Source organism: Thalassophryne amazonica, chromosome 3 (genome assembly GCF_902500255.1).
Source record: "Thalassophryne amazonica chromosome 3, fThaAma1.1, whole genome shotgun sequence".
Classification (NCBI taxonomy): Eukaryota; Metazoa; Chordata; class Actinopteri; order Batrachoidiformes; family Batrachoididae; genus Thalassophryne; species Thalassophryne amazonica.
In genome coordinates, this window is record NC_047105.1 from 11,823,138 (window position 1) to 11,895,226 (window position 72,089).

General features: G+C 42.0%; 1 long non-coding RNA gene across 3 annotated transcripts; it reads right to left on the reverse strand.

The window, feature by feature from the left end:
* Window positions 1-5,309: 5,309 nt before the first annotated feature.
* On the reverse strand, window positions 5,310-55,589 carry LOC117506344. 3 transcript variants are annotated; one of them, XR_004559438.1, is made up of 3 exons: window positions 55,467-55,589; window positions 5,786-5,867; window positions 5,310-5,662 (listed from the first exon to the last, which is right to left on the reverse strand). It is a non-coding gene; the product is annotated as an uncharacterized LOC117506344 (long non-coding RNA). The 3 variants fall into 3 exon arrangements; XR_004559436.1 differs by having other exon boundaries at window positions 5,310-5,867; XR_004559437.1 differs by lacking the exon at window positions 55,467-55,589 and adding an exon at window positions 30,578-30,719 and having other exon boundaries at window positions 5,310-5,867.
* Window positions 55,590-72,089: the final 16,500 nt, after the last annotated feature.

Sequence of the window (72,089 nt, forward strand, 5' to 3'; positions counted from 1 at the left end):
ACTAACGTACAGCTCAATATAAAAAGGTGTGAGGGACACCACATTACTGACTGTATAAATGTTAGTCACAAAATCTAACGTACCTCAGGAAGTGTGCTGACGAGCGTGAGACCTCACCCCCTCCTCTTTCACAGACCGTGCATCAAACCCTGGACGTTCTCTGCATCCACTGATGATGAGATGGCTCCTGAGACGACGATCTCACCCGTCTGGTCACAAGGTCGAGTCTCTGGCAAATACACACTGCATACTCCAGTCTTAAATGCCACCATGTTCCAATCCATATAGATGCACCTCAGCTGTGAGTCCTGACGAGCCGCAGGTGATCAGGGTGAGGTCCTGATAACCTCAGCAACACAGCCACTCAGTCCCACATGCAAGCCACCTGGAAGGAGAAACAAAGGACAGAAACAAAAAGGCAGCCAGGCCCCCCCAGCCATATAACAAGTGCTGACTCATTGTTTGGGTCTGTCGTTGCCTTTGATGCTTCCAGAAGCGATTGTGGTGTTAAAACTCAAAATCAGCTTGTTAGTAGTTGCGAGTATACCGGAGACAATACTGGAATTTATCGGTTATCTGTAACTAACAATACCTTTTTGGATGGTGTATTGTTTTAACTTAATCAAAGATTTTTCAGTTATCTGATTGTTATTTAACTTAATTTTGAAACTGGAGAGCAAATGATGGCTGATTAGATGAACAATGACTGCAGTGAATACTGTAAATGGGGTGGGGGCATTGATGGGTCCAACTGTAACTGAACAGCAAACATCTTTGTGGCTCGAGGGGAGTTTGAATACCAGGATTCTCGCTCACAAGGCCATCGCTCTTACCAAATCAGCCAAATAGGAATCTCCACCAGACAGGAACAGATGTCTATCTGGATTTCACCTATACCATTATTAAGATGACAGTTGCTGACACATCGCGGTGAAATTCTGATGTACTTTTCTGGACATCAACAGTTTGACAGGATTGTCTGAAGATTCACAGAGTCACATGTTTTAAGGTCAATCAACACCATGTATACTGATTTTTGTTATCTGCGGTGTTCTTGAAATCAGTTAGGAAACAGTCAGGATGGAAAATGCAATGAGAGTCAATGAGGACATTTTGAAATAAGGGAGGATTCTCTTGAAGACAACATGGTCAATAATCCTCCTAGTCACAGAGAGCAGTGAGACGCCTCTTTGAATTCACACTGTCGCCTTTAAAACAACGTATGCCCCATTAAAAATAACTGCATTTCCAAGGTCTGGGGATTGGCTCTATATCCACCATGAAAAGCTGTTACCAGCAATTGGCCACCAGTGATGCACAGGCTGATCTGAAATCACCCATGGCTATGAGTCAAAAATATTTTTGATGATATTCAGGTCATTTGTGGGTGAGTCAGTGAAAATAAATTTGAAGCACATTAGTAAAACAGACTAAAATCAATGTTTAAGGCATTTTTTTTGTAAAATATCATTAGATGCGGTGCGTGTTTACCACAGACACTTGCCTCACTGGAGAGTGAACATGGTGACTGTGCAGGAGAATTTAATTATTTTTCTAAAAAGTAAGGTGTGGTATGTATTTGGTATTACTCTTAGCTTACAAAATAGTTGGTTTGATAACAATCTTCTCCTGTGATGTCTTCTTCTTCTTATGTCTTATTACATATACCTTTTTCTTGAGCTGCTTGGGTGGGTAGGGAGAGTTCCCATGGGATAAAAAAGCTTTTTAACCTACCATCCTTGGTTCTCAAGACCAGGCACCTAAGTGGCTCTACTCTACTCTTTTCTACTCTCCTATTTTAGATATACCTTTGTATACTGGCATAGTTCCACCTTAGAATTGGAATATAATATATAAGATATAGCTCACTGAATTTTCATGAAGATGACAGCAGTGCTGGTGATGTTCTGTACCCTAATTATACCATTTTATGGGCCGGGCATCATTCATCCATTCATTTTCTATACCTGCTTACTCTAATCAAGGGTCATGGGGTGGTTGGAGCCTATTCCATCAGTCATAGGGCAAGAGGTGGGATACACCCTGAACAGGACGCCAGTCTATCACAGGGCCACATGTAGACCGGACAAACACAACCACATTCCCACTTACAGTCAATTTAATGTGTCCACTTGGGTTGAATTAAAGCATCAGGCAAGTTTGGGTCATTTGTGAATGGAACCCCACATCACTGATGGCGTTGCTCCCTCTCTGCTGGGAGGTGTTATGGCCTAGTTCAAAAATAACGAAGGCTAACTGCTGATTTGAATTGCATTTGTCATGAACAAGCCATTATTTTATTTAGCACCATCCAGATTTATCTGTGAGTTGCCTATAGTCTCTTTGACAGGTACTGAAAATTTCATGGAAAAATTCAGCACGGTTCCAGAGATATGCACGAAATCTACCCCCCCAAAATAGCACTTTTTTCATCAATTTTGTGTGACATTGATATTTAGCATTATCATTTAAAGTTGAATGTTAAAGAAATAACCTTGTATTTTGTCAGTTTGTTTGTTTGTGCTTCATGCTAACACACAGTAATACATTTTTGTAAAGGTAGAAATGTCATTTCCTAGAAAAACATCATGTTTCTAAAGCAAAGTAAAACTGTAGCAAAGCATAACGCTGAGAATAAGTCCTTCATTTATTTGTGTCAAAACCTTAGCTATATCTCCTACTCTGCTTCAGTATAATTAGAATAAGAATATAATTAGAAGAATAATAATTATATTACTTGTTCAATAATACCAAGAACTAATGGACAGAATGTCTTTGTTTCAGGCTTCTGCAGACTAAAGAAGATACCTCCAACTGTTGTTGCAAGCGTTACGCTCTAGCACATTATAGTATATATGCACTGATAATTTCTAGCAATGACTGAACCGAGACCAATAGAAATACTGAAACTCTGATACCTAAAATGATAACATTTCACAAAAAAAAGACTCCTTTTAAATTTTAATGGTTATGTCACACTTTGGCTTCATTATTTTTGAACTTGGCCTTATGGTGAACAGCATCTCCTTTGCATTAGGCACAGCCAGTGGATAACAGAACTGAAAATATATTTATTTTTGGAAATGTTTGTACGAATCTATGTGGCTTGCCGAAAAGGTGCACACACAGACAGAAAAAAGTAAAATGATCTTTGATGCATAATTAAATCTTTTACATTTAACTTACTCATCTCTTTTAAAAATTTATCAGGTTTGATGACAACTGGTAAATCTAACAATGTACCAACCAACAGAATTTAAATGAAGTGACACATACAGAAAGTATGTAAGGTTTGTCTGGTGATGCTTTTAACTAAATTAAAATCTAAACAACCTTCCTTAAGGATTTGGTTAAAACAGAAATACCACATCCACATTCCACACATCCTGCACATCTTGCTATTTTTAAAAAGTTACTGGTGTGTAGTTTACATAAGACATTAAATTCAGCATTATAATCTGAGTAACACAGGTGTCATAGTTTCCCTCCCTGAACTTTGAACACAAGTTTAGTCACATAAATAAAATAGCTATTATTGTAACACGTGAAGGTTTGTTCTAACAGTTTTTTTAAATCACTAATTTATTCAAACAGACAATTCTGCTCATTTGTGTGCCAGCTGTGATTTGTGGAGGTTTGAGAGTCTGACACAAGGTTCATGATTCAATGTAAGATTCACTTTTCTCCACCTGCTCAGCAGATCTAAAGGATTACACGCTATAATTAAATCTAACTTATGATCCCCAAAAATGTACACAGATGGTTGAAGCCTGGAAGCATCACAAAAGGTAAAAAAAAAAAAAAAATGGCTATGTAGCATTTAATAAGCATGAAAAGAGCAACAAGCTCTTCCTTATAAACACGATTTCATCAATTACTGATTTTTAATGTTTGCTTTTTGATGCTGTTGTAACAAAAAAAGAGAAATGATTTATTTGATGGCTACCTCTTCTCCAGGCTGTCAGCACTTTAGACTTATTTTTGTCCCAGTTTTTGAGCCTGTAATGACATGATGAGTCATCAGCAGGTCCTCCAACAGCCGTCATCATGTATAATCATTTACTCTGCTGTTGCCTAATTAATGACCAATAATGTATCAGTATCTCTCTCTCATGATTGATGTGGAAAAAAAAATTGATTATATTCATCATGCAAAACTGGAAGTTTCTAATTAATATATACGTGTGCTCATTTGTGAGGGATGGTATTAATCTTGTCTGAATTAGTCTGTGGGGTCGAAGCCCTGCGTAAATTGGTTTTGATCATCTAATCATACATGTGAATGCATATGCAGTAGTTGGTACTTAAAATTTGCTTTTAACTCTGTTTATACGCTGATTACAGATTCTGTAGCCATGCTGCTATGAGAAGAATAGGGGAGGGCATCTCCAAACCCACCCTTGTGCATTTGAGAAAAAACAAACAAAAAATGTATATGCTGAAAGCACTGGAACTAGGGGGAGGGGAGGTGATGGTCTAGTGGTTAAGGTGTTGGGCTCAAATCCTGGGTTCAAATCCCCGCCTGACTGGAAAATCACTAACGGCCCACTTGGGCAAGGTCTTTAATCCCCTATTGCTCCCGGTGTGTCGTGTAGTGTAGTTTGTAGTGAGCGCCTTGTATGGCAGCACCCTGACATCGGGGTGAATGTGAGGCATTATTGTAAAGCGCTTTGAGCGTCTGATGCAGATGGAAAAGCGCTATATAAATGCAGTCCATTTAACTACTATGGCTGAAGAACATGTGGCACCTTGGTGGAAGTATGCCCTCTACTCTCTGCACAACTACTGTCAGATTTTGACAAACATGCCTCATCTTGCAGTGTTGAAGAAAGTTCTGAGAACAGGACTTAGATCCACCCCTGGATTTGCACAGAAATGTAATGTGTTCTTTGGCCGCTGCCCCGCCCCTACAAAATGTTAAATTAAAGTTAGTCTGTAACCTTTTTCTTAAACAGGGAAACAAAAGGAAGAGGTTGTTCCAAGTATTAACACACAAACATGTTAATGTCACAAAGAACAACACAGTGATTTTAATCCAATACGTTTGCAGTATATTTGAAAGTATGAGTAACAGAGAAGACACCAAAACTCAGAAACAACTGGTAAATTTGCACCGTGCTTTAAAATGAGCTGGACTCCAGAAGAATTTAAAAATCTTTTTAATTTTTCTTGGAGGTGATACAGGCAGAGGTGGTGGACATGTGGTTAGTATGCTTGGTTTCAGTGTGGAAGGTTCTGGGTTCAAACCCCACCCCTGCTACATTTCTCCATGTAATGTGGAGTTTTTAAGGAAGGGTAACACAGTAATACAGTCCCACTAAGAACTTTATTTTTCAACAATCAAAAGAAGTCTTAATTAAAATGCAAACAAAATAAATGATGTACCTTTGTACATCCTATGCCTGATGAGTGTCATGTGGAGTTCTTTGCTGTTGGACAAAGCATGATGTTGCCACCTTCTGGTAGATTAAAGAAGTACACCATGGAGCTGTTTGATGAAAACTTTGCTTCACAGAACCTGTTTCAGCAGTGTGCAGCTGTTGACAGTCCCTCCACATTGTAACCGATTTCAAATGGTGCTAGACATGATGTGAACTCTGAACACCAGAGGAAAACGGTCAGCCTTGGTGAGAGGGTGATCACCTGGTCCGGCTCGACTCACCTGCAGAAGACAAGCTGTGGAGAAATGATGCAGAACACCAAAGATGCACCAGTCTGATATACGGTATCACAATCTGAACTGGTACTGACCTGATTATGCAAATCGGGTATCAACCAGACCTACCTGACTCATGGTGTCCCTGAACAGATCTATGTTTAGATTTCCATTACGGCAGTCGAGTGTCACTCCATGTAGCATTTACTTGCTAGAGGTAGAAAGACACTGATCAATTTTCTCCCCCACTTTATTTATATCACAATTTAAGTATGTAACGATTAAGCCCTTAACAAATCCTCCAGTAGTATTTTTATCTGAAGCGAAAAAGAATGTCAGTGAATGATCATGTCTACTTATTTATAAGAAGTTATTTCTATACTGAAGAAAAAAAATCAGACTGACATAACTGAAGTATGTACACTGGTTGCACATGATCAGGTTGTGTTTGTTTCTCAGTTAGAAACAAGAAAATTGCTATTGGGACACATTCTGATCAAGTGCAACCAATAAACATATCTTATATCTAACATGTAGAATAATTATCAGTTCAGTACAGTGTGCTTTAAAACATTCAGATTGATTAAAATAATAATACCGATCGTCGCTTATCGGTCAACAATTGATGTTCAGGTATCGGGAATCGGTGTCAGTCCATGAAATCAATAGGCAAGTGAAAAGTGAGCTCAAAACGAACTAAATAAAACATAAATGTAAGGTGAACCAAAAATGGACTTAAGTAAATTTAAACCAACTAAATATAAAGCTAGGGTTAACTGAATACAGATACTTGCCGTATCGAAAACCAAATAAATAAAACAATGATTGCAGAATATAAATAGAATACTGAATCTAGCTCTCACAGAATGTAAAATGGATTAAATATATAATTCTTTTGTGAGCATAAAGCTAACTAAACCTAAAACTATTTGAATAGAAACTAACCAAAGCTAACAAAATATAACAAGAACTGAATCTAAAGTGGTATGTATAACACTAACTTAATTTAAAACTAAATGTAAAAGTAGCAAAATGTAAAACCAATTGAATTTTAAACTTAAGCTGAATCTAAAATGAACTCAATATGAGGCTAAGTCTAAAACTGAACACAGATGAACATAATATAAAGATTCACAAAACGATAATATAAAAGTAACTTAATTTCAAACCATGTTCAAAACTAAACTAAAAGTTAGTTACTACATATAACACTGACTTAATTTCAAACAAAATATAAAGCAAGCAAAGGAAAACGTTAATATTGAACGGAATTAATCTAAAACCACTTGAGTTTAAACTTTAAATGAAATTTATCTAAAATGGACTAACTAAAGTCTAAACTAGTTGACTATAAATATAACTGAATATAAAACTTTGAAAAGCTAAAAACATCTAACAGTAACAGATGCTAAAACAAGTTAAATATTCAGGTAAGTTCATTTAAAATCTAATTAACCTAACTGTAGCTAAATTGCTGGCTATAAAGTAACAAAGCTAAATGCTAACAAATAAGCTAACTTTTTAAAAGTAAATGAATAAAATGTAAATGAAGCTAAAGCTAATAAAATATACAGCTAATTGAACTTAAAACCAATCGAATTCAAAAGTGATGATGTATAACTCCAATTTTTAAACTAAATCTAATACTAGAAGAAAGTAAATCTAATGTAACCAAATCTAAACGTCATTCTAAAGACACCTTGAATTTAATACAATACAAACTAAATATAAAGCTATTTTTTGATTTATATAAGTTCACTGAATTTAAAATGGCACAATCGTGCTAAAATCTAAATTATAAGAGCCAGTTCTTATATGTCAGGCAGGTTTCTATTAGAGGATGATTCATGACCCGTCAGATTTGTCCCAAAAATTTTTATGGGTAAATAGGGCGTTAGAAAGGAACGAAATCACATTTTGTATCCTTGATAGGGTCCGCTTCTTATAGGGGGTCCTGGAAATTTGGGGTCAAAATGATCACAAAATTTAGGTTTTCGAATGCTCATACGTATTTCCATGTGCCCTGAGTGAGCCAAAATGTATTTTCATCAGTGTTAGTCTGTCGGGTATGGGAGTCTCCAAAAACATGAAAATTTTGGTGACTGACTCAGGGCAGCCCACAGGTGATGCTGCAAATCGCTATTTTTTGTAATTGTGCACATTTTCAGAGGGGAGATGTGGCCTGCGCCCTTAGTCAGCCAAGGTCTTTTATGCATGTGATGATGAATTAGGACCTCTTACTTTGATTTTGATGAAAATTTTGGCGGCTGACTTTGGGCGCACAAGTATAGAATTTGGCAAAAATAAACACTTTCAAATAACCATATATTTCATGAACCATTTGTCGTATTCTCATCAAATTTTTTGTAAATTTTTCATTAGAACCAAACCTTATTTTTTCAGTTTAGTTCCTATTTGGCCATCAGGTGGCAGCCTACAGCCAGAATGGTTTGCCACACGCACTCAACTTACAGAGGCCCCTTACCCTGTTATGGGAGCAAATTCTTCAAGTTTCATGAAAACTGGAGGAAGCTGCCAATTTACCATATTTGTCCTCTTCGTGAAGTGGTCCAACACAAACCCGTGCAAAAAGGGTCAATACCAAAACCAGCCAAAAAACTCTACCACTGAAAGTAGAGATGCTGAGTGACAATATGAGCCATATTTCATCACTCTTGACTGAGGGCGCATGCAGAAATCACTGCGAAAAAGTGATTTCACATTTTGGCAACAAAAAGCGTCCCCTACACTTGTGTACCCAAAGTCAGCCGCTAAAATTTTCATCAAAATCAAAGTAAGAGGTCCTAATCTACACTCAACAAAAATATAAACGCAACACTTTTGGTTTTGCTCCCATTTTGTATGAGATGAACTCAAAGATCTAAAACTTTTTCCACATACACAATATCACCATTTCCTTTAATATTGTTCACAAACCAGTCTAAATCTGTGATAGTGAGCACTTCTCCTTTGCTGAGATAATCCATCCCACCTCACAGGTGTGCCATATCAAGATGCTGATTAGACACCATGATTAGTGCACAGGTGTGCCTTAGACTGTCGACAATAAAAGGCCACTCTGAAAAGTGCAGTTTTATCACACAGCACAATGCCACAGATGTCGCAAGATTTGAGGGAGCATGCAATTGGCATGCTGACAGCAGGAATGTCAACCAGAGCTGTTGCTCGTGTATTGAATGTTCATTTCTCTACCATAAGCCCTCTCCAAAGGCGTTTCACAGAATTTGGCAGTACATCCAACCAGCCTCACAACCGCAGACCACGTGTAACCAGACCAGCCCAGGACCTCCACATCCAGCATGTTCACCTCCAAGATCGTCTGAGACCAGCCACTCGGACAGCTGCTGAAACAATCGGTTTGCATAACCAAAGAATTTCTGCACAAACTGTCAGAAACCGTCTCAGGGAAGCTCATCTGCATGCTCGTCGTCCTCATCGGGGTCTCGACCTGACTCCAGTTCGTCGTCGTAACCGACTTGAGTGGGCAAATGCTCACATTCGCTGGCGTTTGGCACGTTGGAGAGGTGTTCTCTTCACAGATGAAACCCGGTTCACACTGTTCAGGGCAGATGGCAGACAGCGTGTGTGGCGTCTTGTGGGTGAGCGGTTTTCTGATGTCAATGTTGTGGATCGAGTGGCCCATGGTGGCGGTGGGGTTATGGTATGGGCAGGCGTCTGTTATGGACGAAGAACAGGTGCATTTTATTGATGGCATTTTGAATGCACAGAGATACCGTGACGAGATCCTGAGGCCCATTGTTGTGCCATCCAAGAACACCACCTCTTGTTGCAGCAGGATAATGCACGGCCCCATGTTGCAATGATCTGTACACAATTCTTGGAAGCTGAAAATGTCCCAGTTCTTGCATGGCCGGCATACTCACCGGACATGTCACCCATTGAGCATGTTTGGGATGCTCTGGACCGGCGTATACGACAGTGTGTACCAGTTCCTGCCAATATCCAGCAACTTCGCACAGCCATTGAAGAGGAGTGGACCAACATTCCACAGGCCACAATTGACAACCTGATCAACTCTATGCGAAGGAGATGTGTTGCACTGCATGAGGCAAATGGTGGTCACACCAGATACTGACTGGTATCCCCCCCCAATAAAACAAAACTGCACCTTTCAGAGTGGCCTTTTATTGTGGACAGTCTAAGGCACATCTGTGCACTAATCATGGTATGGCACACCTGTGAGGTGGGATGGATTATATCTGCAACGGAGAAGTGCTCAATAACAGATTTAGACTGGTTTGTGAACAATATTTGAGGGAAATGGTGATAGTGTATGTGGAAAAAGTTTTAGATCTTTGAGTTCATCTCATACAAAATGGGAGCAAAACCAAAAGTGTTGCGTTTATATTTTTGTTGAGTGTATAATCACATGCATAAAAGACCTTGGCTGACTTAAGGGCACAAGCCACACCGCCCCTGTGAAAATGTGCACAATTACAAAACATAGCGATCTGCTGCGCCCTGAGTCAGCCGCCAAAATTTTCACATTTTTGGTGAGTCCATACCCTATAGACTAAGACAAATGAAAATCAATTTGGCTCAATCAGGGCACAAGGAAATACGAGGTCTGTTAGAAAACTATCCAACCTTTTTATTTTTTGCAAAAACTATATGGGTTTGAATCATGTGCGCTTGCATCAGCCAATCTTGAACCTTCGTACGCATGCGTGAGTTTTTTCACGCCTGTCGGTTTCGTCATTCGCCTGTGAGCAGGCTTTGAGTGAGCACTGGTCCACCCCCCCCTCGTCGGATTTTCATTGTCAGGGAAATGTCTGAACGATTTGGAGCTTTGCTGCATCAAATTTTTCCTGAAACTGTGAGAGACAGCCAGGTGGACACTATTCGGAAAATTCAGATGGGTTTCAGGGACAATTTTATGGGCATCACACAGATTAAGGAGTGTTACAGCTGGTTTAAAGACGGCGCACAATGGCGGAGGGCGCGCCACACTCCGAGCGTCAATCAACAGGCTGAAACGACCAGATCATTTCCAAACTGAATGCTGTGTTGATCCGGGACGTCGTCTGACTACCAGAGAAATGGCAGAACAGGTGGACATCAGCACTTTTCCGGCACATTCCACTGTTAAAGGAGATTTTGTCATGAAAACAGGAGCGGAGGAATTCGCGGAGCCGCTAATGGCGCGGAAAGAAAGCACCTCCATGTTGGTCTCACAGGACATGTTGTGACATGCCCAGATCTTCGACAATTTCTCGGATACTCACTTGACTGAAAAGCCACCCAAAGCCGTCTGAATCTTCCGAATGATGGAAGAGCTGGGCATGTCCCGTGAGACTTCAAACACGGAGGTGCTTTTTGTTCTGCACCATTACGCGGCTCCATCCTGACGCGCGAATTCCGCCGCACGTCTATCATTACAAAATCTCCTGTAACAGTGTAATGTGCAGAAAAAATGCTATGTCCACCTCTCTTGCCATTTCTCTGGTAGTCAGACGACGTCCCGGATCAACACAGCCTTCACTTTGGAAATGATCTGGTCGTTTCAGCCTGTCGCTGGCCGCTCGAAGCGCGGAGTGCCTTCAGCCGTGGTGGGCCGTCTTTAATCCGGTTGTAATGCTCCTTAATCTGTGTTATCAAATCAAATCAATTTTATTTATATAGCGCCAAATCACAACAAACAGTTGCCCCAAGGCGCTTTATATTTTAAGGCAAGGCCATACAATAATTACGGAAAAACCCCAACGATCAAAACGACCCCCTGTGAGCAAGCACTTGGCAACAGTGGGAAGGAAAAACTCCATCTTAACAGGAAGAAACCTCCAGCAGAACCAGGCTCAGGGAGGGGCAGTCTTCTGCTGGGACTGGTTGGGGCTGAGGGAGAGAACCAGGAAAAAGACATGCTGTGGAGGGGAGCAGAGATCAATCACTAATGATTAAATGCAGAGTGGTGCATACAGAGCAAAAAGAGAAAGAAACACTCAGTGCATCATGGGAACCCCCCAGCAGTCTAAGTCTATAGTAGCATAACTAAGGGATGGTTCAGGGTCACATGATCCAGCCCTAACTATAAGCTTTAGCAAAAAGGAAAGTTTTAAGCCTAATCTTAAAAGTAGAGAGGGTATCTGTCTCCCTGATCTGAATTGGGAGCTGGTTCCACAGGAGAGGAGCCTGAAAGCTGAAGGCTCTGCCTCCCATTCTACTCTTACAAACCCTAGGAACTACAAGTAAGCCTGCAGTCTGAGAGCGAAGCGCTCTATTGGGGTGATATGGTACTATGAGGTCCCTAAGATAAGATGGGACCTGATTATTCAAAACCTTATAAGTAAGAAGAAGAATTTTAAATTCTATTCTAGAATTAACAGGAAGCCAATGAAGAGAGGCCAATATGGGTGAGATATGCTCTCTCCTTCTAGTCCCCGTTAGTACTCTAGCTGCAGCATTTTGAATTAACTGAAGGCTTTTCAGGGAACTTTTAGGACAACCTGATAATAATGAATTACAATAGCCCAGCCTAGAGGAAATAAATGCATGAATTAGTTTTTCAGCATCACTCTGAGACAAGACCTTTCTAATTTTAGACATATTGCGTAAATGCAAAAAAGCAGTCCTACATATTTGTTTAATATGCGCATTGAATGACATATCCTGATCAAAAATGACTCCAAGATTTCTCACAGTATTACTAGAGGTCAGGGTAATGCCGTCCAGAGTAAGGATCTGGTTAGACACCATGTTTCTAAGATTTGTGGGGCCAAGTACAATAACTTCAGTTTTATCTGAGTTTAAAAGCAGGAAATTAGAGGTCATCCATGTCTTTATGTCTGTAAGACAATCCTGCAGTTTAGCTAATTGGTGTGTGTCCTCTGGCTTCATGGATAGATAAAGCTGGGTATCATCTGCGTAACAATGAAAATTTAAGCAATGCCATCTAATAATACTGCCTAAGGGAAGCATGTATAAAGTGAATAAAATTGGTCCTAGCACAGAACCTTGTGGAACTCCATAATTAACCTTAGTCTGTGAAGAAGATTCCCCATTTACATGAACAAATTGTAATCTATTAGATAAATATGATTCAAACCATTGCAGCGCAGTGCCTTTAATATCTATGGCATGCTCTAATCTCTGTAATAACATTTTATGGTCAGCAGTATCAAAAGCAGCACTGAAGTCTAACAGAACAAGCACAGAGATGAGTCCACTGTCTGAGGCCATAAGAAGATCATTTGTAACCTTCACTAATGCTGTTTCTGTACTATGATGAATTCTAAAACCTGACTGAAACTCTTCAAATAGACCATTCCTCTGCAGATGATCAGTTAGCTGTTTTACAACTACGCTTTCAAGAATTTTTGAGAGAAAAGGAAGGTTGGAGATTGGTCTATAATTAGATAGCTGGGTCAAGTGATGGCTTTTTAAGTAATGGTTTAATTACTGCCACCTTAAAAGCCTGTGGTACATAGCCAACTAATAAAGATAGATTGATCATACGAGGGCTGTCAATAAAGTAAGGGTCCTTTTTATTTTTTTCAAAAACTATATGGATTTCATTCATATGTTTTTACGTCAGACATGCTTGAACCCTCGTGCGCATGCGTGAGTTTTTCCACGCCTGTCGGTGACGTCATTCGCCTGTGAGCACTCCTTGTGGGAGGAGTCGTCCAGCCCCTCGTCGGAATTCCTTTGTCTGAGAAGTTGCTGAGAGACTGGCGCGTTGTTTGATCAAAATTTTTTCTAAACCTGTGAGACACATCGAAGTGGACACGGTTCGAAAAATTAAGCTGGTTTTCAGTGAAAATTTTAACGGCTGATGAGAAATTTTGAGGTGATTCTGTCGCTTTAAGGACTTTTCACGGTGCGAGATGTCGCTCAGCGCTCTCAGCCGCCGTCGTCAGCCTGTTCAAGCTGAAAACCTCCACATTTCAGGCTCTATTGATCCAGGACGTCGTGACAGAACAGAGAAGTTTCAGAAGAAGTCGGTTTCAGCATTTTATCCGGATATTCCACTGTTAAAGGAGATTTTTTTAATGAAAGACGTGCGGACGGATCCGCGCGTCGGGACGCAGCCGGCGCGGTGCGGCGGCACAGGAAAAACACCTCCGTGTTGATAACCATTTGTAAAATCCAGGCGGCTTTTGATGGCTTTCAGTGGAGTGAGTATATGAGAAATTGTTTAACAGGCAGAACATGTTCCAACTTGTCCTTAAGGCTTTCAACAGAGGTGTTTTCCTGTGGCGGAGCGTCGCGGCGGCTGCGTCCCGACGCGCGGACCCGTCCGCACGTCTTTCATTAAAAAATCTCCTTTAACAGTGGAATATCCGGATAAAATGCTGAAACCGACTTCTTCTGAAACTTCTCTGTTCTCTCACGACGTCCTGGATCAATAGAGCCTGAAATGTGGAGGTTTTCAGCTTGAACAGGCTGACGACGGCGGCTGAGAGCGCTGAGCGACGTCTCACACCGTGGGAAGTCCTTAAAGCGACAGAATCACCTCAAAATCTCTCATCAGCCGTTAAAATTTTCACTGAAAACCAGCTTAATTTTTCGAACCGTGTCCACTTCGATGTGTCTCACAGGTTTAGAAAAAATTTTGATCAAATAACGCGCCAGTCTCTCAGCAACTTCTCAGACAAAGGAATTCCGACGAGGGGCTGGACGACTCCTCCCACAAGGAGTGCTCACAGGCGAATGACGTCACCGACAGGCGTGGAAAAACTCACGCATGCGCACGAGGGTTCAAGCATGTCTGACGTAAAAACATATGAATGAAATCCATATAGTTTTTGAAAAAAATAAAAAGGACCGTTACTTTATTGACAGCCCTCGTATTTAAGATCGAAGCATTAAATAATGGTAGGGCTTCCTTGAGCAGCCTGGTAGGAATGGGGTCTAATAGACATGTTGATGGTTTGGAGGAAGTAACTAATGAAAATAACTCAGACAGAACAATCGGAGAGAAAGAGTCTAACCAAATACCGGCATCATTGAAAGCAGCCAAAGATAACGATCCGTCTTTAGGATGGTTATGAGTAATTTTTTCTCCAATAGTTAAAATTTTATTAGCAAAGAAAGTCATGAAGTCATTACTAGTTAAAATTAAAGGAATACTCGGCTCAATAGAGCTCTGACTCTTTGTCAGCCTGGCTACAGTGCTGAAAAGAAACCTGGGGTTGTTCTTATTTTCTTCAATTAGTGATGAGTAGTAAGATGTCCTAGCTTTACGGAGGGCTTTTTTTTATAGAGCAACAAACTCTTTTTCCAGGCTAAGTGAAGATCTTCTAAATTAGTGAGACGCCATTTCCTCTCCAACTTACGGGTTATCTGCTTTAAGCTGCGAGTTTGTGAGTTATACCACGGAGTCAGGCACTTCTGATTTAAAGCTCTCTTTTTCAGAGGAGCTACAGCATCCAAAGTTGTCTTCAATGAGGATGTAAAACTACTGACGAGATACTCTATCTCACTTACAGAGTTTAGGTAGCTACTCTGCACTGTGTTGGTATATGGCATTAGAGAACATAAAGAAGGAATCATATCCTTAAACCTAGTTACAGCGCTTTCTGAAAGACTTCTAGTGTAATGAAACTTATTCCCCACTGCTGGGTAGTCCATCAGAGTAAACGTAAGTGTTATTAAGAAATGATCAGACAGAAGGGGGTTTTCAGGGAATACTGTTAAGTCTTCAATTTTCATACCATAAGTCAGAACAACATCTACGATATGATTAAAGTGGTGGGTGGACTCATTTACATTTTGAGCAAAGCCAATTGAGTCTAATAATAGATTAAATGCAGTGTTGAGGCTGTCATTCTCAGCATCTGTGTGGATGTTAAAATCGCCCACTATAATTATCTTATCTGAGCTAAGCACTAAGTCAGACAAAAGGTCTGAAAATTCACAGAGAAACTCACAGTAACGACCAGGTGGACGATAGATAACAAATAAAACTATTTTTTGGGACTTCCAATTTGGATGGACAAGACTGAGTCAAGCTTTCAAATGAATTAAAGCTCTGTCTGGGTTTTTGATTAATTAATAAGCTGGAATGGAAGATTGCTGCTAATCCTCCGCCTCGGCCCGTGCTACGAGCATTCTGGCAGTTAGTGTGACTCGGGGGTGTTGACTCATTTAAACTAACATATTCATCCTGCTGTAACCAGGTTTCTGTAAGGCAGAATAAATCAATATGTTGATCAATTATTATATCATTTACTAACAGGGACTTAGAAGAGAGAGAGCTAATGTTTAATAGACCACATTTAACTGTTTTAGTCTGTGGTGCAGTTGAAGGTGCTATATTATTTTTTCTTTTTGAATTTTTATGCTTAAATAGATTTTTGCTGGTTATTGGTGGTCTGGGAGCAGGCACAGTCTCTATGGGGATGGGGTAATGAGGGGATGGCAGGGGGAGAGAAGCTGCAGAGAGGTGTGTAAGACTACAACTCTGCTTCCTGGTCCCAACCCTGGACAGTCACGGTTTGGAGGATTTAAGAAAATGGCCAGATTTCTAGAAATGAGAGCTGTTCCATCCAAAGTGGGATGGATGCCGTCTCTCCTAACAAGACCAGGTTTTCCCCAGAAGCTTTGCCAATTATCTATGAAGCCCACCTCATTTTTTGGACACCACTCAGACAGCCAGCAATTCAAGGAGAACATGCGGCTAAACATGTCACTCCCGGTCCGATTGGGAAGGGGCCCAGAGAAAACTACAGAGTCCAACATTGTTTTTGCAAAGTTACACACCGATTCAATGTTAATTTTAGTGACCTCCGACTGGCGTAACCGGGTGTCATTACTGCCGACGTGAATTACAATCTTACCAAATTTACGCTTAGCCTTAGCCAGCAGTTTCAAATTTCCTTCAATGTCGCCTGCTCTGGCCCCCGGAAGACAAATGACTATGGTTGCTGGTGTCGCTAACTTCACATTTCTCAAAACAGAGTCGCCAATAACCAAAGTTTGATCCTCGGCGGGTGTGTCGTCAAGTGGGGAAAAACGATTAGAGATGTGAATGGGTTGGCTGTGTACACGGGGCTTCTGTTTAGAACTACGCTTCCTCCTCACAGTCACCCAGTCGGCCTGCTTTCCCGGCTGCTCGGGATCTGCCAGCGGGAAACTAACGGCGGCTAAGCTACCTTGGTCTGCACCGACTACAGGGGCCTGGCTAGCTGTAGAAGTTTCCACGGTGCGGAGCCGAGTCTCCAATTCGCCCAGCCTGGCCTCCAAAGCTACGAATAAGCTACACTTATTACAAGTACCATTACTGCTAAAGGAGGCCGAGGAATAACTAAACATTTCACACCCAGAGCAGAACAGTGCAGGAGAGACAGGAGAAGCCACCATGCTAAACCGGCTAAGAGCTAGTAGCTGCGCTAAGCTAGCGGATTCCTAAAAACACACAAAGTGAATAATGTGTAAATAATTTAGAGGTGATTCAGCAGAGGGAGTGCTTTAGTTAAGGCATGTGAAGATTACACTGTGAAACAAATCATTATCTAGTTAACTAAATCAATCTAACTGCGCAGATTAAACAGCTAACAGATACAGAAAAACACCGCTGTGCTCCGGAACAGGAAGTGATACAATACCGCAGTGAGAGCCAACCACCAGTAGAGGCCGATATGTTATGCTCATAAGATCTTTACCGAAAGCCATCTGAATTTTCCGAATGGTTTTCACCTGGCTGTCTCTCACAGTTTCTGAAAAAATTTTGATGCAGCAAAGCGGCAGTCGCTCAGCCATTTTCCTGACAATGAAAATCCGCCAAGGGGGCTGGACCACTCCTCCCACAAAGTGTGCTCACAGGCAAATGACGCAACCGACAGGCGTGAAAAAACTCACGCATGCGCACGAAGGTTCAAGCTTGGCTGATGCAGTCACACGTGATTCAAATCCATATGGTTTTTGCAAAAATAAAAAGGTCGGATAGCTTTGTAACAGACATCATATGAGCCAACCCAAATTTCGGTTTCGAAACCCAAATTTTGTGATTTTTGCCAGTTTGACCCCAAATTTCCAGGACCCTCTAAAAAGTTTTTTTTTTTTAAAGCAGACCCCATGAAGGATAAAAAACAAACCAAAATGTGATATTTTTGTTATTGTTCATTTCTAACATATCTACCAATAAAAACATTTGGGACAAATCTGAAGGGGGTCATAAATCACCACCTCCCTGACTCTTATAAATACTGGCTCTTAAATCACTGAAAACCAGTGGTCAGCACAGTTCAGCTAATCTGCTAATTAATGAAGCTAATGTTTTCATTAGCGGATTAGCTTTTCAGATAACTTTGACAACCATCAGCGGACCAATTAGCTTCCGATAAGTTTTAGAGCGCTAACATATTTCTGCGGGCATAGCGAATAAAGCTTAACAGTTAAAAACATTTGGAAAGTCTGAAGTCATAGATTTTAGTGCCTGCCTGTCAATCCTCTGCCAGCAGAGAAGAGCTGACCGCCAGAGAAAAGAAGAGAGAGGAAAAAAAATTTTCTTTCACACCGTACAGAGTTGTGATCCCAATGGTATCACACAAGTAATGTACAGGCAGACAGTTTTGACTTATGGTTAAAATTTTAAATAAACTAATTCCAGACAAATTATTGAAATTAACGTCACCTCTGTTATTTTACAAAGTGAAAATATCAATTAATTAGTTTCCTGACATCAGTGGGTGGTCGGTATATAACACACGTAACTGTAATGTGTGGTGGGTTTTATGAATAAATTTGTATTTGTAAATATGGTTGAACTTGGTTAGTTAAAAGTTGAACTTTTTAGTTAGTGGATTAACGGTTATCGAAGCTAACTTTTTGGTTAGCTGTGTCCACCACTGTTGAAAACATAACTGAATCTAAACGTAGCTCAATGTATAGCAAACAAAACTAACTGAAGCTTAAAAAACTGATTAAACATAACTGAATACTCAGTGAATATAAACCTCTTGAGGCTAATCTCTAACAAAATATAAAAGCTAACAATTTAAAACCAACTGGTTGTAATATGGATCAAATTACAATCTTCAAAAAAGCAAAAAACTGAGCATCAATTTGCAGTTGCAAAAATTCCTTGTCCATGCTGTCGATGTTCCTGAAGTCTCTTCCTGCTCAAAGGACACCGATTTCAAATGGTGCTAGATGGGATTTTATACTCTAAGACACCACCTGAAACCGGTTCCCCGGGGAGGACGTGCTCACATAAACCCACATGCTTAGGCCATGGCCTCTTCTGCAATACAAACAAACAACTGAGCATCATTTTCATACCCCCAGAGGACAATTTTCATCACAGATCTGTGGGACAATAAGTGATTATAAATGACATGTTTACATCATTCCTATATACAGTAGTGTTCAGAATAATAGTAGTGCTATGTGACTAAAAAGATTAATCCAGGTTTTGAGTAAATTTCTTATTGTTACATGGGAAACAAGGTACCAGTAGATTCAGTAGATTCTCACAAATCCAACAAGACCAAGCATTCATGATGTGCACACTCTTAAGGCTATGAAATTGGGCTATTAGTAAAAAAAAGTAGAAAAGGGGGTGTTCACAATAATAGTAGCATCTGCTGTTGACGCTACAAACTCAAAACTATTATGTTCAAACTGCTTTTTTAGCAATCCTGTGAATCACTAAACTAGTATTTAGTTGTATAACCACAGTTTTTCATGATTTCTTCACATCTGCGAGGCATTAATTTTGTTGGTTTGGAACCAAGATTTTGCTCATTTACTAGTGTGCTTGGGGTCATTGTCTTGTTGAAACACCCATTTCAAGGGCATGTCCTCTTCAGCATAAGGCAACATGACCTCTTCAAGTATTTTGACATATCCAAACTGATCCATGATACCTGGTATGCATTATATAGGCCCAACACCATAGTAGGAGAAACATGCCCATATCATGATGCTTGCACCACCATGCTTCACTGTCTTCACTGTGAACTGTGGCTTGAATTCAGAGTTTGGGGGTCGTCTCACAAACTGTCTGTGGCCCTTGGACCCAAAAAGAACATTTTACTCTCATCAGTCCACAAAATATTCCTCCATTTCTCTTTAGGCCAGTTGATGTGTTCTTTGGCAAATTGTAACCTCTTCTGCACATGTCTTTTATTTAACAGAGGGACTTTGGGGTGGATTCTTGCAAATAAATGAGCTTCACACAGGTGTCCTCTAACTGTCACAGCACTTACAGGTAACTCCAGACTGTCTTTGATCATCCTGGAGCTGATCAGTGGGTGAGCCATTCTGGTTATTCTTCTATCCATTTTGATGGTTGTTTTCCATTTTCTTCCACGCATCTCTGTTTTTTTGTCCATTTTAAAGCAATGGAGATCATTATAGATGAACAGCCTATAATTTTTTGCACCTGCGTATAGGTTTTCCCCTCTCCAATCAACTTTTTAATCAAACTATGCTGTTCTTCTGAGCAATGTCTTGAACGTCCCATTTTCCTCAGGCTTTCAAAGAGAAAAGCATGTTCAACAGGTGCTGGCTTCATCCTTAAATAGGGGACACCTGATTCACACCTGTTTGTTCCAATTTCATAGCCTTAAGAATGTGCATATCATGAATGCTTGGTCTTGTTGGATTTGTGAGAATCTACTGGTACCTTGTTTCCTATGTAACAATAAGAAATATACTCAAAACCTGGATTAATCTTTTTAGTCAAATTTGTGTTGCAAAGTAATGTTTTGTTGCCACTCAGCATCATTTTGTATATCATTCTGGTTTTCACTATGATGTTTTGGAGAATTAAACTGTTTTCCCACATAGATCTTCACCTGTATGATTCATGTGACTGAAGATAAGATAACTACAAATGTTTTCTTAAATGGTCGAGCTTCTGGTTTCAAGCCCGTTTGTTTTTGCTCTGCCTTGGATGAAAAATTCTTTGTGGCACAGGGCTGTTCTTTTGGCAAATTGACAGGGAAAAGTGATTTCTGACACGCACACAAAACAACCTTTGTGCCTCAGAAAATTTATTTGTCTGAAATGTGCCTTCAAGCTTAGGCATGGTTTTGGAATTGTGTAAAGGAATGTTGGATAACCATCGTTTCACCTTCCTGGTTATTAGGGGAACTCAAAAATGGTTTAAAGCATGCGTGTTTAGTTTTTTTTTGGCTGCTCCTTTTTTTCCCCCTCTCTGTCTGTGTCGGCAATGCGGCTCTTGCAAGGATCAACATGTTGATTGGGATCAGGTTTTTCATCGGGTGCCCTTCTTGATGCACCTCCACATGTACATGGAGACTGGGGCCCAGGTGACCTTGAAAGATTCCACAAAATGGAATACTTGATCTGTGATTTGATTTTTACCTGAGGCCAAAATATGGCCATCAGATATTGTGAAGACTTTGCATCTGTCCGTCTGTCTGTCTGTCTGTGCTCAGCATAACTCCTGTCCTATTACTGCCAGGGTCTTCAATTTCACAGGGGCCATTCTTGGAACAGAGACCTTGGACTAGTTCAAAGATGGCTAATCTTGACCTATTGTAAGAGGTCAAAAGGTCTTTGCTGACTACCAATGCAAATTTGTCTTCCTCTTCAGCTGCTGTTTCATATTAAACATCTTTGCATTTAGAAACCTCCATATGAATTTTTCCGGGAAGTTCTTGTTCTTTGGTTAACAGGTTCCCGCTGTATCACGGGATAGCGTAATGCAGTTCACCTACTCCTAAATGCACACTGAGAGCTTGGATACCCTACAGATTGTGCGTACTGCTTTTTGCGTCCTATAGCATGCTAGTATGTAACCTTACACCGCGTTCACACCGGGCGCGATGCGAGCGACAGCAGCGACAGGTTGCCATGTAATCCCTATGGAAGGACGCGTTTTGGCGCCAAGCCGCGCAGCGAGACGCGAATGAAGCAATTTTGAGCGAGTGGCGCGTTTGTGGAGCGATATTGCTTCGCGTCACGTCGCGTTGCTCTCAACCCCAAGTTGAAAAATCTTAACTTTTTCGTCTTTCGCGCCGCAATGACTAGAGATGGGTATCGAGAACCGGTTCCTTTCGGGTATCGTTAAGAAATTATTCGATCCACCGACATCAATAAGCTTTTTGCTTAATGATTCTGTTATCGGTCCTTCAGAGTGGTCGTTGTTTTGGAGGGTGTTTGTCAGGAAAATGATCATTTCTCTACACTTATTACAGACCCTGCAGCGGGTACGTAATCAACTTTTCTGCAGCGCGGCTTTGCTTTGAACCTTGAACCAATCGAAGCAGTGGTTCGCAGATTGAAGCAGTGCTTCGATCTATTGCTTCGTTTATTCGTTCTTTCTTTCGCTAATTTTCCCCCGCTAAAACCCTAAAGAGCATATGTCTGAGTATTATTTACCTTTTTTTATGTTAAACCGACCTGTTATGGTCTTCTGAAACAGTTGATAGATGTATTTTATAACTTAAAAACTGGAGCGATGCTAACGCGTTAGAATGTCTATGGCATTTTCAATGTTAAAAGTTAGCATTAAGCAGCTGCAGCTGTCATCACGTTCGGGTGCATTTGTTTTCAAATTGTAATATTTTTTTAATTTATTTTTGTTTATGAATATTATATACACAACATATATGTATTATATACAGTTTTAGAGAAAGAGACAAAAAGAACCTGAATAGAAACACAACCGAAAATATAAAAGCAACCAACAATGAACATACATAAATAAATACATACATAAATAAATGTTTCCTGTGAACACCTAGTGACTCTTACACCTCCATTTCATCCCTGTCTTATTTAAGTTTAATGACAGTTTGTTTTGGTCAAACCATATTTTCAATTTGTTAATTTCTTCAGTGATTTCCTCCAGAACTATCTGACAAACTAGAAAACTGCTGCATCCTAGTAAGAGCAGAATACTACTGGAATGAATTTGAATAAGTTTTTTTTTTTTTTTTTTCCTCACCTAAATGGATGCTGCACTCACTCCAATTTATCGTCTGGAATAGTCCCAGATTGCATTTCAGAGCTTCTAGGATTCAAACATTTTCATGCAGGTGGTGTTGTTATTTACTTTAAGACTCAATGAAATACATAGAAAACCTGTAAAGCCTACTTTTAGTACAAAATTCACGAGGTATCAATAAGGGAATCGATAAGGAATCGGATCGATAAGCAGAATCGATAATGCATCGATATCGATAAAATCTTATCAATACCCATCCCTAGCGATGACCAATCTTGACTGAGTTGGATGTGAACATGTCCTGTCTCTGGTAACCAGCCTGTGAGCAGGATTTATGTCCCTTTTGTCCTTTATTTCACAATTATGACAGAGTTTTTGGAATGAGCAGCAGCCCCACAGCAGGGGGGGCAGAGTTTTTTTTTTTTTTTTTTTTAATTGTTTACATGTGCGCGCGTGAACGGGACAGGATGTCCTCAAAATGGGTCCTGCAGAGGCGGAAGGACCGCTGAAAGTGACCGTCATCCAGATGCAGCTCCTGCAGTAAATAATGATACTCCCTGAATTGGGAACGTCTCATATGACGTTTGTCAGCTTTCCGCAACAACTGGCTCCGTGTGATCAAGGTCCATCATGTTAACTTGACTGACAACCGGAGCCGGCGAGCGGAATGGAAGCGCCTCCTATTGATGACGCACTGGGGCGAATTTTCGCAGCGAAAGCAGAGCGACACACCGGGCGATGGTGGCGCGTCCGTCGGCACGCGACCAGTGCGAATTTGTGGCATCTGGTGGCGCCCGGTGTGAACGCGGCATTAAAGTTCTGATCATATATAAAATTGCCTGCTGAAGTGATTGATGGCAAGGAAAACCTGCACTGGCCACCCCTGGTGTATAATCTGGCCTCTTTAATACTGTGAGCTGCTCCTTCAGGCCTATCCTGTGGGAAATGTAGCTCTATGACAAAGAAGCAGAATTCAGCAAGATGCACACAGATGAGATGCACCGCTGCATCAATAAAACCTACAGTAATGCTTGGAGAAGACATCAATCTATCAACCTTGTAACTGCGCACTGGAATTGATGATATTATTGCATGATTAGCTTTATTCCTTAAGGGGGCGATTTCATTAACCCCAGAAGAGACTCTTATGTGGACCTGCACAATATTAAACTGTTTGACTCTGTTACATTATATGCTTGACTGACAGATTTATTCAGGATGAACATCTTGATCCCATCTGAGGTCAACATTTAACAGGTTCTTCCTTTTGGACAAGATTAATCATTTCCAGTAAATTTGATTGCACTTGGCTAAAAACTTCTTTAGTCCGGGGGTGGGGGGTGTGGCTGAGCTAATGACGCAGTGCCTTATGTTAGAAGCACATCAGCTAACCAGGAACTCGGTACGAGACGGGCATGACAGCAGACTGGCACCAGAGATGAAATACAACAAAAGCGATCTGGAAAAACTGCTCCACGTAGACCTCATTGTAATCCACATAGGATACTGCATCATCCCTTGGGTCAGCCTCGGGCGTTCGGTCCTGATCAAAAGTTTTATTTTGTACCTACAGATGAAAATAGATATTATTTTATAATAGGATATGATTTCATTTTATTACAGCAAGATAATGTGCAAAACAAACACGATCCTGTCTGTGTTTTGGTTGCTGCTTTCTTGCTGATTGGGAAAATGTGACGTAGCAACTAATCTGGAACCTTCTTTGTGTTTTTCGGGTACATTTTACTCATCCTCCTTTGTCCTCATCACTGCCAGTGTGGCGTTTTACCAGCCCTGTTTCTCTGACATGCATTTTTGACTCCAACGAGAAGCTCAAAGAATTATTCTTCAATGCAGTGATTTCTGCAGACGTTCTCACTACAGACAGAAATAGTGTCAGCTTCTGCAGCAGCTCAGCTAGTGTGGAGCTGTTGTTGTTTTGCTATTCTTACTCCTCGGACACGACGTTTCTGTTGAACGGTATCTTCCTCTCTCTCTTTTCACCATCTATTGTGTGCATTAGCTGATTCCACACCCCCAAACAAACCACCTGATCGTCTATTGCTTTTTAAGGCACATCAACCCTTTCACAAAAAAAAAAAACTGAATTATGCAAGTCTTCTTTCAGGCTAAAGCCACTCCAGCAAATGCATTTGTGACAAAGGTTTAAAAAAAAAAAAAAAAAAAAAATTAACGCTTTGAGCAGACACACACTAATTAAAAAACATCATACTGAAACCTTTTCACTATGCTAATATATGTTACAGCTATTCATTAGTTTATTTATTAACAGATGCTAAAGTTTTTGGAGACAAAACTTCATCAGACGCAGCAGTGGCATGGTGACTCTCAGACCGGCTTTGGAAAATGAAACAAGCTGACAAACAAGCTCATTTCAAGCTATGTGTATTTCCATCCATGCATATGATAATGGATTATTCCCTGCAACAAGTCTCAAGTGTCCAGGTGGCAAACAGATACAGTTGTGGTTAAAAGTTTACATACCCTGGCAAAATTTCAGATTTTTTGGCCATTTTTCAGAATATGAATAACAACCACTAATAACAACCACCACCAAAAATAACAACCACTAAACATGAAAGTTTAGTGGTTGGGTGAAGCCATTTATTGTCAAACAACTGTGTTTACTCTTTAATCAAAATCACAACAGAAACTACCCAAATGACCCTGATCAAAGTTTACATACCCCTGTTCTTAATACAGTGTATTTCCCCCTTTGACATCAAGGACAGCTTGGAGTCTTTTGTGGTGGTTGTGGGTGAGGCTCTTTTATTTTCTCTGATGGTAAAGCTGCCCATTCCTCTTGGCAAAAAGCCTCCCGTTCCTGTAAGTTCCTGATCTGTCTTGCATTAACTGCATGTTTTGAGATCTCCCACAGATTATGATAATGAGGTCAAGAGACTGAGATGGCCACTCCCAAACCTTCACTTCATTCTGCTGTAGCCAATAACGGGTCGACTTGGCCTTGTGTTTTGGATCATTGTCATATTGGAACGGCCAAGTAGTATGTCCCATGCGCAGTGTCTGGGCTGATGAGTGCAAATTTTCCTCCAGTATTTTCTGATAACATGCTGCATTCATCCTGCTATCACTTTTGACCAAGTTCCCTGTGCCACTGTAGCTCACACATCCCCAAAATATCAGCGATCCACCTCGGTGCTTAATTTCAATTTATATAACAATAAATATTACATAATTCCCAGTGTTTATCAAAAGGTTCTATACACATTTGGTTGCTGTTTGGATGGTTCTATAATATTTAGCTTCATCATGTACATGTTGCTACTACTACTAATAATAATAATATAGTTTCACAATAAAACCACCATTTGAGCGACACAGTGATCGCAAAGTGCCAGAGGTTGGGTCACAGTTGGTGTTCATGAGATGATGTAAAATGAACCTCTGTGTGTGCTGAACAGTGGGGGTTGGAGTTGACTGTAAACAGGCCAGCTGGTTAATCTTTTTACAGATTACAGGTCCTAATTTATCAGGTGTGAGAGAAACAAATTCACTGAGGTAATGTTTTCAAGCCACTTCAACATTTGTCGATCAAATAAAAACACTTTTGTGCTAAAAACTTAGCATATTGTTGTATGAGAGAGAATCAACCAACCGACCTCAAAACTTTGTTAGTTATTAATATTCCACTATTAGCCTGAAAGTATATGACACTAATGACCAATGTTGGTGATCTTCGAAGTGTGTATCTGTGTCAACAAGCCCCGACTGCATCTGCTGACCCGTGAGATGATGGAGCTATAACATCTCAATCAGAGGTGGCTAGCATGTTGGCTAATGCTGTCTTTGTAAATAATTCTATCCTGCCAAAGCGAGTTATAATAGAATACTGTGTAGAACAAATGGTACATTTCCTTCATGAAATTGTCTGGCTATTATCAAGTAGCAGATGTGCTAGCTAGAACAGCCAACTGATAGCAATGGCTCTCCATGCTAGCTTGCTGAAAATGTGTGGAACTCATTTATGTTCACATGATATTTCAAGCTATCCTGAACCAACACACACACACACACACACACACAACACACACCACACAACACACACCACACACACACAACACACACACCACACACGCGCGCACAGTGTGTTGCCAAAGAAATTTTGACATGGCACAATTCTATTCCTATTGTGGCCACCAGGGGACTAAGTGTCTGAAACCTCGTGAATGCGATATTTCCAGAAGGATTGATGGCTCATGTTAAAACTTTCTCCTGTACATTATACCTTGCTCAAACCGTTCGCAAGTGCAAGGTTTGGCTTGGTGATGCAAGTTACGGTCAGTATTGCCCTTGTGTTATCTCATAAAATATTTGGCCCATTTATGATGCAAATGTTAATAGTCAGATCAGATATGTTGCCTGCAAAGATGAACGTGAAGCACTAACCTTGTCTGTTTCCCATAATCTTATCTTTAGAGCACAAAATTGCCAAATGTTTGGACAATTGAGATCAGAAGAACATGACACCTGGAAACAGATGAGAAGACCATTCACAGTACAGCTGATTGACACTTTGTCACTTTCTTGTGGCTCTCACTGTACCTGCGCTGATGATGCAAAATTAATTGGGAAGATAAAGGGGAGGGGGGGGTAAAAACAAAAAATGCTGCATCTACCTAAAACCAAATGCAGCCAGACAAGTTTCCATTGTTTTTGTATTTAACTGCCCACAAACGTCAAGAGTTTAAAATTATTTCAGTCCAAAATAAATCCGGTTTAGACAAACTATAAAGAAAGCAATCAATGGTAACAGCAGGGAACGATCCTTTCTAGATTTAATGATACCAGCAAATGACTGCCGCCTCACTTGTCTATTAATACATCATCTTCTACAGAGGCCGGCGGTGCTTTCAGTTTAATTTTAGCACCTTCATCTCTCAATTCTGTCGCCTCCTTTTTTTTTTAAATCTTTCCATCTGAGGTGTTAAAAGGCAGCGCGTCGCTCACAATTTAAGGTTTAAGTAGACGACAGGTGATGCTGGTCCCCCTGTTGGTACCCTGATTTTTCCATCTCATTTTTTTCCTGCTCTGGCTGAATAGGCATTTTCTAGCACTCAGTAGTGAGAATTCTCAAAGAATTCTTTGCTGGATGGATCATATTTAGCCTACTTGTACCGCTCTCTGGTGTTTGTTGTACTTGAGAGGCAGCGCCCCTCCCAAAAGAATAGCCAAATAACTATTGAGGTCACATTTCCTTGACTCTGAAAGTGGGACACTTGTTTCACTGATCAACCCCAGCAGAGTTGGTAAATATTGTAATTGCAGAGGACATATCCGTTTTCTGATCATGTCAAACACCACTAAGTGTCTAATCTAGAAAGGAGTTTCTCAATTTCATAATCGCAGAATACTGCAAATAATCACTCCTGTCTAAAGGTGAGATATCTCAATGGTTGGAACTTGAAACTGTGTGGAGAATTAGATTTTGGATCAGGGAGACAATGAATATATTTGTGGTCTGTATGTCTAGTCTCTTTGGCATATTGCACAGTAGGTTTTCCTTATTACATCTCATTCTTTAAAGAGGACATATTACCCAAAACTTTTTATCTCGTAATTATAGTTAGGGGTTTTATGTTTAACATTCTTGAAGTCCTGTGATTTGTGAGCAAGTACAAACCTCCTTGTTTAAAAATAAATAAATAAATAAAATAATAAGCTTGAAACACCATGTTTTAGATTTGTGACATATGTCACAGAAGTTCTTATTGGCACCTGCTTTCTCTGTGAGACTCACCACTAAGCAAGTCTGAACTGTGGGAAATGGATTTAAGTGATCTCGCTTGCTGAGCGTAGTTCAGTGGGATAAGGTGTTGGGCTACCAATGTGTAGACCTGGGTTTGATTCACGGTAACACAACAGGTGTCTTTGGATGAGACACTGCATACATTGTCAAAGTCCACACAGGTGTAAATGGGTACTGAAGTACTGAGTCGGACTGGTGTGCCCTCCAAGGGGAGTTCTTGCACTATGTCCAACTTCATGCCCCAGAATCCGGGGATAACCGTTGGCACCAACAGGCCTTCAAGACCTACGAGGGCTGTCAATAAAGTATAGGTCCTTTTTTATTTTTTTCAAAAACTATATGGATTTCATTCATATGTTTTATGTCAGACATGCTTGAACCCTCGTGCGCATGCGTGAGTTTTCCACGCTGTCGGTGACGTCATTCGCCTGTGAGCACTCCTTGTGGGAGGAGTCGTCCAGCCCCTCGTCGGAATTCCATTGTCTGAGACACATCGAAGTGGACACAGTTCGAAAAATTAAGCTGGTTTTCGGTGAAATTTTAACGGCTGATGAGAGATTTTGGGTGATTCTGTCGCTTTAAGGACTTCCCACGGTGCGAGACGTCGCACAGCGCTCTCAGGCGCCGTCGTCAGCCTGTTTCAAGCTGAAAACCTCCACATTTCAGGCTCTATTGATCTAGGACGTCGTGAGAGAACAGAGAAGTTTCAGAAGAAGTCGGTTTCAGCATTTTATCTGGATATTCCACTGTTAAAGGAGATTTTTTTTAATGAAAGACGGGCGGACGGATTGCAGCGTTGGCTCGCAGCCGCTGCGACGCCGCCACAGGAAAAACACCTCCATTGGAAGCCTTAAGGACAAGTTGGAACATGTCCAGCTGTTAAACAATTTCTCATATACTCACTCCACTGAAAGCCATCAAAAGCCGCCTGGATTTTACAAATGGTTATCAACACAGAGGTGTTTTTCCTGTGCCGCCGCACCGCGCCGGCTGTGTCCCAACGCGCGGACCCGTCCGCACGTCTTTCACTAAAAAAATCTCCTTTAACAGTGGAATATCCGGATAAAATGCTGAAACCGACTTCTTCTGAAACTTCTCTGTTCTCTCACGATGTCCTGGATCAATAGAGCCTGAAATGTGGAGGTTTTCAGCTTGAAACAGGCTGATGATGGCGCCTGAGAGCGCTGCGCAACGTCTCGCACCGTGGGAAGTCCTTAAAGCGACAGTATCACCTCAAAATCTCTCATCAGCCGTTAACATTTTCACCGAAAACCAGCTTAATTTTTCGAACCGTGTCCACTTCGATGTGTCTCACAGGTTTAGAAAAAATTTTGATCAAACAAAGCGCCAGTCTCTCAGCAACTTCTCAGACAAAGGAATTCCGAAGAGGGGCTGGACGACTCCTCCCACAAGGAGTGCTCACAGGCGAATGACATCACCGACAGGCGTGGAAAAACTCACGCATGTGCACGAGGGTTAAAGCATGTCTGACGTAAAAACATATGAATGAAATCCATATAGTTTTTGAAAAAAATTAAAAGGACCTATACTTTATTGACAGACCTCGTATATCCAGTTCATGTAATTACCCATTACCTCGATTTCAATGCTAATATTTCAGATCTTTCAGGAATATGGCTATCCTAAGATTGCCAAAGCTTAGGAGATAACCTGCAAGGCTAATTGCAATTATCAGTAACCTTTGTTCAGTGCATTTTTTGCTTATATACTAAGGTAACAACATAAATAAGTCTGCATAATGGATAATGACAAAAACAAAAAGACCAAATAGGACTTACTACTTCTCTTCTTCTCAGTCTGAAGGGGGGGGGCAAACAGTAGCTTCCTTTCATTCATAGCAACAGGACCAGAACACACAATTTCTTCTAATCCTGAAAATGTGCTTGCAAGGATGCATAACCTCAGAATATATTAAACTATAAATCATTAGTATGTTTTTAAGACTAGTCTGTCAGAGGCATGCATTCACCTCTAGTAGATCTACTGAGCCCTATGCTATAGCATCTGTTTCCAAACTGACTTTCAATCCCTCTGGCATCAAATTTCTAATTGCACAAAATTAAGAATTAAAACCTCTCTTTCCTCTCCTCTAAAGATCTACTACTGCTGATTCACCAACTGAGTCCAAATCAACCCATTAGGATGGACTGTAGTGCCTTCAGGTGTCAGTTTCTCATCAGAAAGTTAGAGCATAGAAAACAGATTTTACCTTCTGTGACCGGCCAGTAGGAGGCACCACACTCTTCCAATTACATCACTTGGTAAACTGGACCTGATGTAACCTTGGCCTTAACAATGCTGGCATCACACTGGGTGTGTACCTGGAAAGTGTACAGTATCAGGTCTATAAAAAGGTACACAAGCTGATAAATGGTCATGTAAGAGTAGCGTCAAGTTTGAGGAAAGTCAAGAAACTGACAACTTTTGTCTTTTTAAAGGAACTCTTGCAGATATTTTTTGAATAATTCATACTTGGCATAAATTAAGTCTGCTAGTTGATGCAGGATGTCAGATGTTATGTGACCATATTGTCTTGTGTATATTTTAAAATCTAATTTTGGGACTGGAATTTGTTTGAAATTGTTTCTTCAGATTGCACTTGGTCCAAGAAAATGAAATGAAAGGAACTTTTAAAAATTTCTTGACAACAACACTATGACCTTATTATGACACAGATGATGACTGAACCAAAAACCACCGTGACTTAGCATGACACATCAAAGTTCTAGTTTAAATTACATAACCTGGAGCTACAAGGAAATCATGTGTCAATCATGCCACACAATAATATTCGTAATCACTGTGCTACCTAGCAGTACATACCAGATATGTGAGCATAAGGGACGGATTGCTGTGAATTGTCAATCTAAATCTGAAAATCCTTCAACCCCAAAACAGAAAAAGTTGGGCCTGATGGGGAAAAAAAGCTGTGATTTTTCCATTTACTTGACTTTTATTTCATTGCAAACTGTATAAACTCAAGATCTCTAATGTTTTGTGTGTAGTAAATATACAACCATTCCTGCATTTCATATGAACAGAGTAACATATGCTACCTTCAAGATGACATCTTTTCTCGGGACATCCATGCAAACTGCACCAAGGTGATGCAAAACCACATTCTGCACACATTACAAAGGCATGGCTGTGGGAGAAGAGTGTACAGATACTGGACTGGTGTGCCTGCAGTCCTGGCCTGTCCCCAAAAGAGAATGTGTGCAGAATTAAAAAATTGAACAACCATAGCCCCAAACCTTTGCACACCTTACAACATGTTTGGAGGAAAAACAGGACAAAATGACGCCTGACACAATTTGATATCCTCAATGCCAAAAAATCTTTTAAATGTTGTGACAAGGAATGGCAAACGTTAAAATGATAAATGATTTAGCCTTCCCAACTTTTTTTTGGAATGTGTTACAAGCCTTAAATGCAATAATCAATGTATATTAACAAATAACCTGGTATGTGAGGAATGGGAAAACATGAAACTTCTTGCATTCATACTGTCAGCAATGAAATACTGAAATAAGTCAATGAAACAATCACGGCAGGATTTTTTTTTTTTAATTTGCATAATGCCCCAACTTTTTCTGATTCAGGGATATAAAAATATATTGGAATCAGGCCTGATCAAGGCATTTTTTAAACTGACAGATACTCAATAAATTAAATTAGATTCACTAAATCTGTATGAAAGGTGCCAACAGAGTGAGCAAGCGGTCATCGCTGCTGCCGAGTTCACAACAGTCGTGGTGCACATTTTAAAAGTACGTTAGCACTCTCCTTCACTTTAAAGTTGCAATAAGTTTATTTTATTCCACAGATCAACAGTGCGCATCAATCTCACTCTAAAGTGAAGCGCTGATACAGCAAAAACAGCCAATGCAGGTTTTAAAAACATATTTCACTTTCCTCTACTTCAAATATGCACCACATCTGTTTTCTGAAGGCATGTGATATACCTTTCTTTCCGTCAATCAGACAGCACTTAATAAAGTCCACTTTTGAAGACATTTTTGCTCACAATGATGATGAGAAAACACTGTTCAATCAATATTATGGAGTATCCTAGTTTATTCCTATAATTGCAGTCACTTGGTCTGAAAGTGTTTTTTGTTGTTGTTGTTCTTAATATATGGCAGCGCTGTTAAATTGTCGAGCATTTATATTAGACTGGTGTTAATGTGCTTGTAAAGTTGTTGTCTTTCAGTGGTTGCATCCTGTTCATGTTTTTTATTTTGTTGTCTCTGTTATTTTGTATAATGGCCTAAGCAGTGGGTCACCCCTCTGACTCCAGTCTGCATGAGGTTTCTTCCTCAAAAAAAACACCAGAGGGAGTTTTTCCTAACCACTGTCACTTATGTGCTTGCTTGGGGGAGTTGGTAACGTTAGACCTTACCCAGCTGCCTCATCTTGAGGCAGCTTTATTGTGATTTGGCACTATATAAATAAAGTGAACTGAATACGAGGTCTGTCCAAAAAGTAACGGACCTTATTATTTTTTTCAAAAACTATATGGATTTGAATCACGTGTGATTGCATCAGCCAAGCTTGAACCTTCGTGCGCATGTGTGAGTTTTTTCACACCTGTAGGTTGTGTCATTCGCCTGTGAGCAGGCTTTGTGTGAGCAGTGGTCCACCCCCTCGTCGGATTTTTATTGCAAGTAAAATGTCTGAACGATTTGGAGCTTTGCTGCATCATATTTTTCCAGAAACTGTGAGAGACAGTTAGGTGGAAACCATTCGGAAAATTCAGATGGCTTTCAGGGACGATTTTATGGGGATCACACAGATTAAGGAGTGCTCCAGCCGGTTTAAAGACCGCCCACAGCGGCTGAGCGCGGCGCACTCCGAGCGGCGAATCAGGTCTTACACTGGTTAGCTTGTGAGATCTGACAGGACCATGTGTATACAATGTTCTCTGCAAATGCAATATCTACGAAAATAGTTATCAGATCAGGACTCTGTGCCGGAAAATACTAAATATCAAATGAAGTGAAATAAACTGATGTTTAGGTTGGAACATTAAGTATTTGGGTCCCCTGTGACCCTTAATTGAAGTAAGTGGTTGATGAGGAGTGAGTGCGTGCGTATTTGGTCTTGATGGACTGTCAACATTTGTTGTGCAGTTGCTGATATACGAGGGCTGTCAATAAAGTATAGGTCCTTTTATTTTTTTTCAAAAACTATATGGATTTCATTCATATGTTTTTACGTCAGACATGCTTGAACCCTCGTGCGCATGCGTGAGTTTTTCCACGCCTGTCGGTGACGTCATTCGCCTGTGAGCACTCCTTGTGGGAGGAGTCGTCCAGCCCCTCGTCGGAATTCCTTTGTCTGAGAAGTTGCTGAGAGACTGGCGCTTTGTTTGATCAAAATTTTTTCTAAACCTGTGAGATACATCGAAGTGGACATGGTTCGAAAAATTAAGCTGGTTTTCAGTGAAAATTTTAACGGCTGATGAAAGATTTTGAGGTGATACTGTCGCTTTAAGGACTTCCCACGGTGCGAGACGTCACGCAGCGCTCTCAGGCGCCATCGTCTTTCAAGCTGAAAAGCTCCACATTTCAGGCTCTATTGATCCAGGACGTCGTGAGAGAACAGAGAAGTTTCAGAAGAAGTCGGTTTCAGCATGTTATCCGGATATTCCACTGTTAAAGGAGATTTTTTTAATGAAAGACGTGCGGACGGGTCCGCGCGTCGGGACGCAGCCGGCACGGTGCAGCGGCACAGGAAAAACACCTCCGTGTTGATAACCATTTGTAAAATCCAGGCGGCTTTTGATGGCTTTCAGTGGAGTGAGTATATGAGAAATTGTTTAACAGCTGGACATGTTCCAACTTGTCCTTAAGGCTTCCAACCGAGGTGTTTTTCCTGTGGCGGAGCGTCGTGGCGGCTGCGAGCCGACGCTGCAATCCGTCTGCACGTCTTTCATTAAAAAAAATCTCCTTTAACAGTGGAATATCCGGATAAAATGCTGAAACCGACTTCTTCTGAAACTTCTCTGTTCTCTCACGACGTCCTGGATCAACAGAGCCTGAAATGTGGAGGTTTTCAGCTTGAAACAGGCTGACGACGGCACCTGAGAGCGCTGTGCGACGTCTCGCACCGTGGGAAGTCCTTATCTGAGCTAAGCACTAAGTCAGACAAAAGGTCTGAAATTCACAGAGAAACTCACAGTAACGACCAGTGGACGATAGATAACAAATAAACTATTTTTGGGACTTCCAATTTGGATGGACAAGACTGAGTCAAGCTTTCAAATGAATTAAAGCTCTGTCTGGGTTTTTGATTAATTAATAAGCTGGAATGGAAGATTGCTGCTAATCCTCCGCCTCGGCCCGTGCTACGAGCATTCTGGCAGTTAGTGTGACTCGGGGGTGTTGACTCATTTAAACTAACATATTCATCCTGCTGTAACCAGGTTTCTGTAAGGCAGAATAAATCAATATGTTGATCAATTATTATATCATTTACTAACAGGGACTTAGAAGAGAGAGAGCTAATGTTTAATAGACCACATTTAACTGTTTTAGTCTGTGGTGCAGTTGAAGGTGCTATATTATTTTTTCTTTTTGAATTTTTATGCTTAAATAGATTTTTGCTGGTTATTGGTGGTCTGGGAGCAGGCACAGTCTCTATGGGGATGGGGTAATGAGGGGATGGCAGGGGGAGAGAAGCTGCAGAGAGGTGTGTAAGACTACAACTCTGCTTCCTGGTCCCAACCCTGGACAGTCACGGTTTGGAGGATTTAAGAAAATTGGCCAGATTTCTAGAAATGAGAGCTGTTCCATCCAAAGTGGGATGGATGCCGTCTCTCCTAACAAGACCAGGTTTTCCCCAGAAGCTTTGCCAATTATCTATGAAGCCCACCTCATTTTTTGGACACCACTCAGACAGCCAGCAATTCAAGGAGAACATGCGGCTAAACATGTCACTCCCGGTCCGATTGGGAAGGGGCCCAGAGAAAACTACAGAGTCCAACATTGTTTTTGCAAAGTTACACACCGATTCAATGTTAATTTTAGTGACCTCCGACTGGCGTAACCGGGTGTCATTACTGCCGACGTGAATTACAATCTTACCAAATTTACGCTTAGCCTTAGCCAGCAGTTTCAAATTTCCTTCAATGTCGCCTGCTCTGGCCCCCGGAAGACAAATGACTATGGTTGCTGGTGTCGCTAACTTCACATTTCTCAAAACAGAGTCGCCAATAACCAAAGTTTGATCCTCGGCGGGTGTGTCGTCAAGTGGGGAAAAACGATTAGAGATGTGAATGGGTTGGCTGTGTACACGGGGCTTCTGTTTAGAACTACGCTTCCTCCTCACAGTCACCCAGTCGGCCTGCTTTCCCGGCTGCTCGGGATCTGCCAGCGGGAAACTAACGGCGGCTAAGCTACCTTGGTCTGCACCGACTACAGGGGCCTGGCTAGCTGTAGAAGTTTCCACGGTGCGGAGCCGAGTCTCCAATTCGCCCAGCCTGGCCTCCAAAGCTACGAATAAGCTACACTTATTACAAGTACCATTACTGCTAAAGGAGGCCGAGGAATAACTAAACATTTCACACCCAGAGCAGAACAGTGCAGGAGAGACAGGAGAAGCCACCATGCTAAACCGGCTAAGAGCTAGTAGCTGCGCTAAGCTAGCGGATTCCTAAAAACACACAAAGTGAATAATGTGTAAATAATTTAGAGGTGATTCAGCAGAGGGAGTGCTTTAGTTAAGGCATGTGAAGATTACACTGTGAAACAAATCATTATCTAGTTAACTAAATCAATCTAACTGCGCAGATTAAACAGCTAACAGATACAGAAAACACCGCTGTGCTCCGGAACAGGAAGTGATACAATACCGCAGTGAGAGCCAACCACCAGTAGAGGCCGATATGTTATGCTCATAAGATCTTTACCGAAAGCCATCTGAATTTTCCGAATGGTTTTCACCTGGCTGTCTCTCACAGTTTCTGAAAAAATTTTGATGCAGCAAAGCGAGTCGCTCAGCCATTTTCCTGACAATGAAAATCCGCCAAGGGGGCTGGACCACTCCTCCCACAAAGTGTGCTCACAGGCAAATGACGCAACCGACAGGCGTGAAAAAACTCACGCATGCGCACGAAGGTTCAAGCTTGGCTGATGCAGTCACACGTGATTCAAATCCATATGGTTTTTGCAAAAATAAAAAGGTCGGATAGCTTTGTAACAGACATCATATGAGCCAACCCAAATTTCGGTTTCGAAACCCAAATTTTGTGATTTTTGCCAGTTTGACCCCAAATTTCCAGGACCCTCTAAAAAGTTTTTTTTTTTAAAGCAGACCCCATGAAGGATAAAAAACAAACCAAAATGTGATATTTTTGTTATTGTTCATTTCTAACATATCTACCAATAAAAACATTTGGGACAAATCTGAAGGGGGTCATAAATCACCACCTCCCTGACTCTTATAAATACTGGCTCTTAAATCACTGAAAACCAGTGGTCAGCACAGTTCAGCTAATCTGCTAATTAATGAAGCTAATGTTTTCATTAGCGGATTAGCTTTTCAGATAACTTTGACAACCATCAGCGGACCAATTAGCTTCCGATAAGTTTTAGAGCGCTAACATATTTCTGCGGGCATAGCGAATAAAGCTTAACAGTTAAAAACATTTGGAAAGTCTGAAGTCATAGATTTTAGTGCCTGCCTGTCAATCCTCTGCCAGCAGAGAAGAGCTGACCGCCAGAGAAAAGAAGAGAGAGGAAAAAAATTTTCTTTCACACCGTACAGAGTTGTGATCCCAATGGTATCACACAAGTAATGTACAGGCAGACAGTTTTGACTTATGGTTAAAATTTTAAATAAACTAATTCCAGACAAATTATTGAAATTAACGTCACCTGTTATTTTACAAAGTGAAAATATCAATTAATTAGTTTCCTGACATCAGTGGGTGGTCGGTATATAACACACGTAACTGTAATGTGTGGTGGGTTTTATGAATAAATTTGTATTTGTAAATATGGTTGAACTTGGTTAGTTAAAAGTTGAACTTTTTAGTTAGTGGATTAACGGTTATCGAAGCTAACTTTTTGGTTAGCTGTGTCCACCACTGTTGAAAACATAACTGAATCTAAACGTAGCTCAATGTATAGCAAACAAAACTAACTGAAGCTTAAAAAACTGATTAAACATAACTGAATACTCAGTGAATATAAACCTCTTGAGGCTAATCTCTAACAAAATATAAAAGCTAACAATTTAAAACCAACTGGTTGTAATATGGATCAAATTACAATCTTCAAAAAGCAAAAAACTGAGCATCAATTTGCAGTTGCAAAAATTCCTTGTCCATGCTGTCGATGTTCCTGAAGTCTCTTCCTGCTCAAAGGACACCGATTTCAAATGGTGCTAGATGGGATTTTATACTCTAAGACACCACCTGAAACCGGTTCCCCGGGAGGACGTGCTCACATAAACCCACATGCTTAGGCCATGGCCTCTTCTGCAATACAAACAAACAACTGAGCATCATTTTCATACCCCCAGAGGACAATTTTCATCACAGATCTGTGGGACAATAAGTGATTATAAATGACATGTTTACATCATTCCTATATACAGTAGTGTTCAGAATAATAGTAGTGCTATGTGACTAAAAAGATTAATCCAGGTTTTGAGTAAATTTCTTATTGTTACATGGGAAACAAGGTACCAGTAGATTCAGTAGATTCTCACAAATCCAACAAGACCAAGCATTCATGATGTGCACACTCTTAAGGCTATGAAATTGGGCTATTAGTAAAAAAAAGTAGAAAAGGGGGTGTTCACAATAATAGTAGCATCTGCTGTTGACGCTACAAACTCAAAACTATTATGTTCAAACTGCTTTTTAGCAATCCTGTGAATCACTAAACTAGTATTTAGTTGTATAACCACAGTTTTTCATGATTTCTTCACATCTGCGAGGCATTAATTTTGTTGGTTTGGAACCAAGATTTTGCTCATTTACTAGTGTGCTTGGGGTCATTGTCTTGTTGAAACACCCATTTCAAGGGCATGTCCTCTTCAGCATAAGGCAACATGACCTCTTCAAGTATTTTGACATATCCAAACTGATCCATGATACCTGGTATGCATTATATAGGCCCAACACCATAGTAGGAGAAACATGCCCATATCATGATGCTTGCACCACCATGCTTCACTGTCTTCACTGTGAACTGTGGCTTGAATTCAGAGTTTGGGGGTCGTCTCACAAACTGTCTGTGGCCCTTGGACCCAAAAAGAACATTTTACTCTCATCAGTCCACAAAATATTCCTCATTTCTCTTTAGGCCAGTTGATGTGTTCTTTGGGCAAATGTAACCTCTTCTGCACATGTCTTTTATTTAACAGAGGGACTTTGGGGTGGATTCTTGCAATAAATGAGCTTCACACAGGTGTCCTCTAACTGTCACAGCACTTACAGGTAACTCCAGACTGTCTTTGATCATCCTGGAGCTGATCAGTGGGTGAGCCATTCTGGTTATTCTTCTATCCATTTTGATGGTTGTTTTCCATTTTTCTTCCACGCATCTCTGGTTTTTTTGTCCATTTTAAAGCAATGGAGATCATTATAGATGAACAGCCTATAATTTTTTGCACCTGCGTATAGGTTTTCCCCTCTCCAATCAACTTTTAATCAAACTATGCTGTTCTTCTGAGCAATGTCTGAACGTCCCATTTTCCTCAGGCTTTCAAAGAGAAAAGCATGTTCAACAGGTGCTGGCTTCATCCTTAAATAGGGGACACCTGATTCACACCTGTTTGTTCCAATGTCATAGCCTTAAGAATGTGCATATCATGAATGCTTGGTCTTGTTGGATTTGTGAGAATCTACTGGTACCTTGTTTCCTATGTAACAATAAGAAATATACTCAAACCTGGATTAATCTTTTTAGTCAAATTTGTGTTGCAAAGTAATGTTTGTTTGCCACTCAGCATCATTTTGTATATCATTCTGGTTTTCACTATGATGTTTTGGAGAATTAAACTGTTTTCCCCACATAGATCTTCACCTGTATGATTCATGTGACTGAGATAAGATAACTACAAATGTTTTCTTAAATGGTCGAGCTTCTGGTTTCAAGCCCGTTTGTTTTTGCTCTGCCTTGGATGAAAAATTCTTTGTGGCACAGGGCTGTTATTTTGGCAAATTGGACAGGGAAAAGTGATTCTGACACGCACACAAAACAACCTTTGTGCCTCAGAAAATTTATTTGTCTGAAATTGTGCCTTCAAGCTTAGGCATGGTTTTGGAATTGTGTAAAGGAATGTTGGATAACCATCGGTTTCACCTTCCTGGTTATTAGGGGAACTCAAAAATGGTTTAAAGCATGCGTGTTTAGTTTTTTTTTGGCTGCTCCTTTTTTTCCCCCTCTCTGTCTGTGTCGGCAATGCGGCTCTTGCAAGGATCAACATGTTGATTGGGATCAGGTTTTTTCATCGGGTGCCCTTCTTGATGCACCTCCACATGTACATGGAGACTGGGGCCCAGGTGACCTTGAAAGATTCCACAAAATGGAATACTTGATCTGTGATTTTGATTTTTACCTGAGGCCAAATATGGCCATCAGATATTGTGAAGACTTTGCATCTGTCAGTCTGTCTGTCTGTCTGTGCTCAGCATAACTCCTGTCCTATTACTGCCAGGGGTCTTCAATTTCACAGGGGCCATTCTTGGAACAGAGACCTTGGACTAGTTCAAAGATGGCTAATCTTGACCTATTGTAAGAGGTCAAAGGTCTTTGCTGACTACCAATGCAAATTTGTCTTCCTCTTCAGCTTGCTGTTCATATTAAACATCTTTGCATTTAGAAACCTCCATATGAATTTTCCGGGAAGTTCTTGTTCTTGGTTAACAGGTTCCCGCTGTATCACGGGATAGCGTAATGCAGTTCACCTACTCCTAAATGCACACTGAGAGCTTGGATACCCTACAGATTGTGCGTACTGCTTTTTGCGTCCTATAGCATGCTAGTATGTAACCTTACACCGCGTTCACACCGGGCGCGATGCGAGCGACAGCAGCGACAGGGTTGCCATGTAATCCCTATGGAAGGACGCGTTTTGGCGCCAAGCCGCGCAGCGAGACGCGAATGAAGCAATTTTGAGCGAGTGGCGCGTTTGTGGAGCGATATTGCTTCGCGTCACGTCGCGTTGCTCTCAACCCCAAGTTGAAAAATCTTAACTTTTTCGTCTTTCGCGCCGCAATGACTAGAGATGGGTATCGAGAACCGGTTCCTTTCGGGTATCGTTAAGAAATTATTCGATCCACCGACATCAATAAGCTTTTTGCTTAATGATTCTGTTATCGGTCCTTCAGAGTGGTCGTTGTTTTGGAGGGTGTTTGTCAGGAAAATGATCATTTCTCTACACTTATTACAGACCCTGCAGCGGGTACGTAATCAACTTTTCTGCAGCGCGGCTTTGCTTTGAACCTTGAACCAATCGAAGCAGTGGTTCGCAGATTGAAGCAGTGCTTCGATCTATTGCTTCGTTTATTCGTTCTTTCTTTCGCTTAATTTTCCCCCGCTAAAACCCTAAAGAGCATATGTCTGAGTATTATTTACCTTTTTTTATGTTAAACCGACCTGTTATGGTCTTCTGAAACAGTTGATAGATGTATTTTATAACTTAAAAACTGGAGCGATGCTAACGCGTTAGAATGTCTATGGCATTTTCAATGTTAAAAGTTAGCATAAGCAGCTGCAGCTGTCATCACGTTCGGGTGCATTTGTTTTCAAATTGTATATTTTTTTAATTTATTTTTGTTTATGAATATTATATACACAACATATATGTATTATATACAGTTTTAGAGAAAGAGACAAAAAGAACCTGAATAGAAACACAACCGAAAATATAAAAGCAACCAACAATGAACATACATAAATAAATACATACATAAATAAATGTTTCCTGTGAACACCTAGTGACTCTTACACCTCCATTTCATCCCTGTCTTATTTAAGTTTAATGACAGTTTGTTTTGGTCAAACCATATTTTCAATTTGTTAATTTCTTCAGTGATTTCCTCCAGAACTATCTGACAAACTAGAAAACTGCTGCATCCTAGTAAGAGCAGAATACTACTGGAATGAATTTGAATAAGTTTTTTTTTTTTTTTTTTTCCTCACCTAATGGATGCTGCACTCACTCCAATTTATCGTCTGGAATAGTCCCAGATTGCATTTCAGAGCTTCTAGGATTCAAACATTTTCGTGCAGGTGGTGTTGTTATTTACTTTAAGACTCAATGAAATACATAGAAAACCTGTAAAGCCTACTTTTAGTACAAAATTCACGAGGTATCAATAAGGGAATCGATAAGGAATCGGATCGATAAGCAGAATCGATAATGGCATCGATATCGATAAAATCTTATCAATACCCATCCCTAGCGATGACCAATCTTGACTGAGTTGGATGTGAACATGTCCTGTCTCTGGTAACCAGCCTGTGAGCAGGATTTATGTCCCTTTTGTCCTTTATTTCACAATTATGACAGAGTTTTTGGAATGAGCAGCAGCCCCACAGCAGGGGGGGCAGAGTTTTTTTTTTTTTTTTTTTAATTGTTTACATGTGCGCGCGTGAACGGGACAGGATGTCCTCAAAATGGGTCCTGCAGAGGCGGAAGGACCGCTGAAAGTGACCGTCATCCAGATGCAGCTCCTGCAGTAAATAATGATACTCCCTGAATTGGGAACGTCTCATATGACGTTTGTCAGCTTTCCGCAACAACTGGCTCCGTGTGATCAAGGTCCATCATGTTAACTTGACTGACAACCGGAGCCGGCGAGCGGAATGGAAGCGCCTCCTATTTGATGACGCACTGGGGCGAATTTTCGCAGCGAAAGCAGAGCGACACACCGGGCGATGGTGGCGCGTCCGTCGGCACGCGACCAGTGCGAATTTGTGGCATCTGGTGGCGCCCGGTGTGAACGCGGCATTAAAGTTCTGATCATATATAAAATTGCCTGCTGAAGTGATTGATGGCAAGGAAAACCTGCACTGGCCACCCCTGGTGTATAATCTGGCCTCTTTAATACTGTGAGCTGCTCCTTCAGGCCTATCCTGTGGGAAATGTAGCTCTATGACAAAGAAGCAGAATTCAGCAAGATGCACACAGATGAGATGCACCGCTGCATCAATAAAACCTACAGTAATGCTTGGAGAAGACATCAATCTATCAACCTTGTAACTGCGCACTGGAATTGATGATATTATTGCATGATTAGCTTTATTCCTTAAGGGGGCGATTTCATTAACCCCAGAAGAGACTCTTATGTGGACCTGCACAATATTAAACTGTTTGACTCTGTTACATTATATGCTTGACTGACAGATTTATTCAGGATGAACATCTTGATCCCATCTGAGGTCAACATTTAACAGGTTCTTCCTTTTGGACAAGATTAATCATTTCCAGTAAATTTGATTGCACTTGGCTAAAAACTTCTTTAGTCCGGGGGTGGGGGGTGTGGCTGAGCTAATGACGCAGTGCCTTATGTTAGAAGCACATCAGCTAACCAGGAACTCGGTACGAGACGGGGCATGACAGCAGACTGGCACCAGAGATGAAATACAACAAAAGCGATCTGGAAAAACTGCTCCACGTAGACCTCATTGTAATCCACAATAGGATACTGCATCATCCCTTGGGTCAGCCTCGGGCGTTCGGTCCTGATCAAAAGTTTTATTTTGTACCTACAGATGAAAATAGATATTATTTTATAATAGGATATGATTTCATTTTATTACAGCAAGATAATGTGCAAAACAAACACGATCCTGTCTGTGTTTTGGTTGCTGCTTTCTTGCTGATTGGGAAAATGTGACGTAGCAACTAATCTGGAACCTTCTTTGTGTTTTTCGGGTACATTTTACTCATCCTCCTTTGTCCTCATCACTGCCAGTGTGGCGTTTTACCAGCCCTGTTTCTCTGACATGCATTTTTGACTCCAACGAGAAGCTCAAAGAATTATTCTTCAATGCAGTGATTTCTGCAGACGTTCTCACTACAGACAGAAATAGTGTCAGCTTCTGCAGCAGCTCAGCTAAGTGTGGAGCTGTTGTTGTTTTGCTATTCTTACTCCTCGGACACGACGTTTCTGTTGAACGGTATCTTCCTCTCTCTCTTTTCACCATCTATTGTGTGCATTAGCTGATTCCACACCCCCAAACAAACCACCTGATCGTCTATTGCTTTTTAAAGGCACATCAACCCTTTCACAAAAAAAAAAAAACTGAATTATGCAAGTCTTCTTTCAGGCTAAAGCCACTCCAGCAAATGCATTTGTGACAAAGGTTTAAAAAAAAAAAAAAAAAAAAATTAACGCTTTGAGCAGACACACACTAATTAAAAAACATCATACTGAACACCTTTTCAATATGCTAATATATGTTACTAGCTATTCATTAGTTATTTTATTAACAGATGCTAAAGTTTGGAGACAAAACTTCATCAGACGCAGCAGTGGCATTGGTGACTCTCAGACCGAGGCTTTGGAAATGAAACAAGCTGACAAACAAGCTCATTTCAAGCTATGTGTATTTCCATCATGCATATGATAATAGGATTATTCCCTGCAACAAGTCTCAAAGTGTCCAGGTGGCAAACAGATACAGTTGTGGTTAAAAGTTTACATACCCTGGCAAAATTTCAGATTTTTTGGCCATTTTTCAGAATATGAATAACAACCACTAATAACAACCACCACCAAAAATAACAACCACTAAACATGAAAGTTTAGTGGTTGGGTGAAGCCATTTATTGTCAAACAACTGTGTTTACTCTTTAATCAAAATCACAACAGAAACTACCCAAATGACCCTGATCAAAGTTTACATACCCCTGTTCTTAATACAGTGTATTTCCCCCTTTGACATCAAGGACAGCTTGGAGTCTTTTGTGGTGGTTGTGGGTGAGGCTCTTTATTTTCTCTGATGGTAAAGCTGCCCATTCCTCTTGGCAAAAAGCCTCCCGTTCCTGTAAGTTCCTGATCTGTCTTGCATTAACTGCATGTTTTGAGATCTCCCACAGATTATGATAATGAGGTCAAGAGACTGAGATGGCCACTCCCAAACCTTCACTTCATTCTGCTGTAGCCAATAACGGGTCGACTTGGCCTTGTGTTTTGGATCATTGTCATATTGGAACGGCCAAGTAGTATGTCCCATGCGCAGTGTCTGGGCTGATGAGTGCAAATTTTCCTCCAGTATTTTCTGATAACATGCTGCATTCATCCTGCTATCACTTTTGACCAAGTTCCCTGTGCCACTGTAGCTCACACATCCCCAAAATATCAGCGATCCACCTCGGTGCTTAATTTCAATTTATATAACAATAAATATTACATAATTCCCAGTGTTTATCAAAAGGTTCTATACACATTTGGTTGCTGTTTGGATGGTTCTATAATATTTAGCTTCATCATGTACATGTTGCTACTACTACTAATAATAATAATATAGTTTCACAATAAAACCACCATTTGAGCGACACAGTGATCGCAAAGTGCCAGAGGTTGGGTCACAGTTGGTGTTCATGAGATGATGTAAAATGAACCTCTGTGTGTGCTGAACAGTGGGGGTTGGAGTTGACTGTAAACAGGCCAGCTGGTTAATCTTTTTACAGATTACAGGTCCTAATTTATCAGGTGTGAGAGAAACAAATTCACTGAGGTAATGTTTTCAAGCCACTTCAACATTTGTCGATCAAATAAAAACACTTTTGTGCTAAAAACTTAGCATATTGTTGTATGAGAGAGAATCAACCAACCGACCTCAAAACTTTGTTAGTTATTAATATTCCACTATTAGCCTGAAAGTATATGACACTAATGACCAATGTTGGTGATCTTCGAAGTGTGTATCTGTGTCAACAAGCCCCGACTGCATCTGCTGACCCGTGAGATGATGGAGCTATAACATCTCAATCAGAGGTGGCTAGCATGTTGGCTAATGCTGTCTTTGTAAATAATTCTATCCTGCAAAGCGAGTTATAATAGAATACTGTGTAGAACAAATGGTACATTTCCTTCATGAAATTGTCTGGCTATTATCAAGTAGCAGATGTGCTAGCTAGAACAGCCAACTGATAGCAATGGCTCTCCATGCTAGCTTGCTGAAAATGTGTGGAACTCATTTATGTTCACATGATATTTCAAGCTATCCTGAACCAACACACACACACACACACACACACACACACACACACACACACACACACACACACACACACACACACACACACACACACACACGCGCGCACAGTGTGTTGCCAAAGAAATTTTGACATGGCACAATTCTATTCCTATTGTGGCCACCAGGGGACTAAGTGTCTGAAACCTCGTGAATGCGATATTTCCAGAAGGATTGATGGCTCATGTTAAAACTTTCTCCTGTACATTATACCTTGCTCAAACCGTTCGCAAGTGCAAGGTTTGGCTTGGTGATGCAAGTTACGGTCAGTATTGCCCTTGTGTTATCTCATAAAATATGTGGCCCATTTATGATGCAAATGTTAATAGTCAGATCAGATATGTTGCCTGCAAAGATGAACGTGAAGCACTAACCTTGTCTGTTTCCCATAATCTTATCTTTAGAGCACAAAATTGCCAAATGTTTGGACAATTGAGATCAGAAGAACATGACACCTGGAAACAGATGAGAAGACCATTCACAGTACAGCTGATTGACACTTTGTCACTTTCTTGTGGCTCTCACTGTACCTGCGCTGATGATGCAAAATTAATTGGGAAGATAAAGGGGGGGGGGGGGGTAAAAACAAAAAATGCTGCATCTACCTAAAACCAAATGCAGCCAGACAAGTTTCCATTGTTTTTGTATTTAACTGCCCACAAACGTCAAGAGTTTAAAATTATTTCAGTCCAAAATAAATCCGGTTTAGACAAACTATAAAGAAAGCAATCAATGGTAACAGCAGGGAACGATCCTTTCTAGATTTAATGATACCAGCAAATGACTGCCGCCTCACTTGTCTATTAATACATCATCTTCTACAGAGGCCGGCGGTGCTTTCAGTTTAATTTTAGCACCTTCATCTCTCAATTCTGTCGCCTCCTTTTTTTTTTTAAATCTTTCCATCTGAGGTGTTAAAAGGCAGCGCGTCGCTCACAATTTAAGGTTTAAGTAGACGACAGGTGATGCTGGTCCCCCTGTTGGTACCCTGATTTTTCCATCTCATTTTTTTCCTGCTCTGGCTGAATAGGCATTTTCTAGCACTCAGTAGTGAGAATTCTCAAAGAATTCTTTGCTGGATGGATCATATTTAGCCTACTTGTACCGCTCTCTGGTGTTTGTTGTACTTGAGAGGCAGCGCCCCTCCCAAAAGAATAGCCAAATAACTATTGAGGTCACATTTCCTTGACTCTGAAAGTGGGACACTTGTTTCACTGATCAACCCCAGCAGAGTTGGTAAATATTGTAATTGCAGAGGACATATCCGTTTTCTGATCATGTCAAACACCACTAAGTGTCTAATCTAGAAAGGAGTTTCTCAATTTCATAATCGCAGAATACTGCAAATAATCACTCCTGTCTAAAGGTGAGATATCTCAATGGTTGGAACTTGAAACTGTGTGGAGAATTAGATTTTGGATCAGGGAGACAATGAATATATTTGTGGTCTGTATGTCTAGTCTCTTTTGGCATATTGCACAGTAGGTTTTCCTTATTACATCTCATTCTTTAAAGAGGACATATTACCCAAAAACTTTTTATCTCGTAATTATAGTTAGGGGTTTTATGTTTAACATTCTTGAAGTCCTGTGATTTTGTGAGCAAGTACAAACCTCCTTGTTTAAAAATAAATAAATAAATAAAATAATAAGCTTGAAACACCATGTTTTAGATTTGTGACATATGTCACAGAAGTTCTTATTTGGCACCTGCTTTCTCTGTGAGACTCAACCACTAAGCAAGTCTGAACTGTGGGAAATGGATTTAAGTGATCTCGCTTGCTGAGCACGTAGTTCAGTGGGATAAGGTGTTGGGCTACCAATGTGTAGACCTGGGTTTGATTCACGGTAACACAACAGGTGTCTTTGGATGAGACACTGCATACATTGTCAAAGTCCACACAGGTGTAAATGGGTACTGAAGTACTGAGTCGGACTGGTGTGCCCTCCAAGGGGAGTTCTTGCACTATGTCCAACTTCATGCCCCAGAATCCGGGGATAACCGTTGGCACCAACAGGCCTTCAAGACCTACGAGGGCTGTCAATAAAGTATAGGTCCTTTTTTATTTTTTTCAAAAACTATATGGATTTCATTCATATGTTTTTATGTCAGACATGCTTGAACCCTCGTGCGCATGCGTGAGTTTTTCCACGCCTGTCGGTGACGTCATTCGCCTGTGAGCACTCCTTGTGGGAGGAGTCGTCCAGCCCCTCGTCGGAATTCCATTGTCTGAGACACATCGAAGTGGACACAGTTCGAAAAATTAAGCTGGTTTTCGGTGAAAATTTTAACGGCTGATGAGAGATTTTGAGGTGATTCTGTCGCTTTAAGGACTTCCCACGGTGCGAGACGTCGCACAGCGCTCTCAGGCGCCGTCGTCAGCCTGTTTCAAGCTGAAAACCTCCACATTTCAGGCTCTATTGATCTAGGACGTCGTGAGAGAACAGAGAAGTTTCAGAAGAAGTCGGTTTCAGCATTTTATCTGGATATTCCACTGTTAAAGGAGATTTTTTTTAATGAAAGACGTGCGGACGGATTGCAGCGTTGGCTCGCAGCCGCTGCGACGCTCCGCCACAGGAAAAACACCTCCATTGGAAGCCTTAAGGACAAGTTGGAACATGTCCAGCTGTTAAACAATTTCTCATATACTCACTCCACTGAAAGCCATCAAAAGCCGCCTGGATTTTACAAATGGTTATCAACACAGAGGTGTTTTTCCTGTGCCGCCGCACCGCGCCGGCTGTGACCCAACGCGCGGACCCGTCCGCACGTCTTTCACTAAAAAAATCTCCTTTAACAGTGGAATATCCGGATAAAATGCTGAAACCGACTTCTTCTGAAACTTCTCTGTTCTCTCACGATGTCCTGGATCAATAGAGCCTGAAATGTGGAGGTTTTCAGCTTGAAACAGGCTGATGATGGCGCCTGAGAGCGCTGCGCAACGTCTCGCACCGTGGGAAGTCCTTAAAGCGACAGTATCACCTCAAAATCTCTCATCAGCCGTTAACATTTTCACCGAAAACCAGCTTAATTTTTCGAACCGTGTCCACTTCGATGTGTCTCACAGGTTTAGAAAAAATTTTGATCAAACAAAGCGCCAGTCTCTCAGCAACTTCTCAGACAAAGGAATTCCGAAGAGGGGCTGGACGACTCCTCCCACAAGGAGTGCTCACAGGCGAATGACATCACCGACAGGCGTGGAAAAACTCACGCATGTGCACGAGGGTTAAAGCATGTCTGACGTAAAAACATATGAATGAAATCCATATAGTTTTTGAAAAAAATTAAAAGGACCTATACTTTATTGACAGACCTCGTATATCCAGTTTCATGTAATTACCCATTACCTCGATTTCAATGCTAATATTTCAGATCTTTCAGGAATATGGCTATCCTAAGATTGCCAAAGCTTAGGAGATAACCTGCAAGGCTAATTGCAATTATCAGTAACCTTTGTTCAGTGCATTTTTTGCTTATATACTAAAGGTAACAACATAAATAAGTCTGCATAATGGATAATGACAAAAACAAAAAGACCAAATAGGACTTACTACTTCTCTTCTTCTCAGTCTGAAGGGGGGGGGCAAACAGTAGCTTCCTTTCATTCATAGCAACAGGACCAGAAACACACAATTTCTTCTAATCCTGAAAATGTGCTTGCAAGGATGCATAACCTCAGAATATATTAAACTATAAATCATTAGTATGTTTTTAAGACTAGTCTGTCAGAGGCATGCATTCACCTCTAGTAGATCTACTGAGCCCTATGCTATAGCATCTGTTTCCAAACTGACTTTCAATCCCTCTGGCATCAAATTTCTAATTGCACAAAATTAAGAATTAAAAACCTCTCTTTCCTCTCCTCTAAAGATCTACTACTGCTGATTCACCAACTGAGTCCAAATCAACCCATTAGGATGGACTGTAGTGCCCTTCAGGTGTCAGTTTCTCATCAGAAAGTTAGAGCATAGAAAACAGATTTTACCTTCTGTGACCGGCCAGTAGGAGGCACCACACTCTTCCAATTACATCACTTGGTAAACTGGACCTGATGTAACCTTGGCCTTAACAATGCTGGCATCACACTGGGTGTGTACCTGGAAAGTGTACAGTATCAGGTCTATAAAAAGGTACACAAGCTGATAAATGGTCATGTAAGAGTAGCGTCAAGTTTGAGGAAAGTCAAGAAACTGACAACTTTTGTCTTTTTAAAGGAACTCTTGCAGATATTTTTTGAATAATTCATACTTGGCATAAATTAAGTCTGCTAGTTGATGCAGGATGTCAGATGTTATGTGACCATATTGTCTTGTGTATATTTTAAAATCTAATTTTGGGACTGGAATTTGTTTGAAATTGTTTCTTCAGATTGCACTTGGTCCAAGAAAATGAAATGAAAGGAACTTTTAAAAATTTCTTGACAACAACACTATGACCTTATTATGACACAGATGATGACTGAACCAAAAACCACCGTGACTTAGCATGACACATCAAAGTTCTAGTTTAAATTACATAACCTGGAGCTACAAGGAAATCATGTGTCAATCATGCCACACAATAATTATTCGTAATCACTGTGCTACCTAGCAGTACATACCAGATATGTGAGCATAAGGGACGGATTGCTGTGAATTGTCAATCTAAATCTGAAAATCCTTCAACCCCAAAACAGAAAAAGTTGGGCCTGATGGGGAAAAAAAGCTGTGATTTTTCCATTTACTTTGACTTTTATTTCATTGCAAACTGTATAAACTCAAGATCTCTAATGTTTTGTGTGTAGTAAATATACAACCATTCCTGCATTTCATATGAACAGAGTAACATATGCTACCTTCAAGATGACATCTTTTCTCGGGACATCCATGCAAACTGCACCAAGGTGATGCAAAACCACATTCTGCACACATTACAAAGGCATGGCTGTGGGAGAAGAGTGTACAGATACTGGACTGGTGTGCCTGCAGTCCTGGCCTGTCCCCAAAAGAGAATGTGTGGAGAATTAAAAAAATTGAACAACCATAGCCCCAAACCTTTGCACACCTTACAACATGTTTGGAGGAAAAACAGGACAAAATGACGCCTGACACAATTTGATATCCTCAATGCCAAAAAATCTTTTAAATGTTGTGACAAGGAATGGCAACGTTACAAAATGATAAATGATTTAGCCTTCCCAACTTTTTTTTGGAATGTGTTACAAGCCTTAAATGCAATAATCAATGTATATTAACAAATAACCTAAGGTATGTGAGGAATGGGAAAACATGAAACTTCTTGCATTCATACTGTCAGCAATGAAATACTGAAATAAGTCAATGAAACAATCACGGCAGGATTTTTTTTTTTTTAATTTGCATAATGCCCCAACTTTTTCTGATTCAGGGATATAAAAATATATATTGGAATCAGGCCTGATCAAGGCATTTTTTAAACTGACAGATACTCAATAAATTAAATTAGATTCACTAAATCTGTATGAAAGGTGCCAACAGAGTGAGCAAGCGGTCATCGCTGCTGCCGAGTTCACAACAGTCGTGGTGCACATTTTAAAAGTACGTTAGCACTCTCCTTCACTTTAAAGTTGCAATAAGTTTATTTTATTCCACAGATCAACAGTGCGCATCAATCTCACTCTAAAGTGAAGCGCTGATACAGCAAAAACAGCCAATGCAGGTTTTAAAAACATATTTCACTTTCCTCTACTTCAAATATGCACCACATCTGTTTTCTGAAGGCATGTGATATACCTTTCTTTCCGTCAATCAGACAGCACTTAATAAAGTCCACTTTTGAAGACATTTTTGCTCACAATGATGATGAGAAAACACTGTTCAATCAATATTATGGAGTATCCTAGTTTATTCCTATAATTGCAGTCACTTGGTCTGAAAGTGTTTTTTGTTGTTGTTGTTCTTAATATATGGCAGCGCTGTTAAATTGTCGAGCATTTATATTAGACTGGTGTTAATGTGCTTGTAAAGTTGTTGTCTTTCAGTGGTTGCATCCTGTTCATGTTTTTTATTTTTGTTGTCTCTGTTATTTTGTATAATGGCCTAAGCAGTGGGTCACCCCTCTGACTCCAGTCTGCATGAGGTTTCTTCCTCAAAAAAAACACCAGAGGGAGTTTTTCCTAACCACTGTCACTTATGTGCTTGCTTGGGGGAGTTGGTAACGTTAGACCTTACCCAGCTGCCTCATCTTGAGGCAGCTTTATTGTGATTTGGCACTATATAAATAAAGTGAACTGAATACGAGGTCTGTCCAAAAAGTAACGGACCTTATTATTTTTTTCAAAAACTATATGGATTTGAATCACGTGTGATTGCATCAGCCAAGCTTGAACCTTCGTGCGCATGTGTGAGTTTTTTCACACCTGTAGGTTGTGTCATTCGCCTGTGAGCAGGCTTTGTGTGAGCAGTGGTCCACCCCCTCGTCGGATTTTTATTGCAAGTAAAATGTCTGAACGATTTGGAGCTTTGCTGCATCATATTTTTCCAGAAACTGTGAGAGACAGTTAGGTGGAAACCATTCGGAAAATTCAGATGGCTTTCAGGGACGATTTTATGGGGATCACACAGATTAAGGAGTGCTCCAGCCGGTTTAAAGACCGCCCACAGCGGCTGACAGCGCGGCGCACTCCGAGCGGCGAATCAGGTCTTACACTGGTTAGCTTGTGAGATCTGACAGGACCATGTGTATACAATGTTCTCTGCAAATGCAATATCTACGAAAATAGTTATCAGATCAGGACTCTGTGCCGGAAAATACTAAATATCAAATGAAGTGAAATAAACTGATGTTTAGGTTGGAACATTAAGTATTTGGGTCCCCTGTGACCCTTAATTGAAGTAAGTGGTTGATGAGGAGTGAGTGCGTGCGTATTTGGTCTTGATGGACTGTCAACATTTGTTGTGCAGTTGCTGATATACGAGGGCTGTCAATAAAGTATAGGTCCTTTTTATTTTTTTCAAAAACTATATGGATTTCATTCATATGTTTTTACGTCAGACATGCTTGAACCCTCGTGCGCATGCGTGAGTTTTTCCACGCCTGTCGGTGACGTCATTCGCCTGTGAGCACTCCTTGTGGGAGGAGTCGTCCAGCCCCTCGTCGGAATTCCTTTGTCTGAGAAGTTGCTGAGAGACTGGCGCTTTGTTTGATCAAAATTTTTTCTAAACCTGTGAGATACATCGAAGTGGACATGGTTCGAAAAATTAAGCTGGTTTTCAGTGAAAATTTTAACGGCTGATGAAAGATTTTGAGGTGATACTGTCGCTTTAAGGACTTCCCACGGTGCGAGACGTCACGCAGCGCTCTCAGGCGCCATCGTCTTTCAAGCTGAAAAGCTCCACATTTCAGGCTCTATTGATCCAGGACGTCGTGAGAGAACAGAGAAGTTTCAGAAGAAGTCGGTTTCAGCATGTTATCCGGATATTCCACTGTTAAAGGAGATTTTTTTAATGAAAGACGTGCGGACGGGTCCGCGCGTCGGGACGCAGCCGGCACGGTGCAGCGGCACAGGAAAAACACCTCCGTGTTGATAACCATTTGTAAAATCCAGGCGGCTTTTGATGGCTTTCAGTGGAGTGAGTATATGAGAAATTGTTTAACAGCTGGACATGTTCCAACTTGTCCTTAAGGCTTCCAACCGAGGTGTTTTTCCTGTGGCGGAGCGTCGTGGCGGCTGCGAGCCGACGCTGCAATCCGTCTGCACGTCTTTCATTAAAAAAAATCTCCTTTAACAGTGGAATATCCGGATAAAATGCTGAAACCGACTTCTTCTGAAACTTCTCTGTTCTCTCACGACGTCCTGGATCAACAGAGCCTGAAATGTGGAGGTTTTCAGCTTGAAACAGGCTGACGACGGCACCTGAGAGCGCTGTGCGACGTCTCGCACCGTGGGAAGTCCTTAAAGCGACAGTATCACCTCAACATCTCTCATCAGCCGTTAAAATTTTCACTGAAAACCAGCTTAATTTTTCGAACCGTGTCCACTTCGATGTGTCTCACAGGTTTAGAAAAAATTTTGATCAAACAAAGCGCCAGTCTCTCAGCAACTTCTCAGACAAAGGAATTCCGACGAGGGGCTGGACGACTCCTCCCACAAGGAGTGCTCACAGGCGAATGACGTCACCGACAGGCGTGGAAAAACTCACGCATGCGCACGAGGGTTCAAGCATGTCTGACGTAAAAACATGTGAATGAAATCCATATAGTTTTTGAAAAAAATAAAAAGGACCTATACTTTATTGACAGACCTCGTATGTAAGGATTAAACAACGAGAAGCCATGCATTTTATAGTTTGAATGCATGACGCAGAGTCTAAAACACCATGACGTATAATGCAAACAAACAGTATAATGCATGCTTATACCACGGTCCCACACAGTGAGCTAACACACAAATATTTATTTAAGTTAACAGAACTTAATAACAATGCGTAAGTATTTGGGACTATTTTACGCCAGTCTCAAGATATTTTCATACTTGGCAACCGTTCTCTTCTTCTTTACCGTGTTCAATCTTGTCCAGTTCGTTCGATGTTAAATCTTTACGCCGTTGCTTTTGCTGTTCTTCTCGTTTGCTCACCTCCTCTTCCAATTCCTCAAACGTTTTATTTTGGCCAAAAATATTAAAATTCACTTGGAAATCCATGTTTTATCGCGTTTCTGTCATTCACCTGTCAAAACACAGCTGATCTGCACCAACTGATTTGTGCATTGCTGTGGTGACGACCAGAGATATTACAGTGACTCAACTTGCCGAACTACGTGTGCGTATACACAAAAATAATGCACGCCAGTTAAACACGGAATTCTCACTGACCATGGTATAATTACAATTATGTTGGCAATGTTTTGCTTCTTTTATGTCCCAAAATGTAAAAAAAAAAAAAACATTTTTACCTTTGGCTTTCTTAATGTTTAATTTTGACGTTCGCATTTTTTAGAAATTAGTCACATAAATCAGTTATTTACTTTCAAAACAAAACACCGATGGACAGCTGTTTTGATTTGCTTGGTTACAGTGGTACTTCTAGAAGCATGCATCCTGAGTGCCTTACCAGTTGCCCTGATCGTTAAAATAAAAAGGCCAATGGTTTTAAAGATTTTTTATTTTTTTTATTTTTAAACAGCCATTTCCACAAGGAATTTTGATTCCCAACAAATTGTGAACTCAACAGCACCCCCTACCTTCAGAAGTGGGGTTTTTTCTTCATGGCAGCAAGTGCGCACTAAAATACCAGACTACTATAAGAAGCTTCTGGGCTCCGAGTGACGCAGCAAAATGTTTCTGGCGCCTAAAAGACAAGGTTCGCTCGCATTTCAGGTTTTATTGGCTGATACTGAGCACATACAATAAATAAATAAATAAATAAATACTGCTGCGTCACTTTGGAAAACACCTGATTTGTGTGGCGATGGTGCCAAAACCAAGTGCGTACCGTCCTCCCGCACGGCAGGACCTCATGCGCAGCATCCTATTCCTTCAGACGGCTGACAGCACGCTTTGTTTACGTGTCTCTCTGAGCAATAACAAGAACAAAAAAAAAAAAAAATCAGGCTTACGGCAGAGAAACTACAGCTTCACAGCGACGCAGTGGAAATTCCCACTGGATTCAACTGCTGACGCAGTTTAATTTACCTGTTATGTCAACGGTGAGATTATCTTTTCAACTGTTTTTTAAAGTGCCGTTTAAGACTTTCACACACAGGCCGTCGCGCTCTCGTCCATTTTCGTGTGTTTGGCACTTTTGTAACAGCGGCAGAGGGTTTTATTGTTAGCTTCTTTTTTTTTTTTCCCCTTAGCGTAGCTCAGTGCTATTCTTCATCACAGATACGCAACACAAATAACACAAATAAACTTACGTTTTCAGTCCAGCTCGGTTTGTTCGTGGGCTGTGTTCTCCCCGTGGTCTCTCCTCTCACACCGGCTCCTCCAGCCTCCCGCGCTCCTGTTTTTCCGCTTGTTGACAGAGAACATCCCCCGAACGATTTTCCACAGCGCAACACGTCAGCCCCGCCCCTGACACTCCCCCGGCCGCTGATTGGTCGGCGGTCTGCACAGTGTTAACTCATCACATGTGGCTGACGCATGTTTACAAACATCACCGAATCACATGGTAATGACACGTCACTTTACCGTAAATCACCTCTCTTTGACGCAAAGAGCAGAGAGAGTGGCGTCAGCTCAGAACATGGCGCCATTTTGGTTCCAACTGCGCTGAACTGCTGAATTAACCTTTAATGTTTTCAACATTTTTAAAAATCATTTAACCACATACAGCAACACATCCAGGTACAGGTGCTATCAAAATTAATATAAAAATAGTTAAGATATCAAATTTACATAAATTTACAATTTATGATGATTTATTTATTTAATTTAAAGCCTGATTTATGCAGCTTTGTTCTGGACTAATTTGACCCTCAACAAGCTTTTCTTTCTACAATCTTCACCTCCAAATTAAAGGTAAGCTGAACATTTTTCTCTATTACAGACTTCATGCTGTAAATGTGCAGACTTTTCTGATCCATTTATCAGCGTGCGCACTGTAAAAACTGTTATAATATGATGGCACACGCAGGACTTAAAGCAGAAAAGTGTTAAATCTCAGCCATTTGTGTTTGATTTAACAGGTACACGTCAGGCTTCAGGTCCCAGTCTGAGTACGGTGTGAAAAAATAAACGGTCTGTGTTTTAATCACAGAAATGACTCCGGTGCCACTTTCCTCAAATCGGCGAGTGTCAAAGCTAACTATAATTTGTACCTCTGTTACTGTGCACGTCCAGACTTCTCAGGGTTTTTAATGGAAATACATTACAATCGGATCGGACATTTTATCCAATATGAGCCATATGTATGTAACGGATTAGTTACAATCAGGAGGCGCCGAACATCTACGGGGAATCCTGAATCAGTACCTGCGCCTCATTTAATGACTGGGTCAAAATTTCCTCTGAATTTTTTTTTTTCTGCCAAATGTAATCAGCATGCACACTGCAAAAAAAACTATTATAATTTTCTGCCAAATGTAATCAGCATGCACACTGCAAAAAAAACTATTATAATATGATGGCAGATGAAGCAGTGAAAGCAGCAAAGTTTTTCAATTTATTTTCATTTATATAGCGCCAAATCACAACAGAGTTGCCTCAAAGTGCTTCACACAGGTAAGGTCTAACCTTACCAACCCCCAGAGCAACAGTGGTAAGGAAAAACTCCCTCTGAGGAGGAAACCTCAAGCAGACCAGACTCAAAGGGGTGACCCTCTGCTTGGGCCATGCTACAAACATAAATTACAGAATAATTCACAGAACAATTCACGGATGAATATACAAGAAATGCTGTTGGTGCACAGGACAGGAGGGTCAAAGTGTCAAATCACAGCCTTTTGCTGTGTCTGATTTAACAGGTGCACATCAGGCTGCGGCTCCGAGTCTGAGCACGGTGTAAAAAATAAATAAACCTCCACATTTCTGTTGAAAGCCTTAAGGACAAGTTGGAACATGTCCTGCCTGTTAAACAATTTCTCATATACTCACTCCACTGAAAGCCATCAAAAGCCGCCTGGATTTTACAAATGGTTATCAACACGGAGGTGTTTTTCCTGTGCCGCCGCACCGCGTCGGCTGCGTCCCGACGCGCGGACCCGTCCGCACGTCTTTCATTAAAAAAATCTCCTTTAACAGTGGAATATCCGGATAAAATGCTGAAACCGACTTCTTCTGAAACTTCTCTGTTCTCTCACGACGTCCTGGATCAATAGAGCCTGAAATGTGGAGGTTTTCAGCTTGAACAGGCTGATGACGCCGCCTGAGAGCGCTGCGCGACGTCTCACACCGTGAAAAGTCCTTAAAGCGACAGAATCACCTCAAAATCTCTCATCAGCTGTTAAAATTTTCACTGAAAACCAGCGTAATTTTTCGAACCGTGTCCACTTCGATGTGTCTCACAGGTTTAGAAAAAATTTTGATCAAACAACGCGCCAGTCTCTCAGCAACTTCTCAGACAAAGGAATTCCGACGAGGGGCTGGACGACTCCTCCCACAAGGAGTGCTCACAGGCGAATGACGTCACCGACAGGCGTGGAAAAACTCACGCATGCGCACGAGGGTTCAAGCATGTCTGACGTAAAAACATATGAATGAAATCCATATAGTTTTTGAAAAAAATAAAAAGGACCGTAACTTTATTGACAGCCCTCGTATATGATGTTTACTACATGGAAAACAATGCAAAAACTTTGGGACTTTTTTTGTCTGGTGGCTGCGAATATCTGATTTATACGATGACTGTTAGGTGAGTTTTACTGTACATGGGACTGAACAATAAATTTACCTCTCAAAACTTAGATGAATATGTCGGTTTCCATCCTACACAGCAGACTTTATTTTCCCAAATTTTTCTTCTGTTCAGATCTGAAGGGAATCTGTACATCTTGAAGCTCTTGCTGTGTCTATTTGTTCCTCAAAATGCACAGAATCCCAGCATTTTCAGCAAATAAATAAATAAAATGGATTTACATGCAGACAGATTAACAGCGAACGCTATTTTGAATCCAAGATGGCACCATGAGTCACGTGACTGTTTTTTTTTTAACTTGTCATGTCGCCACTCTCTCTCACTCAGGCACACTACAGATGTCTAGTGTGCCTTGATAGAGAGAGAGTGGCGTCAGCTCAGAACATGGCAACATTTTAGTTCCAACTGTGCTGAACTACTGAATGAACCTTTAATTTTTCAACATTTTTTAAAAATCATTTAACCACATACAGCAACACATCCAGGTACAGGTGCTATCAAAATTAATATAAAAATAGTTAAGCTATCAAATTTACATAAATTTACAATTTATGATGATTTATTTAATTAATTTAAAGCCTGATTTATGCAGCTTTGTTCTGGACTAATTTGACCCTCAACAAGCTTTTCTTTCTGCAATCTTCACCTCCAAATCAAAGGTAAGCTGTACATTTTCCTCTTTTACCAACTTTGTGTTGTAAATTTAGATTTAAGCAGCTGCAGCTCTGTAACTCCGTGTCATGCACTGACGTGTGTGACCGTTTTAAAGTTCTCCGTCTCTGGATTATGCTTTATTATGGACTAATTTAACCCTCAACAAGCTTTTCTTTCTGCAATCATCACCTCCAAATCAAAGGTAAGCTGTACATTTTCCTCTTTTACCAACTTTGTGTTGTAAATTTGCAGACTTTTCTGATCCATTTGTGGGAAAGTGAAATGTCAAATCTCAGCTGTTTGTGTTTGATTTAGTGCACATCAGGCTTTGAAAAAATAAACGATCAAACTTTTAATCAGGGAAATGTGTTGTGTGGGCCGCTGAAGAGGAGGTACTGCTGGCCCACCACCACCAGAGGGCGCCCTGCCTGGAGTGCGGGCTCCAGGCACCAGAGGGCGCTGCCGCATCATGGGAGTAATCTGGGTGACAGCTGTCACCCATCACCAAACACAGCTGTTTCCACTCAGCACCGAGGTATATCAGGAGGACGGCGTCTCCACCTCAGTGCCGAGATATCACCTAAGACCAAGGTAGTATTCTCTGCAGGTATACTTTGCATTATTACTTAAGACTGTCAAAACTGTTTTTCAGGACTGGTGACTACTAAGAACCTTATTCCTTGGATAAGTACTCACCTTCCTGCTGAACTTTGTCAAGAGGTGGAGACGGCTTCTCCCCTCTCTGTAACTGGGTGCGTTCATCCACTCCTGTGTGTTGTTGCTCTCTCCTGCCAGCAGTACCGGATCCGACGAGCGGAGGCAGTGGCCACCTGGGAAGTCGGGACTTGGCGGTTCCAGTATTTCCAGGGTTCGGTGGCAGAGGAGATCTGGGTGGTTCCGGTTCGACTGAGACGGACGTCTCCTACCTTCGAGCCTGCCCACACGACACCAGCGGATTCGACCCTAAATTGTGTTTGTTGTATTACTCTTGCTTGTTCAGTAGTAAATCTTGTTATTTACTTTCTCCATTGTCCGTTCATTGCGCCCCCTGTTGTGGGTCCGTGTTCCAACACTTTCACAACAGGATATCTCGGCCAGCGTCATGGACCCCGAGGGGCGTCAACCGGCTGTTGAACGGCCAATGGAAGACCAAGACGCGGCGGAGGCTTCGGGAGGGGTAATCGGCGAGTTGCAGCGGATCCTCACCGCTTTCACCTCTCGGATCGATTCAATGACCGAGCAATACGTTCTCCTAAACCGCAGGGTGGAGGCTCTCGCCGCACACGTGGAGGCGCGCCCTTCGGGCGCCGCTGCGGCTCTCCCTCCCGAGGACCCTGCGCGTAAAAGTGACGTTCCACTGGTCGTTCAACGGTCCCTTCCTCCGTCCCCAGAAGCATACATAAGCCCTCCAGAACCGTACGGAGGCTGTGTGGAGACGTGCGCGGATTTCCTGATGCAGTGTTCGCTCGTCTTCGCACAGCGTCCCGTGATGTACGTGACTGACGCTAGCAAGGTAGCTTATGTAATAAATCTGCTTCGCGGGGAGGCACGCGCTTGGGCTACAGCGCTCTGGGAGCAGAACTCACGGCTCCTTCATACGTACGTTGGGTTTGTACGGGAGCTCAGAACGGTGTTCGACCATCCCAACAGAGGAGAGTCCGCTTCAACCGCACTACTGTCAATGAGACAGGGGCGTCGGAGCGCAGCTGCCTATGCAGTCGCCTTCCGCATCGCGGCGGCGAGATCCGGCTGGAATAGCACTGCCCTCCGCGCCGCCTTTGTAAACGGACTGTCACTGGTCCTAAAAGAGCATCTGGTGGCGAAGGACGAACCGCGGGACTTAGACGGGCTCATCGATCTAGTCATACGACTCGACAACCGGTTAGAAGAACGCCGTCGGGAACGAGGCGAAGGGCGTGGCCAGGCACGCGTCGTCCCTCTCCCTTCCGGTTCCGATCGAGCACCGCCTTCCCCACGCTCCACAGCCCCTGCACTCCGTGGGGTCACAGCTCCCCCTACTGACGAAGCTAGGGACACGAGTAGGGCAACATTTAGGGCACCAGATGCACAGAGGAAATGGACCCACGGAGCGTGTCTGGTTTGTGGTTCAATAGAGCACCATGTGAGAGACTGCCCCGAGCGGTCAAACGCCAAATGCCCGCCCCTAGAGACTGGGCCAGGGGTGGGTCAAAACATTCACGTGGGACACACCCACATTGCTACACGACTCCCAGTCACGATCCTGTTTGAGGATTCAACCCTGAAGGCCCCAGCACTGGTGGACACGGGCTCTGAGGGGAATCTGCTTGACAGTAGATGGGCCAGGGAGATAGGGCTCCCTCTGGTGGCTCTTACCTCGCCTGTGCAGGTTCGGGCACTGGATGGCTCCCTACTCCCACCAATTACGCACAAGACACCTCCAGTAACTCTGGTGGTGTCAGGTAACCACCGGGAGGTGATCGAGTTCTTCGTGACTAAGGCCACCTCCCGTGTGGTTTTAGGGTTTCCATGGATGCTTAAACACAATCCCCGGATTGATTGGCCGTCCGGGGTAGTGGTTCAGTGGAGCGAAACCTGCCATCAGGAGTGTCTCGGTTCCTCGGTTCCTCCCGGCTCCCAAGCTAAAGAGGAGGTCCGAGTCCCGCCCAATCTGAAGGCGGTGCCAGCGGAGTACCATGACCTCGCTGACGTGTTCAGCAAGGATCTGGCTCTCACGCTTCCTCCCCACCGCCCGTATGATTGTGCCATCGATTTGGTTCCAGGCAGTGAGTTCCCGTCCAGTAGGCTGTACAACCTCTCACGGCCGGAACGCGAATCAATGGAGACCTACATCCGGGACTCATTAGCTGCCGGATTGATCCGGAATTCCACCTCACCGATGGGCGCAGGTTTCTTTTTTGTGGGTAAAAAAGATGGCGGGCTTCGTCCATGCATTGATTACAGGGGGTTGAACGAGATCACGGTTCGCAACCGATACCCGTTGCCCTTGTTGGATTCAGTGTTCACTCCCTTGCATGGAGCCAAAATCTTCACCAAGCTGGATCTTAGAAATGCGTATCATTTGGTTCGGATTCGGAAGGGAGACGAATGGAAGACGGCATTTAACACCCCCTTAGGTCATTTTGAGTACCTGGTCATGCCGTTCGGTCTCACTAACGCTCCCGCGACTTTCCAAGCATTGGTAAACGATGTCTTGCGGGACTTCCTGCACCGGTTCGTCTTCGTATATCTAGACGATATACTCATCTTTTCCCCGGATCCTGAGACTCATGTCCGGCATGTCCGTCAGGTCCTACAGCGGTTGTTGGAGAACCGGCTGTTTGTGAAGGGCGAGAAGTGTGAGTTCCACCGCACTTCTTTGTCCTTCCTGGGGTTTATCATCTCCTCTAACTCCGTCGCCCCGGACCCGGCCAAGGTTGCGGCGGTGAGAGATTGGCCCCAACCTACAAGCCGTAGGAAGCTGCAACAGTTCCTCGGCTTTGCAAATTTCTACAGGAGGTTCATTAAGGGCTACAGTCAGGTAGTTAGCCCCCTGACAGCCCTGACCTCTCCAAAAGTTCCCTTCACCTGGTCGGACCGGTGCGAGGCCGCGTTCAAGGAGTTGAAACGGCGCTTCTCGTCTGCACCAGTTCTGGTGCAGCCCGATCCTAGCCGCCAGTTGGTGGTTGAAGTGGACGCCTCGGACTCAGGGATAGGAGCGGTGCTCTCCCAGAGCGGGAAGACCGATAAGGTCCTTCACCCGTGTGCCTATTTTTCTCGCAGGTTGACCCCCGCTGAGCGGAATTATGACGTCGGCAATCGGGAACTCCTTGCTGTGAAAGAGGCCCTCGAAGAGTGGAGACATCTGTTGGAGGGAACAGCCGTGCCATTCACGGTTTTCACTGACCATCGGAACCTGGAGTACATCAGAACCGCCAAGCGTCTGAACCCCAGGCAAGCCCGCTGGTCACTGTTCTTTGGCCGTTTTGACTTCCGGATCACCTACCGCCCCGGGACCAAGAATCAGAGATCGGATGCATTGTCCCGGGTGCACGAAGATGAGGTCAAAACGGAACCGTCGGATCCCCCGGATCCCATCATCCCGGAGTCCGCTATCGTGGCCGCCCTCACCTGGGACGTGGAGAAGACCGTCCGGGAGGCCCTGACCCGTGTCCCGGACCCCGGAAACGGACCAAAAAACAGACTATACGTCCCACCAGAAGCTAGGGCTGCAGTCCTGGACTTCTGTCACGGTTCTAAGCTCTCCTGTCACCCAGGGGTGCGAAGGACCGTGGCAGTCGTCCGGCAACGCTTCTGGTGGGCATCCCTGGAGACCGACGTCCGGGACTACATCCAGGCCTGTACCACCTGTGCCAGGGGCAAGGCAGATCATAGAAAAACCTCAGGGCAACTACAGCCATTGCCCGTGCCTCATCGCCCCTGGTCCCACATCGGCCTGGATTTCGTCACGGGTCTCCCGCCGTCCCAGGGAAACACTGTCATCTTCACGATAGTGGACCGTTTCTCCAAGGCGGCCCACTTCGTGGCCCTCCCGAAGCTCCCTACGGCCCAGGAGACAGCGGACCTCCTGGTCCACCACGTCGTCCGTCTGCATGGCATACCATCAGACATCGTCTCCGATCGTGGTCCCCAGTTCACCTCACATGTCTGGAGGAGTTTCTGCCGGGAACTGGGGGCCACGGTCAGCCTCTCGTCTGGGTACCACCCCCAGACCAACGGGCAGGCAGAGCGGGCGAATCAAGAACTGGAGCAGACACTTCGCTGTGTGACAGCCGCGCACCCGACGGCCTGGAGTACCCATCTGGCCTGGATCGAGTACGCCCACAACAGCCAAGTGTCATCAGCCACCGGCCTCTCCCCGTTTGAGGCGTGCTTGGGGTATCAGCCCCCCTTGTTTCCGGTGGTTGAGGGAGAGGTCGGTGTGCCCTCGGTCCAGGCCCACCTACGGAAGTGCCGTCGGGTGTGGCGGGCCGCCCGCTCTGCTTTGTTGCAGGCCCAGACGAGGGCGAAGAAACATGCAGACCGGCGACGGGCCCCGGCTCCCAAGTATCGTCCTGGGCAGGAGGTCTGGTTATCCACCAAGGACATTCCCCTACAGGTTACCTCTCCTAAACTGCAAGAACGATACATCGGACCATATAAAATCCTCAAAGTCATCAACCCCGCCGCAGTGAGGCTCCAGCTCCCGGCCTCACTGCGGATCCATCCAGTTTTCCATGTTTCCCGGATCAAGCCTCTTCGCACCTCACCCCTCTGCACCCCGGGTCCGGCACCGCCTCCTGCCCGGATCATCGACGGAGCACCGGCTTGGACTGTCCGCCGGCTCCTTGACGTCCGTCGGATGGGCCGGGGTTTTCAGTATCTGGTGGACTGGGAGGGGTACGGCCCCGAGGAGCGCTCCTGGGTGAAGAAGGGCTTCATCCTGGACCCGGCCCTCCTGGCCGACTTCTACCGTCGCCATCCGAACAAGCCCGGCCGTGCGCCAGGAGGCGCCCGTTGAGGGGGGGGTCCTGTTGTGTGGGCCGCTGAAGAGGAGGTACTGCTGGCCCACCACCACCAGAGGGCGCCCTGCCTGGAGTGCGGGCTCCAGGCACCAGAGGGCGCTGCCGCATCATGGGAGTAATCTGGGTGACAGCTGTCACCCATCACCAAACACAGCTGTTTCCACTCAGCACCGAGGTATATCAGGAGGACGGCGTCTCCACCTCAGTGCCGAGATATCACCTAAGACCAAGGTAGTATTCTCTGCAGGTATACTTTGCATTATTACTTAAGACTGTCAAAACTGTTTTTCAGGACTGGTGACTACTAAGAACCTTATTCCTTGGATAAGTACTCACCTTCCTGCTGAACTTTGTCAAGAGGTGGAGACGGCTTCTCCCCTCTCTGTAACTGGGTGCGTTCATCCACTCCTGTGTGTTGTTGCTCTCTCCTGCCAGCAGTACCGGATCCGACGAGCGGAGGCAGTGGCCACCTGGGAAGTCGGGACTTGGCGGTTCCAGTATTTCCAGGGTTCGGTGGCAGAGGAGATCTGGGTGGTTCCGGTTCGACTGAGACGGACGTCTCCTACCTTCGAGCCTGCCCACACGACACCAGCGGATTCGACCCTAAATTGTGTTTGTTGTATTACTCTTGCTTGTTCAGTAGTAAATCTTGTTATTTACTTTCTCCATTGTCCGTTCATTGCGCCCCCTGTTGTGGGTCCGTGTTCCAACACTTTCACAACAAAATGACTCTGATCCCACTTTCCTGAAACTGGCGAATGTCAGAGTGTTGAAATTTAATTTGTACCTCTGCACGTCCAGACTGCTCAAGGTTTTTAATGGAAATACATTGCGATCGGACAGAGCATTTATCCAATTTGAGCAAGATGTATGTAACGGATTAGCGTCAGATCTCAGCCTTTTGCACTGTCTGATATAACAGGTGTACATCCACTCTGAGCACGGGGTGAAATATATATATATACTCAACAAAAATATAAACGCAACACTTTTGGTTTTGCTCCCATTTTGTATGAGATGAACTCAAAGATCTAAAAGTTTTTCCACATACACAATATCACCATTTCTCTCAAATATTGTTCACAAACCAGTCTAAATCTGTGATAGTGAGCACTTCTCCTTTGCTGAGATAATCCATCCCACCTCACAGGTGTGCCATATCAAGATGCTGATTAGACACCATGATTAGTGCACAGGTGTGCCTTAGACTGCCCACAATAAAAGGCCACTCTGAAATATGCAGTTTCATCACACAGCACAATGCCACAGATGTCGCAAGATTTGAGGGAGCGTGCAATTGGCATGCTGACAGCAGGAATGTCAACCAGAGCTGTTGCTCGTGTATTGAATGTTCATTTCTCTACCATAGGCCGTCTCCAAAGGCGTTTCAGAGAATTTGGCAGTACATCCAACCAGCCTCACAACCGCAGACCACGTGTAACCACACCAGCCCAGGACCTCCACATCCAGCATGTTCACCTCCAAGATCGTCTGAGACCAGCCACTCGGACAGCTGCTGAAACAATCGGTTTGCATAACCAAAGAATTTCTGCGCAAACTGTCAGAAACCGTCTCAGGGAAGCTCATCTGCATGCTCGTCGTCCTCATCGGGGTCTCGACCTGACTCCAGTTAATCGTCATAACCGACTTGAGTGGGCAAATGCTCACATTCGTTGGCGTTTGGCATGTTGGAGAGGTGTTCTCTTCACGGATGATGCAAAGGAGATGTGTTGCACTGCATGAGGCAAATGGTGGTCACACCAGATACTGACTGGTATCCCCGCCAATAAAACAAAACTGCACCTTTCAGAGTGGCCTTTATTGTGGGCAGTCTAAGGCACACCTGTGCACTAATCATGGTGTCTAATCAGCATCTTGGTATGGCACACCTGTGAGGTGGGATGGATTATCTCAGCAAAGGAGAAGTGCTCACTATCACAGATTTCAACTGGTTTGTGAACAATATTTGAGGGAAATGGTGATATTATGTATGTGGAAAAAGTTTTAGATCTTTGAGTTCATCTCATACAAAATGGGAGCAAAACCAAAAGTGTTGCATTTATATTTTTGTTGAGTATATATATATACACTACAGATGTCATGCTCAGGCGCTTTTTTTTTCTGTGAATTCTACATGCCTTTATTATATATTAAACTGGCACATTGCCCATGGGGATCCACGGGATCTACATGGGGTAGTGTTTATAAAATAGGTAGCTGACATTTTTCAAGGGTGGTAATAAATTATGCAAAGTTTCTATAATGAGTTGAAATGGCATGTGAGCCCAGAATGTTTTTAGAACCTTAGACCTCAACAGTTTTTAGAAGAACACAACCTTTTCATTTCCTGTTAATTATGTAATTTTAATGTTAATTTACTGTCTTAATGTGTTTATAAATAGTTTTGCTTCTTCTTATCATATACACACTATTAACATGTATATATCACGGACATAAACGAGCAAACCAGTTTGTGGCTTTTTACAGCTTTTTACGACAATGTTGTCCAGTTTGTGGCTTTTTCCCCACTCAGCAGATTTTTTTGTGCCATTTCTGGATTGATTCGTGCCATTTCCGGTTTGTACCTTCATCTACCATATTATTATCAGTGTTATTATTATCATTATTATTATTATTATTATTATTATTATTTTATTATTATTTTTACTTCTATTTTGTCATTTTTGATTTTTAATTGGACCACAATGGAAATAAGTGTTTTCACTTTCTTGTGTCATCCATGTATTTTTAACATATTTACAATTATATTATGTATTTCCATTGAACTTACTAAATGAAATCATGCACATGCGTACGCTCTTAATATATACATGATTTACCACCCCTGATGGAATGGCGTGTGAGTCCAGAATGTAAATATCAATGTCCATTGTAGCTAATATCTGTAGTTTCTCTAAAAATATCAGTCCTATAAATGTTCCATTTTGCCGGCGTTCACCCTTGACTCAAAATACATGAGCATACCAAATGGCAAATGTCAAAAGTTATATGGAAACACTCACAGACACACACACACACACACACAGAGCTTTCTGCCCCAAGCAGGTGCTTTTATTTTTACACACCCACAAACAGAGATGGCGGCGGAAAACATAAAACGCCACTACACTTCTACTCATGGTAACGGCAACATGATACTTAACTCACTCATGGTAACGGCACCATGACACTTAACTAAACTGACTAAACCAGTTGAACTACAAAAACAATAAATAACACTAACAACACTGTTAAACTAACATGAACCATAATAACATTTAAAGCCCCAAAACCCAGAAGTCCCTTGGTGCATTGCAGCACAACATCCATTGTTCACCGTTGTTTGCTAATGTCGTTAATTTCACACAAATATTAGTCCTATTAACTTTCTATTGCCGCAGCATTCATCCTTGCCCCAAAATGCATAAGCACATTAAATGGCAAATGTCAGCTCTCCCCAGTTTCTCTGTGATCAAAGCCACACACACACACACACACTACACTATACACACACACACACACACACCACACACACACACACACACACACACACACACACACACACACACACTACACTATACACACACACACACACACACACACAGTACACAGTACCTGCATCATCAATAATGTGCATATCTAGATAATGAAAAGCATGCATGCAATAGTGATACAAGACTATTACTGTTTTAGCTTTATAAAAATAAGGTGTAATGGCTATCCAAATTATATATTAGGGGTCTACCTTGGGTTCTGGATGGAATCCATCCAGGCAGACAATAGTTCCAGCTAGAATGCCTTAATTGAGAGTGTGGCGACATGACGAGTAAAAAACAAATAACCAAAAATGGTCACATGACTTATGGTGCCATCTTGGGTTCAAAATAGCATTCGCTGTTAATCTGTCTGCATGTAAATCCAACTATTTTATTTATTTATTCACTGAAAATGATAAGTTGCTGTGCATTTGGATGCACAAATAGACACAGCAAGGGCTTCAAGATGTACAGATTTCCTTCAGAGCCGAACAGAAGAAAAATTTGGGAAAATAAAGTCAGCCATGTGGGACGGAAGATGACATCATCGTCAAAGTTTTGAGAAGTAAAATTATTGTTCAGTCCCATGTACATAAAACTCACCTAAACCACACACACACATATATATATATGTGTGTGTGTATATACAACCCCTGGCAATAATTATGGAATCACCGGCCTCGGAGGATGTTCTTTCAGTTGTTTAATTTTGTAGAAAAAAAGCAGATCACAGACATGACACAAAACTAAAGTCATTTCAAATGGCAACTTTCTGGCTTTAAGAAACACTATGAGAAATCAGGAAAAAAAATTGTGGCAGTCAGTAATTGTTACTTTTTTAGACCAAGCAGAGGGAAAAAAATATGGACTCACTCAATTCTGAGGAATAAATTATGGAATCTCCCTGTAAATTTTCATCCCCAAAACTAACACCTGCATCAAATCAGATCTGCTCCTTAGTCTGCATCTAAAAAGGAGTGATCACACAAAGGAGAGGATTATCAAACTCTTAAAAGAGAGTAAATCATCACGCAATGTTGCAAAAGATGTTGGTTGTTCACAGTCAGCTGTGTCTAAACTCTGGACCAAATACAAACAACATGGGAAGGTTGTTAAAGGCAAACATACTGGTAGACCAAGAAAGACGTCAAAGCGTCAAGACAGAAAACTTAAAGCAATATGTCTCAAAAATCGAAAATGCACAACAAAACAAATGAGGAAGGAATGGGAGGAAACTGGAGTCAACGTCTGTGACCGAACTGTAAGAAACCACCTAAAGGAAATGGGATTTACATACAGAAAAGCTAAACGAAAGCCATCATTAACACCTAAACAGAAAAAAACAAGGTTACAATGGGCTAAGAAAAAGCAATCGTGGACTGTGGATGACTGGATGAAAGTCATATTCAGTGATGAATCTCGAATCTGCATTGGGCAAGGTGATGATGCTGGAACTTTTGTTTGGTGCCATTCCAATGAGATTTATAAAGATGACTGCCTGAAGAGAACATGTACATTTCCACAGTCATTGATGATATGGGGTTGCATGTCAGGTAAAGGCACTGGGGAGATGGCTGTCATTACATTATCAATAAATGCACAAGTTTACGTTGATATTTTGGACACTTTTCTTATCCCATCAATTGGAAGGATGTTTGGGAATGATGAAATCATTTTTCAAGATGATAATGCATCTTGCCATAGAGCAAAAACTGTGAAAACATTCCTTGCAAAAAGACACATAGGGTCAATGTCATGGCCTGCAAATAGTCCAGATCTTAATCCAATTGAAAATCTTTGGTGGAAGTTGAAGAAAATGGTCCATGACAAGGCTCCAACCTGCAAAGCTGATCTGGCAACAGCAATCAGAGAAAGTTGGAGCCAGATTGATGAAGAGTACTGTTTGTCACTCATTAAGTCCATGCCTCAGAGACTGCAAGCTGTTATAAAAGCCAGAGGTGGTGCAACAAAATACTAGTGATGTGTTGGAGCGTTCTTTTGTTTTTCATGATTCCATAATTTTTTCCGAAGAATTGAGTGATTCCGTATTTTTTTTCCCTCTGCTTGGTCTAAAAAAGTAACCGTTACTGACTGCCACAATTTTTTTTTCCTGATTTCTTATAGTGTTTCTTAAAGCCAGAAAGTTGCCATTTGAAATGACATTAGTTTTGTGTCATGTCTGTTATCTGCCTTTTTTCTACAAAATTAAACAACTGAATGAACATCCTCCGAGGCCGGTGATTCCATAACCTTTGCCAGGGGTTGTATAGTAGCTGGGGTACCCAGAGCTGCCTGGGTTAACCTGTTTTAGCCATAAGCCAAATGCCAATCATTTTAATCAAAACAATTGCCCAACATTTGTTTTTGTAATGCTGATGTCTTATAAATATAATAGTTAATGGGATGAATTTTGTCCAGCAGCACTATAAGAGGTGGATTCCCCAAACTAAGTGGAAATACTTGGTTAAAAGACAAACACATTTGAAGTCCTTCATGCCGACTTTGTTTTGCAATCAAATTTAGAACAAAATTACACACAAAAGGCAGGTAAAAGTAAATGTAAATATCAATGAATCAATATTGAGGACAGTCACTGGACAAAAAAGTCCCAAAGTGTTTGTATTGTTTTCCATGTAATAAACACTGTATATAACGTATTTTGTACAATGAATTTTTCGTTCACATCGGATAAAATGTCCCATCTGATTGCAATGTATTTCCATTAAACCCCTCGCATGTGGGACCGGAGTCATTTCTGTGATTAAAAGCCTGACAGTCTTGTGTTTTTTCAAACCATGCTTAGGCTTGGACCCACAGCCTGACGTGCACCTGTTAAATCAGACACAAAAGACTGTGATTTGACACTTTTCTGCTTTCACTCTTTCATGTTTTAATTGTTTTTGCAGTGTGCACGCTGATTATAAATGGATCAGAAAAGTATGCATTTAGAAAACTAAGTCAGAAAAAGATGAAATTGTACAGCTTACCTTTGAATTGGAGGTAATGGTTGTAGAAAGAAAAGGTTGTTGAGGGTCAAATTAATACATAATAAAGCATAATCCAGAGACGGAGAACTTTAAAACTGTCACACGTCATTGAATGACACGGAGTTATAGAGCTGCAGAAGCATAAAACAGGCTGTAAATTAATAAACCATCATAAATTGTAAATTTATGTAAATTTGATATTCAGCTTTCAGGCTCCTCTCCTCTGGAACCAGCTCCCAATTCGGATCAGGGAGACAGACACCCTCTCTACTTTTAAGATTAGGCTTAAAACTTTCCTTTTTGCTAAAGCTTATAGTTAAGGCTGGATCAGGTGACCCTGAACCATCCCTTAGTTATGCTGCTATAGACTTAGACTGCTGGGGGGTTCCCATGATGCACTGAGTGTTTCTTTCTCTTTTTGCTCTATATGCACCACTCTGCATTTAATCATTAGTGATTGATCTCTGCTCCCCTCCACAGCATGTCTTTTTCCTGGTTCTCTCCCTCAGCCCCAACCAGTCCCAGCAGAAGACTGCCCCTCCCTGAGCCTGGTTCTGCTGGAGGTTTCTTCCTGTTAAAAGGGAGTTTTTCCTTCCCACTGTTGCCAAGTGCTTGCTCACAGGGGGTCGTTTTGACAGTTGGGGTTTTTCTGTAATTATTGTATGGCTTTGCCTTGCAATATGAAGCGCCTTGGGGCAACTGTTTGTGATTTGGCGCTATATAAATTAAATTGATTTGATTTGATTTTATTTATTTCTCGCACGTTTTTACATAATATAAGAGAAACATGTTCACTTTATACAGAAACAGACCCGACGTCATGGACGGGCCTTAGGGTGCCTTGCCCACCTTCGGAGGAAGTTGGGAATACCCTGGATGGAGGAGCATGTCAGTCACCCGCCAACCACACACCATTAAAAAAAAAGCGCAGGCTACCATGATTACAATTTGTAGAAACCCCCAATATAGATGATTCATAATAATATTGATGAATAAAATATGGAGTAATAATTAGGCTATAGCCTAATAATCATCAGGTACACATACAGAGACAGACGAAGCTGCAGCTAAAGTTACTGCAGCAACCCGACCGACAGTGCCGCTTTACTGCATGCCCATATATGGCACACGTATATGACGGACTGTGAAACTGTCTTTAAACTAAATGAAAGCAACGAAATAGGAGCGCCATTCCTGACCAGTGCATCAAAAGATGTACAGGACAGGGAAACCAAACAAAACAACCCCATGAATGTGTTTTCTCCTGTGGGACGGGAGACGACACAAAATCTGTGCATCTCTGTTGTTGCTCGCTATTGAAGTCTGTGGACGCTCAGCGTCCACGCTGTTTAAAGCACTGTGAAGCTGCGGGTTTGAGTGAGAGGAAAGCCGCGTTGTTACCAGTGATAAGAAGCTGATTCTGAACAAAAGTTGAGCGCGTTGTAGCGCATATTTAGTCAATGACATGTACACACAACAGTATATATTTGATCACTTGTTTTTT